Here is a 70,254-nt window from a genome sequence, read left to right as displayed (position 1 = left end):
TAGTGATTAAACCCTAATCCGTGTAACCTTAAAGCCAGAGCCCATCTCGGCCCATAAACCAACCTAAGATAAATACCTACGTCGGCCACCTATGTAATTGCAACCCTAAATTTAACTGTAACTTAAAACAGAATTAAATAAAAAATAATAATAAATTGAATTAAATCCACTTAACTAATTAATTCCAATTAAATAACCCAATTAAATAATTAAAAACACTTAAACAATAAAATGCCAATTAAAGAATAAAAGATAACTTAATTCAATTTAAAACACATGACACATAGGTAAACAATTACATCAAAACAATAACTAAAAATAATTAATCCAAATAATCATGCAAAAATACAATAAAAATAATAAATAAATGCCGAGACTATCCTTTTAAAATTAAGGGTATTACACCTTTTAACAGGGAAAGTAGATTACTATGAGCTTCACTGAGCTCACCCTTTAATAAGGGAAGTAGTTAACCCCTCATCTTTTTATCGAGGGAAGAAGATGAAGCTGACCCTTCATTCTTTTAAGGGGGAAAGAGGTATGGTCTTGACATGGGAGTCATCTCCTCTGACGGTTGTCTCGGGATGTTGGCAAATCGTTGACACTTGTCGCACTTTTGAACGAAGTCAAGTGCATCTTTCTGCATGGTGGGCCAATAGTATCTTAGTCGGATGGCCTTGTTAGCAAGTGACCTACCCCCAGCATGGTTTCCACAAACTCCTAGGTGGATTTCCCTTAAAATGTAGTCAGCTTCCTCGCTAGAAACGCATCGTAAATACGACATGGAGAAGCTTCTCTTGTTGAGCACCCCTTTGATAAGCTTATACCTAGCTGCCCGCATCTTGACCTTTCGAGCTTCTGCTCGGTCTGTTGGTAGCACCCCATCCTTGATATATCTGATGATAGGATCTGCCCATTCCACACTCAATATCGCTTGTTGCACTTCAATTTGTCTCTCCTGAGATATAGATGGTTCATTCAAATATTCCAGTGGTATATTCTTATTGATCTCAGATTCAATGCAGTAGCTAGCCGGGCTAAAGCGTCTGCTTTCCCATTCTCTTCTCGTGGTATTTGATGAATTGAGAATCTTTGGAAGTGATTCTTTAATTCCTTCACCTTTTGTAGGTAACTCTTCATCTTCTCGTCTCGTGCCTCATATTCCGCTTGAACTTGTCCAGCGACCAGCTCGGAGTCGGTGTAATTGCTCAACCCCTAGGGCATTTGCCACTTTTAATCCTGCTATCAAGACTTCGTACTCTGCTTTGTTGTTGGGTGCGTTGAAACCAAACCGAAGTGCGTACTGTATACTTTCTCCCTCTAGGGAGACAAGAACAAGCCCGGCTCCGATAACCTGAACATTAGATGACCCATCTACGAACAAGTCCCAGACTACTTCTGGGCCCATCTGCTCACTTAAACCTGGTTCTGTCGAAAATTGGGGTTGTTTCTCCTCTTCTGAAGGGGTAAACTCAGCTAAGAAATCAGCCAACACCTGAGCCTTTACTGCTGTTCTTGGCTTATACTGAATGTCGAACTCTTCTAACTCTACTGACCACTTCATCAGTCGACTAGAGCTTTCTGGCTTGTGTAGGACCTGTCGAAGGGGTTGATCTGTTAGGACCACTATCGTATGCACTTGAAAGTATGGTCTCAGTTTCCTGGCGGACACAATTAAAGCAAAGGCCAAATGTTTCATCCTTGGATATCTTTCCTCCGCACCCCTAAGTGCTCTGTTCACGAAGTATACTGGCCTTTGGACCCCTTCTTCTTCTCGTATCAGAGCTGAACTGACAGCTGTCGTGGAGACTGCAAGGTTTATGTATAGTTCCTCTCCCGGTATGGTTCGAGACAGTAGTGGGGGAGAACTAAGGTATTGTTTTAGTTCTTTGAATACCTACTCACACTCTGGGGTCCATTCAAACGCATTCCTTAGCACACGAAAGAAAGGTAAACACCTGTCAGTTGACTGAGAGATTAGCCTACTCAAGGCAGCAATCTTCCCTGTTAGTCATTGTAGATCCTTGATCTTGTCGATCTCATGTCAATGACTGCTCAGATCTTCTCTGGATTGGCCTCAATTCCTCTTCTGCTTACCATATATCCCAAGAACTTTCCTGAGGAAACCCCAAAGGCACACTTGCTGGGGTTGAGTTTCATCTTATGCCTCCTAAGTACCTCGAAGGTTTCCTGCAGGTCAGTCAAATGGTCTTCAGCTTTTAAGCTTTTCACCAACATGTCATCAACATATACCTTCATGTTTCTACCAATTTGATGCTTAAACATTGCATTCACTAGCCTTTGGTATGTTGCACCAGCGTTCTTGAGCCCAAACGGCATTACTTTGTAACAGTACAAACCTCTATCAGTGATGAAGGCCATTTTTTCTCTATCTGAGGTGTACATAGATATCTGGTTGTATCCAAAATATGCATCCATGAAACTTAATAGTTCATGTCCAGCCGTTCCCTCAACGAGCATATCGATTCTTGGGAGAGGAAAGCTGTCATTCGGGCAAGCTTTGTTAAGGTCGGTGAAATCCACACATAGCCTCCACTTTCCATTTGCCTTCTTCACTAAGACCACATTTTTCAGCCAGTCGGGGTAGTACACCTCTTGAATAAAGTCGACTTTTAAGAGCTTTGCCACCTCTTCTGATATAGCCTGATTCCTTTCTGGAACGAAAGTCCTCCTCTTTTGTCTGACAGGTTTAAAGTCAGGATTTACATTTAAGCGGTGCTCCATGATAGTGGGGTCTATACCCAGCATGTCTTCATGGACCTATGTAAAAAGGTCTCGATTCTTCCTGGGGAATTGAGTAAGTTTATCTTTGATACCTGGGGGGAGTAAAGACCCTATATTCACTTTTTTATCTGGCTCACCGTCACCAAGGATGACCTTTTCTAGCTCCTCTATAGGTTCCGCTCTATGAAAGTCTGGTCTATCTTTCCCTTCCAGCCCTTCAATCGTAAATGCCTCTTACGATTTTGTTTTTCTAAGAGAGGCGACATAACATTCGCGAGCCATTGTTTGGTCCCCTCTTAGCTCTCCCATACCATATTCAGCTGGGAAGCGCATCAGGAGATGGTAAGTGGACGTGATTGCTTTCATGGCATTCAAGTCCACCATTACAGTGACCTGTTTTGGATTGGCTCCTGCAGTAACTGGAAGGGTAACTGCCCCCAGTGGATGTACTTTATCGCTTGAAAATCCCACTAGTAGTGATTTCATGGGTCGGAGCTTATCTCGGCCAATTTTCAATTTCTCGTATGCCCAGGGGGTCATCATGGGGCTGGTGAATTCCCTTGTCATCTTCTTCAGAAAAGGTTATGACCGGTGTGACACCCCCACATTTTTCACGCATAAGTTGATCAGGCTTATACACGAAAAACGAGGGATATTAAAAACAATTGGCAACATACAAGTATGGAATACAAAACGATGATAATAAAAGAATTTAGACAGGAAAGGAATACTAAATAATACAACATCCATCCATCCTTTATTTAATACAGTACTCCATTACAACTTGAAAATCCCATGTCAAGGATCCCTAAATATAAACCTGAGAGTTCAACGTCAAAAGTAAATAAAAACTGAAACTGAAGTAATACATAAAACTTCTACCCTGAACTGGATCGTAAGAGTAGATGAGTTCGGATGGTGGTCCCACACTGCTAACCTCAACCTTGGAACGGGTACTGACCGTATCCTGAAATAACAACAATGGTGGGTCAACCCCACGAGCAAGTCCTCTCTACTATGACCCAAATCAGAGAATCAAATAAATTAGTGACCTTGTTCAATTCTCTGTAATCAATACAAAGACGAAGAGATCCATCCTTCTTCTTGACAAACAGTACTGGTGCTCCCCATGGTGAAGTACTCCTGCGAATAAATCCCTGGCTGAGCAACTGCTGAATTTGATCTTTCAACTCTCGCATCTCCACTGGTGCCATTCTGTACGGCGCCTTAGCAATAGGCGTAATGCCTGGAGCTAAATCAATGACGAAGTCTATCTCTCGACTCGGTGGCAAGCCTGGAATTTCCTGGAATACATCCTGGAATTCCTGTACTACTGGGATACTGTCAAGAGATACCACAGTCGCTTCCTGTGAGTCCTCCTCAAGAACGAATAAATAAGTGCTAGGCCCTCTATCAGGTTGTGGTACAACAAGAAGATACATCTCCTGTCCTGGTATAGCAAATACAATAGACTTTTCGTAACAGTTAACCTGAGCATGGTACTGAGATAACCAGTCCATTCCAAGTATAACATCATACGAATGCATATCTAACACTAGCAAATTTGCAAGAAATCGAAGCCGGCCCATATCTATAAGGATATCACCGCTACACTCTCGTAAAATTGCGCCAACTCCCAATAGGGTATAAATATTAAGAGGTTGGTCACATAACTGAGTCGTCATACCAGATAAGATAACAAAAGATCTAGACACAAAATAATGTGATGCACCAGTGTCAAACAGTATACGAGCAGTTCTACCATGTATAGAAAACATACCCTCAATAGCCTGAGGAGCCTGCGCATTATGTGGCATAAAGTTATAAACTCTGCCATGATGCAACTGCTGTGGAGGTTGTCCCGGAGGAAATGGTGGTGCTGGAAGTGCCGAAAAATTATGAACTTGCCCACGTGGCATCGGTGGGGCCGGTAGAGGTAATGGCTGGTTAGGTCTCGGCTGCCCATACTGTCCTTGCTTAGCTTCGGGACACATCTTGGCCGGATGCCCAATCTCTTTACAGTGATAACAACGTCCTGTAAAATGACCTGTCTGCCTTCTCTGTTGATTTCCCGACCACTGTTCCTGTCCGGTCTGAGGTACCCCACCTTGTCTACCCTGATTAGGGACTCCATCCCTCTGCACATCTGGGTTTCCTTTGTTTTTCTTCCAATGTTGATGTCCTTGAAATCTGCCCCGATCATTGGACTTGGTACCACTGCTGCTTCCTTTCTCCACTGTCTGGTAGTCTCGGTTAGCCCGTTTATCTCCCTTGGACTTCCGGTAATCACTCCTCATCTGGCAGTGCTGTAAAGCGGCATTAACCACCTGGATATAAGTAGTATATGCAGGACTACCTATGATCACCACTTTAATCGGCCATATCAACCCCTTCACAAAGCGGTCTCTCTTCTTTTCTTCCGTCTTGACCTCCTCTGGTGCAAATAATGACAAATTAATGAACTTCTGTTCATACTCAGCCACAGTCATATCCTCCTGTTGCAGATCCAGAAATTCAGTCTTCATCGCTAATCTTACAGACATAGGAAAATACTTGTTATCAAAGCGAGTCTGAAATTCAGCATAAGTCAATCTGGTCCTCTCTTCAACAGTAGTAATAGACTCCCACCACTGTAATGCATTGCCTATCAGCATAAACGTAGCTAGCATCTGTTTCTGCACTTCGGTACAGATTACCATCCGAAGATGACGCTCGCTCTCTTGTTTCCACTGATATGCTAACAGGACATCTATGGACCCTGCAAATGTTGGTGGATTTCCCCGGATGAACGAGTGACGAATTTTGTCCCATGACATTGGCTGTGCCACTGGTTCAGGAACAGGTACTATCGGAGGAGGTTGCTGGTTTCGTAGAGCAGATGCTACTCCTGCTGCTACAGCTCATGCAATAATATCAGCAACTTGAGGGGAAAATTCCTGATTCTCATTTTGAGTTGGGGAAATACTGCGATGACGGTTCGCATTCCTTGTCCCACGCCGAGACATCCTTCTTTTGAATTCAGAAAAATCGAACGTCGGTACATTATAATGGACCGACTAAAAGAACACAAAGAACCCTAATACTTAGGCTCTAATTATCATAATACACAACGCGGAAGTATAGTAATCACAGATCCCTAAGACACTCGAACCTGGAATGCTCTGATACCAACTGTGACACCCCCACATTTTCCACGCATAAGTTGATCAGGCTTATACACGAAAAACGAGGGATATTAAAAACAATTGGCAACATACAAGCATGGAATACAAAACGATGATAATAAAAGAATTTAGACAGGAAAGGAACACTAAATAAGACAACATCCATCCATCCTTTATTTAATACAGTTTCCATTACAACTTGGAAATCCTATGTCAAGGATCCCTAAATATAAACCTGAGAGTTCAACGTCAAAAGTAAATAAAAACTGAAACTGAAGTAATACATAAAACTTCTACCCTAAACTGGATCGTAAGAGTAGATGAGTTCGGATGGTGGTCCCACACTGCTAACCTCAACCTTGGAACGGGTACTAACCGTATCCTGAAATAACAACAATGGTGGGTCAACCCCACGAGCAAGTCCTCTCTACTATGACCCAAATCAGAGAATCAAATAAATTAATCATTATGAATCGGTCGAGTACTATATTTGCATACATCCTAAGGGAACTATCCAATGTATAACATGACCTCAACCAAAATAGACGGTGATCACTTAGACTCACACTAGGTGGTTAAGTGTCTCCTTTCCCACCCGGGAAATCAGCTATTATACATGGTGCACGGTACTGACAACACAGACTGTAAAAACTACACAGTAGTAACGCATTTCAATGTACTAATGAGTTACTGAGCATAACAATTAGGCAATACATGCCAATAATAATACTAAATAAACTGAGTATGTCCATTAGGCAACACATGCCAATAATATTAAACCACATACCCCGACAGCCACACATCTGTCTATCGCAACGAATGTATAAGGTATAAATGAGTCTAAACTTATTAGCCAGCTCACATGGTTCTATATGGCAACACACCCATATAATATAAGTGCGACATAGTTAAACAGTCCATTTATTTCCTGAAATGCACACAGCATAATAATCATGGTTTATATATCATTTAACAGTATAAACATCCCATAAGATATCATGGATAATTTATATGACTAAAACCATGGCATTATTTAATTTAACAGTAATGTTTGCTGCCATTTAATAAGATAATAACACTATTTATATTTAACAATGTCATTAAATAAATCACATTAATATCCGTACTGTAAACGAGCCAATAAATGCTTAGAAAAGATTAATCGCCCATAAGAATAATTACCGGGTATTAAAATAATAATTTCGTGGCCCGTTAAACCCGTAAATACCAACACAGTACCTAAAAATGCACGTTTAAGGTTCTGGAATTTACAAAACAGTCCCTAGGGGTATTCTGGACTTTTCCAGTAGCTGTAGGGGTCCCTCACGCGCCCCCACGCGCCTCCCAGAGCTTCCCACACGCGCCTCCACTATTCTCACACGCGCACGCGCTTACACGCGCCCCCACGCGCGTCTGGAATCAGTCACGCGCGCGCACGCGCTGCCACGCGCGCATTAATGGTTCCAGCTGACGTGGCGTGTGCTGGTTGGTCGGTTGTACCGCTTCTCCGTGGGCTTGCTGCACTGGATTAATCTACTGATCCTAAATTAATCCTACGGCTATTGATGCGTGTACATCGATATACAATGTTCTGCGTTACATGCAATTGATCTACTGATTGCTATTAAATCTAACGGCTGCTGATGCACGCGCATAGTAACCCTTGTGCGCTGTATCACGCCGGATCACTCCGGTCACCTTCCTCACTGCCGGTGGCCGGAAACCTCGCCGGAGTCTCGCCGGAAATTGCAGAAAATTCCCGAAAAGTCTTAGAAAATTCTAAAAAAATCCCTAAAGCCTTAAATAATTATTTCTAGCTATATTTTAATTACATAGGCTAATAAATAATTATCTAACACCTTTAATAATTAAAATCTCATTACTTTAATAAACTAAAAAATTTAATTTATTGAAATTCCTAGAATGGTTTCTAGTCTCTAAAAAGCCGAAATAAATTAAATGAATAATTTATGGATTCAAAGGGGAAAAGTAGATAATAACTTGCCTTATGGATTTAAAATAAATCCGCCGGTTGTGCGTAGTCGGGTAAAATCGCCTACACCGGTACAAGCTTCTTTCTCTCTCTCTTTTCCTTTCACTCTTATAAAATAGCTCTCTGTAATTTTTAAGCTTTCTAACTTAAGTGAGTTGCCTTAAGGGTAAGTTGGCTAACTAATATATATATACAACTTATATAATATATATAATACAAATATCTAAATTTACATTAACTTTCAACATTCCCACCTATATGGCTTTAAGGTAATGCAAATCCTAGTCAAGTTATTTGATCTACCATTCTACCATAGTAAATGAAATTCTATCATAATATTAACTTTAGATCATGACATTGTTTTATTATTATTATTATTGTTATACAATACAAATTAAATACTTTAATTAAATAATATTAATTAATCTAAAACATAACCAATAAAAATGTCTAAACTAATCATTATAATATATAGAACATAAAATCAATATTACATGCACAAATAAATAAAATTAATTAATTAATTTAACATATATAATTAAAAGGTGAATAAATCTACCCATTAAAGAATTAACCTAACACAAAATTAATTTAAATAAACTCTTTAAAATTACGGGGTATTACAACCGGCTCCTCAACTCGAGGTAATTTTGTTGGAGGACTTGTCATTCCAACTTCATTCACCTCTGAAAAACTCCGAATACTCCTAGCATGAGCCCTCCGAGCTGAACTCGTCTCACCACCACCAGCGAAGCCACCCGATATAACTTTGATCTCACCCATTGGTTGGTGTTGAGGAGGGCGATCATCTCGGCCCCCCGGGCTGGGTTGGAGCCTCCTTTTCCATTTCCAGTTGTGAATTTGCGTAAATGACCTTTACGAACAAGGTTCTCGATCTGGTTTTTGAGGTCGAAACAATCTTCTGTGTTATGTCCATGGTCCCGGTGAAACCTACAGTATTTACCTAGAGACCTTTTTGTTGGATCAGTTTTTAGCTTTGGCAGCCATTTCAATGATGCGTCATCTTGAATCTGCAGAAAGACTTGATCTACAGATGTATTTAGGGGGTATAGTTATTATACCTGCCTGGGCTCACTGGGCGGCGAGACGATCTGTCAGCCTGGTTGTTTAAGAATTTCTTGTACTTCAATTCCTTTTCCTCCCTAGTGTTAGGTGCTAGCCTCTTCTTCTCCGACCTCTTATCTTCACCATCTTTGTTTTTTCGTGCATTTATAGCATCCTCAGCGTTCATGTGCTTCCATGCTCTAACCATCAACTCTGTCATGCTTGTAGGGGCTTCTTTTGATAAAGAAAATAGGAACTTAGAAGTCTGTAGTCCTCCCATAAAGGCTGTGAGGGCAACCTTGTCGTCCACCTCTTCTACCTGCAGCATATCAGCGTTAAAACGACTTATGTAACCACGGAGAGGCTTTCCCTTCTGCTGTTTCACATTCAATAAGTATGTTGCTGTCTCCTATGCCTCTGCCCAGCGATGAAGTGTCCAATGAATTGTTTGCTCAACTCATTAAAGATTTCAATGGAGCCTGGCTTTAATTTATTGAACCAAGGACGAGCCCAACCCTTTAGTGTGGTAGGGAAAGCCCTGCACACAATCTCATCCGGTACGACTTGCAAATACATAAGAGCTTTGTAGGTCTCCAAATGATCGAGAGGGTCCCGCGTCCCATCGAAGCTCTCAAGAGTTGGCTGTAGGTCTCCAAATGATCGAGAGGGTCCCGCGTCCCATCGAAGCTCTCAAGAGTTGGCATATTAAATTTGCTAGGTAGAGGACAACTCATAACATAACAGCGAGGCTAAATGCTAGGTTGGTCTTCTGTACCAGATCGTTCACTGTGGCCTGGCCCTTCCCTTTCATTGCTCGCATGACGTCTTTGACCCTAGTTCTCAGATCTTGCATCTACAGATTGAAATAAATGACGTCTTCAGTCTTGTCACCAACACAACCAGAGGTACCTGCACGGAGCCTGGTATTATTCCGTTCAAGAGACCGATGGTGATGGCTTCTCTGTTGACCCCCTATTTGACTAAGCTCAGCGTCGTTGTCAATCCTACGGGAGTCATTCTTGGGTACTTCATTATTCTCCACCTCATTAAGGGCGGTTAAGCGTTGTAGAATCATTGAATTTTTCTGGACTAATTGGTTCATTCCCTTATTTAGGGTTTAAACCTGTTGTTCCAATGCTGTGATGCGTTCCTGATCGTTTGGGACGGCGGGGGGTTGCCTCGTCGAGTCCCCTTGATCAGAAGTTTGCAACGCTTCGTATTCGCCAGCAACCAGACCAGATCGCAATCGAACCATACTTTATTTAGAGAACTAAAATCATTCCCACAGACGGCGCCAACTGTTGATGATGGATTCTGCGCAACCTGGATCTGATCTGACTTCCTGAATAAAGAGAAAAAAAAGTGATCCTACGAACACCGGTGTGTTACCGGTGGAGTAGGCTCCGACGAACAAGTCAGTGTGAATGATAATCTCCCTGGAGAAATCGAGAAATTGAGTTAGGGTTTAGGTTAAGATGTCACGTAGAATTACCTTATTGTAATCTGTAAACTTAATCGTCATCGTAATTTTTAATCCTTATCACAATCTTTAATCCTTATCGTAATCTGTAAAGCCTATCTCAATCTGTAATCCTTATCGTAATCTGCAGAGCCTATCTTAATAGTGTGTTAATTTAGTAATTTTTCCTTAATTATGAATATTTAAATTATACATCCATCAAAAGGAAATATTATCTGATCACCCATTGAATTTTGATTTCACACACTTATTTGACTTCACCTCCACAACCTTCAACTATAAATATTCTCTCAAATTGAAATTAACCTGATTTTCAGATAAAACTTGTAGACTTTTTCAACTATTTGTAGTACATCATCTTATTAATTACTTACGGAGTAATAATTTTAAGATTATTAGATATATTGTAAGTCTTGTCCATGGGATTTGATTGAAAGGATTAACACCACCTTGTACTGTGAGCTTAGATTAAAAATTTACATAAAAATAAATTAAAATATAATTAGAAATGTCGTCACTCGTCAAATGTCCAATATCTAAATTTATGTAATACTCCCATGTATATGAGTATATATATTTATATCGTCTCGTTGTTTGTCAATATTCATATTCTTGGCAGGTAAAAGATCAAAAAAACACCACACTACTGTTCAACTGTAAATAACCATGTTACAGCTCCTATTTGTACTTGGCTTTCCTCTTTAAGTAAAGTCCTCTGTCGTGTGTGTGTGTGTGTATATAAACCCACAGAAACCTTTTTCTCACTCCTCCTTTCTCTTGTCTAGCTGCGTCCCTTCAAGATCCCCAAGACCCTTACGCAAGAAACCCTAGGAACTGCGAACGGGAGGAGTGAGAAAGTAGAGAGAGAAAGAGAGAGGGCCAATTTTATCACCTCAGTCTCTCCGAGAGCCTCTCCGATCTGAACCAAATTCAGGTACACAGTTCTTTTACTTGAATCAATGGATCTTTATATCTATATTCATGTAATGCTTTATGCGAGATAATCTCAAATTGAACAAATTCATTATAATTCAATAAAAATTAGGGCTTTATGGTTTTTTTTTTTAACGTATCTTGTAGTTGGCGTGATAGTTGAGCTATTGGCGGGTTTATTAGGGTTTTGATTGCTTTTTGGGGATCGATCAGTAATGGCGGCGGCGGTGCAGCAACCAGTATCTGCTCATGTTGTATGTTTTGATTGATTATGATGTATCTTTGTTCTTTTGCTATATTTTTCATTGAGTTGTTGGTTCTGAATGAATCTTTTGGGTGCTGTTAGGTTGGCAATGCTTTTGTTCAACAATACTATCAAATACTGCACAAATCGCCTGGGCTTGTTTTTCGTTTTTATCAGGATATCAGTAAGCTTGGTCGTCCTGAGGACAATGGGACCATGGGTATTACTACAACCATGAATGTGAGCTTTCTCGCTCCATACCTCAAACACATTCACAATTACTTTAGGGTTTATTTTACTAATTGGGTCTTAAAACTTATTGGAATGGAGTGTAAATTAATTGGGAATTTTGCAATTCTAATGTGTTTTTCTGTATGTGTTGCTGAATCTCTATGCACAGTCTATCAATGAGAAGATATTGTCACTCAACTATGGAGAACTCAGGGCGGAGATCAAATCCGTGGATGCACAAGAGTCTTTTGATGGTGGAGTCCATGTCCTTGTAACTGGGTATTTGACGGGGAAGGACAACGTGATTCGGAATTTCGCTCAAACTTTCTTCCTTGCGCCACAGGACAGAGGCTACTTTGTTTTGAATGACATATTTAGATATGTGGAAGACATCAGTCAACATGATGGAAATCAGGTTTCGGCTAATGAAGTAGAGGCTCCTCTCACCCCAGAGCTGGGTAATTTATAAAATCATTTTTTTTTTTTTTTTTTTCCTGCTTAATATAGTTATGTTTTATTGCGTATGTTGAATTTTTTTGTTTGGTCGGTAGATCCTTCTCCTGTGCAAGAGAATCACATATCTGAGCAAACAATGGTTTTGGCTGAAGTAGCCAATGGGGAAGAAGTGTACAATCCCCCTGACAATGGACAAGTGCCAGTTGTAGAAGAAGAGGAAGAGCCCATACCCGAGGTTGTTGATGAAATACAGGATGGTTCACAGATGATTGTTGCATCTAATTCCAAAATTGAAGAAGTGCCAAAGAAGTCTTATGCATCCATTGTAAGTGGTGGCCGTTGAAGAATTCCTCTAAAACACTGAAATATTTCTTAACTTGCAAGAGTTGGTTTACTTTAATAGTAGTGACAGATTGCTCCTTGGTAATCTTACATGTATGTTTAAGTATGTAGCATTGGAGTGATGAGTTTTGGGTGGGCACAGATTATGCCCTATTTTAATTGTTGGTATTTTTTTATTTTTGTTCTTTTGAGTCCCCGGGCAAGATGATCTCTTTTGCCCAAGTCTTTCTGGTGTTGTTTGCCTGGCATTGGATGTCTAAAAGCTAAGCAACTTTTTATTTCTGTTTTAGGTGATGCATATGAAGGAGAGTGTCATGCCATATTCGTCTCCTGCACCTGCTCCTCGGAAGTCTGTTTCAAAGAGCCCACAGCCGTCCACCCCAGCTGCTGAGACAACAGTTCCCAGTTCAGATGTGGTTGAGAATGTGAATAACCAAGATGGCGAAGGTATGAAGCCCAATGTCAAACGTTACCTTTGATTATTCCTTGTTATTGTTGAATTTCCATACTAAATGGTGGTGAATTGTTTAATGTATATTTATTTATCTATTCATCCCCTTTATCTAATTTTTTCCTTTTCTTTCAGCTGATGGTTTCTCAATCTACATAAAAGGTTTGCCTTTTAATGCCACACCTGCACTACTCGAGGAAGAGTTCAAGAGGTTTGGACCAATTAGAAGTGATGGCATTCAAGTTAGGAGCAACAGAGTATGACTCATCTGATTCTTTTATATGCTTTATTTTTGGTTCCTTATTGTTAGCCACTAGTTCACTTATTTTGTATTACAGCAGCAGGGATTTTGTTTTGGCTTTGTGGAATTTGAGATGGCAAACGCCGTGCAAAACGCAATTGAGGTATCATCATTTAATTTCTTACTGAAACATTAGCTTGTCTCTCGTTGTTTCTATACATTAATGAGAAGATGTATGGCTGATAAGTTTGTTTGCAATTTGAATGCAATGTAGCTTTTTATGTGCGATTTAGTAGAATAGTAATGACTTAGTTATTTGCACATATATACAACTAACCTTATTTTTCTAGTTGGTAGTTTGAGTGGTATTTCCTAACATCCAAAGGGGAAGTGTGTCTTGATTAAAATATGATTGAAATTGGATGTAGTCACAGGAGTATGTGTGTCTTGATTAAAATATGATCACGGTCTCTCCCTTTTGCTTGTTAAAAAACTCAGGCTTTCGGCCTATTCATGATATATTACCATTCATTATCTATCTTTACGAACTGGTCACTCACTTCCTGTCTTGCTAATTAGCTATTGGAAAGAATGTGCTTACTACATCTCAGTTTCCTTTAGCTTGCCTGCAAAAATGACACCGACGGAATTAGAAAGAGTGACATGGTCCACATTGAGGGTGATAATAAAGGAAAGAAAGAACAAAGTTAAGATGTGTAGAGTTAGTAATGATGGATATAAAAGAAACTTGGTAAAATTGGCGTACTCAATTTAAGAGCCTGACTATCATTATATACAAGAGGAAAATTACAAATATGGAAAGAGAATAAAATCAAATCAGAATAAAAATAAAATCCCTAAACATTAGCATATAATGAAGACCTAATAAATCTGTCACAATCATTGAGTCAACTTATAGATATGATTTCCAACACTTCCCTTCAAGCTGGAGCAAATATGTTGACCAAGCCCAGCTTGACTATGTAAGACTGGAGAAGAGAAGGCCCAACAAACTTTGTGAACACATCTTTAGTCTGTTCTGAAGGGGAACAAAAATAGGATTAATGATACCTGATTGAACCTTCTCTCGAATAAAGTGAATGTCTACCTCAATATGTTTTGACCTGTCATGTAAGACAGAATCGGAAGCAAGCATAATGGCTGATTTATTGTCACAAAACAGCCTCAAAGAACCTTTCTCTACAAGACCCAACTCTCCCAAAATTGATTGAAGCCAAAGGAGCTCACAAGTACTTTGAGCCATAGCTCGGTATTTAGCTTCAGCAGAGGATCTGGAGACAACAACTTGCTTCTTACTCTTCCATGATATGAGATGATTACCATAGAAAGTACAGAAGCCAGAGGTAGAACGTCTATCTGTCTTACATCCAGCATAGTCTGCATCAGTAAAGCATGAGAGTCCAGACTGATTTCCTGATGCATAGAACAGACTAAGACCAGGGCATGACTTAAGATACCTCAAAATATGGTAGACTGCATCCATATGAACTGAGCGAGGGGCATGCATGAATTGACTAATCACACTAACAACAAATGTCAAATCGGGCCTTGTGTTAGTCAAGTAGATAAGACGACCTACTAAACGTTGATACACGGACGGATCTGGAAGTAATTCCCCTAACTCAACAGAGAGTTTGAGATTGGGGTCCATAGGAGTGGAAGTGGGTCGACACCCAAGCATGCCAGTATCTTGAAGAAGATCCAAAATATATTTCCTTTGAAATAAAAAAATTCCACGACGGGATCTAGCAACCTCAATTCCAATAAAATATCGAAGAGGGCCTAAGTCCTTCACATCAAAGGACTTTTGAAGATGAAGTTTCGCCTGAGCAATCCCTGAAGCATCATCACCCGTGATAATGATATCATCCACATATACCAATAACATAATGCAGCGACCATCACAGCGACGTCGAATAAAGCAAGTATGGTTTGAGTGGCAGCGCACAAAGCCCATGGATAAAACAACATCGCGAAAACGATTAAACCAAGCTCTAGGAGATTGCTTCAGACCATAAAGAGACTTCCGCAGCCGACAGACTTTCCCAGCATACTCCCCCTCAGCCCGAAACCCAGGGGGTGGATCCATGTATATAGTCTCAAATAAGTCTTCATTAAGAAATGCATTCTTGACATCTAATTGATGCAGAGGCCAAGAATGGACAGTAGACAAGGAGATAAGCAGTCGTACAGACATCAACTTTGCCACAGGAGCAAAGGTAGCGCCAAAGTCTTTACCCGGAATCTGAGTAAAGCCTTTTGTCATCAACCGAGACTTATACCGATCGATAGAACCATCGGCTAAGCACTTCACATTAAAGACCCATTTGCAGCCAACCGTTTTCTCCCCCGTAGGTAAAGCAACAAGTTCTCATGTATTATTATGTTGTAAAGCATCCATTTCTGTTGTCATGGCAGACACCTAATTGGGATCCTGGAGGGCCTCTGACACTGATCGATGAATAGAAACGGTCCCAATATTGCCCAGGAAGAATTTATATGCACCTGAAAGACCATCATAGATAGGGTGGTTAGTGCTACTAGAGAAACCATACCAATTAGGAGGGTGACGATCACGGGTAGGATAACGGGATGTATGCTCAGGAATGGTAGGAGCCACAGGGGAAGGAGAGTTACCTGGACCTGGTTCTGAAGATGATTCTGGCAGGGGATGTTGAGTGCGATGGCAACAAGAGTAGACCTACAAAGGTGGAGGGGAACCCTCTATGGATGGAGAAGGAGATTCCTGGACAGTGTGATTTTCAAAGAGAGGAACAGGACGGGCAATAGGAGAAATCTCCTTCTCCAGACCATAAGAGAGAGAATCCTGTACCACAAAATTAGTATTATAAAAAGGAACAGTTTCATGAAATCAAGAGAATGATACATATGTTTTGGCCACGGGATCATAACAACGATAGCCCTTTGACATAGCAGAATACCCCAAGAAAATACACCTAATAGATTTATTATCAAGTTTATGAGGAGAAGGATTACGGTTATGAACAAAACAAGTACAGCCGAAAACATGAAACAGAAGGTGAAACAATGTATAGTCAGGCTAGAGAATCTGAAGTGGGGCCTTACCACCCAAAACTCGACTGGGAGTACGATTAATCAGAAAAGTAGCTGTAAGAACAGCCATATGCCAATAGAATTTAGGCACATGCATACCACTCAGAAAACATTGGACCACAGATATAAGATGACGGTTTTTGCGTTCAGCTATGCCTTTTTGCTCAGGAGTGTAGGGGCAAGTGAGTTGATGTAAAATCCCCTTTTTATTAAGTTCAGTCCGGAATTCATTCGAAATATTCACGTCCATTATCAGAACGAATATTACGGACAACAGTGTTATAATGGGTTTTGATCATTTGAAGAAACTGGGTAAATTAAAAAAACACATCAGATTTCTTTTTCAATAAATAAATCCAAGTACAACGAAAATAATCATCAATAAATGTCACATAATATCGATGCCCAGAGAAAGCAGTAACTGGGGAAGGGCCCCAAACATCAGAATGAATAAGATCAAACATACTAGGAGCACGTCTCATATGAGAAATATAACTAGTTCTAATATGTTTAGAAAGCTCACAAACTTCACATTGAAACTTATGGTCCTTACATGCTTTATTTAACGAAGGAAACAATAAACATAGATACTGAAAGTTTACATTCCCCAAACGTGCATGCCACAAACTAAAAGTGCGAAAAGAAACATCATAAACACTAGAAGTAGGTAGGACAGAAGCTTAAAGACCCGTTCCTGGTGGTTCCCCAAAGTAGTAAAGCCCATCACACTCATAACCCCTGCCAAAAATCCTCTTCGAACAAAGGTCCTTCAACAAACAGTGATCTGGTGAGAATATAACTGCACATTGGAAGTTTTTTGCAAGCCGGCTAACGGATAAAAGGTTAAAGGCAAATTTAGGTACATGAAGGACAGATGAGAGAGTAATATCAGGAGATAGACAAACATCACCCTTACTGTGAATGTAAGATGTAGAGCCATCCGCAAGATACACAGATTGGGTGACAGGTATGACATTGGAAGAAAAAACTGAAAACTCACCCGTCACGTGATCATTGGCCCCAGAATCCAGAACCGAAGTGGGCTGCTTGGCCTTAACATGAAATGCAGTAGGAGTACCTGTAGCAATAGTGGCAGTGGGAGCAGCTGAAGGAACACCAACTCTAGAAGCAAGGGAGCCAAATTTGAGACTGAAGCTGGCTCAGTCCAGGAAATACAGTAGATCCACTAGTAGTAGCAGGAGTCTCTGCAACAGCCGTAATACGAGAAGAACCAGATCTAGATAAATGGTTCCTAGAAAATTTCGCTTCAATTCAGAATGAAGTTTGAAGCAACGAGCCTAAACATGTCTAACCCCTCCACAATGGTGACAAATAATCTGACCTGCAGAAGTACGTGATCCAAAGTTGGTTGCAAAAGCCATACTTTCCCCAGCAGGCTCAGACACTGGTGGAGGAACAAGTGAGGGCTGAATTAAACGGTGCCTGCGTGCTTCACCATCAACAGTAGCAAAGGCTTCCAACAGGAATGGCATTGGTGATGCGTTCAAGATCTGAGACTTTAGTGTTTCAAATTCTGGGCGTAATCCCATAAAAAACTGATAGGTATGCTGACGATCAAGACGTTTGACAAGAAGAGAGGCTGCCTAGGGAGGAAATTCACTGAGAGGCTCATATTGAGAATCTTTTCAATGTCCAAAATCCACCCTGATTTGCCTTTTCCACCAACATAGAGGTGGAGGGAACGAGCCCAGGATGCTAAATTACGGCCATTTAATAGCATACTGGTAACTCGTTGAGCCGGTGTGTGTTGTGTCGAAGAAAGAGTTTCTTTATTATTACTCGAATCAATCATAATATTAAATAGAAGAATTCAACAGATCACCAATAATTTCAAATAAAGGAGGAATAAACCTGATTTTGATCAAACCAAGAAGCCAGAGACACGGCAATCTGATTCGAAAATGCTGCCGAATATCCCAGCAGCCCCAAAAAATTACAAACACGTCTTCTGACCCTTAAAAAGACACCAAACCTAAGGGAATACCCCTACAGGGGTCGAACCTAGAGGAGATTGGCTCCCCCTAGGACTGTCGCAATAGCGGCCTGAAGAAGAGAGACGGTCTGTGAAGAAAAGGAAAAAAAAAGAAGGCAAAAAAGCAAAAAACACCCCTAAACTATACCATTTTTGCATAATGTATCCTTGAACTAATTTTGGAAGCAAATTGTCCCTTTGAACTATGCCATTGTTGCAAAATACCCCCTTAAAGGTCACCGGAAGCCAATTTCCGGCCACATAGGGACATAATTACTAATTTATCCTTACTTGTTAATTTATTATAAAAAATATAAAATATCTAGGTATAAAATTTCAATAATGCCCTTTTAAGATTTTTTTCATCATCTTTCCAAACGAGGCTGAATTTTGGGTCAAATCACCCGATTTCTCCATCACTGGGAACAAATTGATAGTTATTGCCATCGCAGAAGGACGACAATCAAATCTCTATTTCAGTTGGAGACCAAGCACCTTCTTATATACAAGAAAGAGGTTTTCATATACATAAACAAGTTTTTATCTATAAAAGGGGAAAAAAAAAAAAAAAAAAAAAAAAAAAAACAGAGATAACATGGAAGAATTTCAAAGATGTTATCAAAGGACTCAGATGCACCGTCGCCTCCACAACTGATCGACACCATCGACGAATTGCTCGCCGCCATTCGTGATTGGACTCCCATGGCCGCTGATAAGCTTGTTGCTTCCTGTCTCGACCGCGCCGACGATCCACTGTAGCAGGCAATGTTTCGGTTTGAGGACGAGTTTAGATCGTTGATGGAGCGAGGCAGCGAGTCGGGAATGATAAACGATCTGCACGAGATCGCGAAGCGGACGGTGGCTGTCGGATTCGGCAAGGAGTGCTCGCACGAGTTCAGTATTTGCCGGAGAGAGTTCTTGGAGGAGAGCTTGTCGACAAGCTTCCTTCACCTTCAGTTCAAGGAAAACAGCATACGCTATTATCACCAAGCCATTAAAGGAAAGGCGCCCACTTCTTCCTCATCCAATTTTCATTGATTGTGAAAGAATTTAGCAAAATTGATAAACAATTGGATTTTTCAGTAATTTCTTAATGAATCCAACCACGCATGGACTGTGAGGAGGAGACTGTTCAGATTGGTAAAAAAAGACTTGGTCAAATGAATGTTGCGCTTGTTAACCGAACTTAAAACATCATATTATGCAAGACTCAATTTCCATGCCTTCTGCCCACTTGAAAAAGTAGTCTGTGGCTAATAAAATATAGCAATGTTGTTTAGAACTTTAGAAAGATACTGCCAATCATATCTACTGCCCCTTGGAAAGATACATTCAAGTTCATAAGGATGAGAAAAATGACTAACATGAATTAACAATTAACATGGCATTTGAAAATCGTCAGATGCCTAGTTCGAAGCCAACTCCGATCTCACCACCGCCGTTCTACGGTTGAGGGAGACGAAGAAAATGCATAGGAAAAATATATATAAAAAAAAAATGAGGGCACTATTGGTATTTTGTACCCATGATATTTTATATCTTTTATAATAAATTTTTAAGGAAGGCTATATTAGTAATTGTGTCTCTTTGTTGATCGGAATTTAGCCTCCGGTGGCTTTTAAGGGGTATTTTACAACAATGGTATAGTTTAAGGGGGGCAACTTGCTTCAAAAAATAGTTTCGGGGGCATTATGCAACAATAGTATAGTTTAGGGGGGTTTTTTGCTCTTTTGCCAAAAAAGAAAGAGGGAAGGGGCTGTGACGAGATCAAAAGAGGCGGTGAAAGAGAGAGAGACGGGGGAGGCGTAGGTTTGAGGCTCTGATACCAAAAAGAAATTTGGTAAAATTGGCGTACTCAATTTGAGAGCCTGACTATGATCATATACAAGAGGAAAATTACAAATATGGTAAAATCAAATCAGAATAAAAATAAAATCCCTAAACATTAGCTTATAATGAAGACCCAATAAATCTGCCACAATCATCGAGTCAACTTATAGATATGATTTCCAACAGATATGATAACATATAGTTTGATCAAAGCTATGCAAAGCGGAATGGAAAAAATTTGGATGCATGGAACCTGCCCAAGTAGTTGGGAAAAATCTTTTTTGAGTGAGTATGACCATTATATCCATCTTCTTTAGAGTGAGAAACATCCTTTCCTAGTGATTTTTTATTTCTTGGGTTCATTTTGAAAAGGCCGTATTATGTGATATTTCATTACAGGTGGAATTTTTGGTGGCAGAACCAGCACAAACATGCATTCTCTTACACCATAAATTGAGCTTGAATTTTTTTGACTTTGTGTGAAATTTCTGATACTAGTTATTAGTTGAACCACCCAGTTGTACATAACCTGCTAGAGCTGGACATCGTGGTGACAAGTCTTACGACTGGCTATCTGCATTAACATTTATGTTGGTTTGGGAAACAAGAAATGGAACCATGACGTAGAACAACAAATAATAGTGAGAACAAATATAGTTTAAGTGTCCCTGGATGGTGGTAGAATCTATCATTTAATTTTGAGTTTTTGAAGGCATTCATGACTATGAAGCATTTAGTAGTTTGTTAATTAATTTTGAAATATTTTAAATACAGCACAATCATATATAATTATTTAATTGTTGGATTGTGCTTGCATATACTCCACTGTTTCATAGTTTTCTAAAACAATTGAAGAGTTGTGGCAAAATGTTTGTAAGTTTGCTTTTGTATACCATTTGTCAATAATAGAAAATAATTTTTACTCAATAAGTTGTCACTGAATGTTGTGGTATGGTCACAATTGCCTGTGTTGTCTGTGGTTCTAGATTAGCTTTGATTTCATCTTTTTATGGGTAAGGTTTAAGCTGTGTCTCGTGCACCAAGTTTATCTAGCTTCATATATCTATACTAATTGATATGTAGTTTGTTGACAGAAAGGACCTTCATTTTTCTTAAAGTTGTAATAATTTAACATAATATATTCTAAAATATAACATTGGCATACATACTGAATGTGATATGTATGTTATGAATTATTATTTTTTCTGTTCTATTTTGCTTATGCTAAATGCAGTTTATCACGCTTGCCCTAAATTCCTAATGGGAGTAGCTTCTATTAGTGATAAAATTAGAGAAAGCAGGCTTAGGTGGTATGGCCATATACAACATACAGTGTAAGATGCACTGGTTAGGAGAGGAAGGGGCGTGTGCCTAGAAGGTAAGCGACAATGAGGACGGCCAAAACTTACATGGGATGAAGTAATTAAAAATGATTTTAAAAAACTAAATATTGTAAGAGGCATGGCTTATAATAAGGCAAGAATGGAAAAGGAGATTTCATGTGACCGACCCCATTCACATGGGAACCCATTCTCGCTCTAAAGAAGATGGTTTACATAATAGCCATAGGATGACATTGGATCGACATGGTCTAATTCACATATGTTACTCCCATCCGCGTTAAGTAGCAACTGAATAAAAAATAATATATATTTATATATATATATATATATATATATATATATATATATATATATGTATATATATTGATGTAGGGGTGTAGTGGTCATTGCTTGAAACATTGGTTATAACTCGACTGAATAACTATGATGATGCGGTTTTGAGTCAGAGAATAGCCACTTTGTGCAAAACAATGACAAACAAGTGGTTAATATTCCCCTCCCTGGACCTTGTGTAGGTGAGACATGCACTGGATTTTTTGTATGTGTGGATGTGTGTGCATGGTGTGCACACTAATCTTAACTTCTTCTGGTCCATTTTTCTTTATGGACCCTCTTTTCATTCTTTTCTTCAAGTTAGTATAGACTGCTTATTTTACTTCCTTTATTTTGTGAAAAATTTACATATTTCTTAGAAGAAAAGCTCCAGTGTCTAATTACTATAAGTGGATATTTTAGTTCATACTCCCATAATGAAATTTTATGATATGTATATTTGATATCATAAGTTCTTCCAAATCATTATGTAATTTTGTATTCTTAATTTCACAGACATTATGTTTTTCGTGTCTCAGATATCTTTTATGGGAACACTTTATCTTATTGTTCAACTTTATTTACTGGAAAAACCTCTCCTTTATGCCTTTAGACATTGATTACAATATCAAATGGTTTTGAAATTATTCCTAATTTTTTTATAGCTTCTCCAACTTCAATAGTTCTAATTCTTAGAAAGCTCTATATTTGGTACTTGTCAAGGTTTTTTTTTTTGTTTGGCAATTCCTGGACTAAGCTTCCCAAACATAGCCTAAATTTGTGAAGCTTGATAATTCCCAATTCACTTTAATTTTTCTGATGCTTGTCTTTGTAATTTCCATTGGAAATTATCATACTGAGAGCTTCTTGGAAGAGGCTTGGAAATGCACAAGAATGAAAGAAATGCTTGTGCACCAAGAAATCAAGATGCAGTATTATATGCTGTAACGACGAATGTAACTGGGGGAATATTGAAGTGGTTTTTGTCAATCAGTTGGGAGCTGTAGGAGGGTTGATTTTTTAGTATTCTCTGATTTAATCAAAGGGGTAACATTTGATATGAGAGGATGCGATAGGATCAGAAAGGCCATATGGTTGCATGCATTTATCTTTCATGGACTTCTGTTTTGCTCCACTGGTTTGGGCTTATATTCATGCCAGGATCCATCTAGGGCTTTCAGATTTTGAGACATTAAAACATGATTGAATTCTTAATTTTCCAGTTTTGTTTTTTACCCGCTGATAATTTGTGTTCATGCCAAGCCACTTTTTCATGAAAGTTTTTGACATGATTATATTATTGGTTTTTCCATGGCGGGTGAAGATAATGACATCATGGCAGTGAGTGCGACAAAAGGTGTACTAGTTATTGTTGAGCTGGAGATAATGTTGAAGATGACGGTGGTGGAGATGATGTTAAGGATGGCGATGGTGATGCACACTGATTTGTAATGATCGTGGTTACAGTGTATTTAGTTGCCGATCCTCTGTTGTCGCACACTTTTATTTTGGGTGGAGAAAGGAGCAGGGGTGTTAAGTTCGCTCAAACTTTTATGAATAAAATTTTAAAATGACGCCTATTGATTTGAGATAAGTGGAAGCCCTTTTACATTTGGTGACTTATAATTAAACACAAGGACTATATATGACAGCTTCGAATCCTTAAAGCACGCATAAAGTCAATGAGTTCATACTTGGTCATATATAGGAATTACAGATCTTACTGGCTTTAATACAATGTTTGTGTCAACAAAACAGTAGCTAGGAGAGAAGGCAGAAAGAGGAAAGTAAAACATCTTTACTACCATTGTCCACCACTGTTAACACCAACTCTCTTGTCAATTTTAACATCCTTTTCTGCTATCACCTCCAATGTGTTATGACTACTGCTATTACAACTATTGTTAATAGATGCCATCATTACTTTTTCTGCCACCTATAGATGGCAATTTGTCTTGAAATTCAGGCAATCCACTCGGAGCTGCCCCTCCTGTGATGGTTTAGTATGTTCACATTTGGGTAGGCAGTGTTCCATTCAGCATTCTGCAGCTGCAAACACTGTATACGCTTTTACTACCAAGTACCAACGAATGCCATATTATGTTGTCATTGATGACAGTTGCACAAATGCCGAAATGGTTGAGAAAACATCTCAATTAAACAGACCTAGAGGGGAGTAAATAGGTCTAGTTCTCTCCTTTTCTTGTTTTTAATCTGATTTTTAGTGAATTGAAATGCGAAGAAATACACACGATAGCAAGTAAAAATTAAGGGCAATGAGAAAGATGACATCAAGATCTTTTATGGATAAAACCTCAACAAGGAAAAATCAGAGACTTAAGTCTTTGGCAAGTTGATACTTAGTACCTTTGAAACTGCTCACCATGCGTAGACCTATAAATGGATCGAATTGGGCTTAGTTCGTTATGAATAGATAAGGTATTTTATAATCCTATCTGATAACCCAATGGATTATTTGTGAATGAACCCATGGTTATCAAAATTGATAATCCCATCCATTGAGGGTATACTTTTTTGTTAAAAGAATTAATGTCAAAAGAGATCGTCAAACAATAACTCACGAACAAAAAAGGAGGAAAATTAGGTACCATCTCATTGTTAAAGGAAAAATATAGCGTAATAAAGAAGAAAGAATAAATAATGCTAAAAACATTCTGATACTATGTATATAATATGTGTTTTATAATCAGATAATATATTTATTGCAGCTTATATATTATATTATGTTTGATTAGATTTTTATTGGATCAATCATAAATCCATATTTGGTTTGTTTAGCTAACGGATTGTCAAACCAATTTTTGGTCCAGATTCAGATAAGATTTGGATCAAAATCCGATCTACTGACAAGTCTAATCACTGGTTCCAATGCCTTCAGAATCACATATAGTTGATTTATCTTCGACACTCAGTGTCCTTTGATCCAGGTTCCGTTTAGGATTATCTGCAACACTATTCCACATTCATGCGAACACCTCGTGATGTGGTCCTTCTCAAAGTGATCAAGACGCCTTCCTCCTTCCATTAGTTCTCGTGAAGGAACTGTTTTGATCTGCTGCTATGATCGTTTAGGATGATCTCTATAGCATAGCTCATACTCAAACAACCAGTGAGGACATACACAAACTAACTTGCGCAAAAGTGTGTGATTCTTATTAGAAAAAAAAAAACAAGTAAACAATTTCAACTGTTGCAAGTTAAAGTTGAACCATTGCAACTATTCTATGGACTATGTTCCATCGGTGCATGCCAAAGTTAGACCAGTAAATGCATTCGGGAAAAAGTTGGACTGGTGTGGTGGAAAATTTTTGTAGACTGCACTAAAGAGCTAGACTTTCCAGGCTTCTTTGAGTGGTCAAACGAACGCCAAATTGACCGTATAATATATATTACTCTTGTTTCTCTTTGTTTTGTTTAAGAATTCAATATACTTACCTGAAATTTTGCATGTGTGGTTATCTGTTCATGGACAAAGAATATTAATATGATGAGTAGTTTCACTTGAATTTTTAATCTATAATTTTGAAGTCCAAATCCATTTCATTATTTGTATTATTGTCTTTATTTATTCATTTATTTATTTGCAATATGTTGCTTTTAATGCCTTCTATGTCCAGGTAATTCTATGTTGAAATAGTATCCTCCTCTAGTTTTTTCATTTATATGTACCTGCTTTGTGGTGTGAAATATTTGCTTCTCTGAATTTTCAGGCTTCACCCATTATGATAGGTGGACGACAAGCATATGTTGAGGAAAAGAGGTCTACCAATTCTCGAGGCAAGTTGGGCTTTTGGAACCTTGCTCATTTTTTATAGAGAACTGCTTGTTCCAATGGTAAAAGCTTGGTGTAAATTGAAAATAGAAAACTGGTGCCAAAAGGGGCCATTGCTTGGTGCAATGGTAAAAGCTCGGGCAGACAAGTTTAAGAACGACTACTACTTTGTGCAAAACAATGCCAGATCTTAGGTCTGTCTGTAGTCAACTCACAGCAAACCCGCATTTGGCTGAACCAGCACCTTTTTCAGGTTACTGGTGCCAGGATTGGGACCCATCAATATTAGTGCCAGGCTGATTTCTGTTCTAATGGGAAAATGTTGTTTTGCAACTGAATTCAATTTCTCACATTTGATCTCAAGGCTAATTATCCCTGCCTTCTGTATTTTCTTCTCACTAAACATGGTTACTCTTTTCTCTTCAGTGAACAGTAGGGTACGGTTGCCAAATGGAAGGGGGTCTGGATTCAGGAATGAGGGAGTTAGAGGGCGTGGAAATTATGGAGGGGGCAGAGGTTATAGCCGTGGCGAGTTCAATGGCAGGACTGAATTTGGTAACAGGGGTGGCAATCGTGGAGGATTTCCGAACCGAGGAGGTGAAGGATATCAGAGGACCGATAGCATGGGGAGCAATGGCAGCCGCATGAACCGAGCTAGTGGAATGGCTGTTAATGGAACAGCTAAAACAATGGCACCGCAGGTATCTGCCACCGCTTGAGGAACCATAGAGTGGAAGGTTATCGGTGAGTGATTGTAGCAGTTAGTTTTTATTTTTTACTTTCTATTTTTTCCTGGAATGTAGTGATTTAGTGTTGATTTTTTTTCGGGCGACTGGCAGCTTCTTATCCTCTTGTGGATGGGCTGTCTGATTTTTTTTTTCTGGGTTATTATTTTTTTCCCTTTCGTGGATGAAGTTATAGCCTTGTAGGTGGAGAACAAATGAGTTTAAGTAGGTTTTGTTGTGTGGTATCTCTTTCCAAGTGCCCAAGGGATTAATTCTAAGTTAATTTTGTGGCCTTTTTGTATTGGCTAAACTATTTTTAGATATTTGTTGCTGCCAAAAAAAAGAAAAAAAAAAGTGACACGATTATTGAACATCATACCTATTCAGTTGTATTTTCAATTTATGTTGGGTAATAAGCGATTGATATTGCAAGTCAATGTATTCATGTGTTTATGATTGGGTGTGTGCATGTATGTTTGTCTAAAAATATTTGTGTTTGGGTCATTTGGGGCTATGCATTTTGTTATGAGCGATGACAATTGAATCAAGGATTTTGTTTTCAAAATGCCACTTTGTTGCATTTGCATGGATGCTGGTACAATTTTTATTTATTTATTTTATTATTATTATTATTATTATTATTTTTTTGTGTGTGGAAAATAAATAATAATTACAAAAGGAGGGCTTAGGCTAAACAAGCCCATTAAACTAATAGGCAACCCAGCCAAAAGAAGGTAACCCAAAAACTAGAGCCCAAAACAAACCCATTTCAAGAAACAGATAGCCGAAATAACTGCTAAATAGCCGTTAATGTTAGTTGTGTGCCATACAACCCGGTAGTCAGCACTAATCGTATGGAGGTAAGGAGATGAAGGAGAAAAAGAGGACAGCAGCTCAGTCCGGTGGTCTACGAGGAGGTCGTCGAAAGCAGCAAGGAGGAAGATTCCATTCAGATAGTCGCAGCAAGGAGAGAGATCCATTCAGATAGTATGCGACTTGTAGCTGCACGGTCCCTGAAAAATCCTAAAGTGTTTTTTTTTCTTCTTCGTTGCATTATCCTTTATGCTCTATTTGGTAGGATGGAAGAAAATTGAATAGAAGAGAGAGAAGAAAGGGTGAATGAGACTTCCCTGGTGAAGAAAATCGGATGAAAGAGAGAAGAATGGATGGATGAGACATTTCTAAAAAAGAGATTACGTACCTCTTTTTGTTTGGTTGGGATAGACAGGGGAGAAAAGAAAAGAAAAGAAAAAAAAGGATAGTAATAATTTCTATTAGTGTTTGGATAGATAGGGGAGAAAAGAAAAGAAATAATAGTTATTCTTATTTGGATAAGATAGATGAGAGAAAAGAAAAGAAAGGATAGTAAAAAAATTACTTTTTTACCCTTTCATAACCATGGGACTTGAATGGAATAATAAATCTGTATATTGATTTGTGGAGGCTAATTGTGGTATTATCAAAATGCTCGCTTTCTTTCCCTATCTTTTCAAAATTGAAGAGAAAACAAATAAGAGATAAGGAGGGATAACTATCCCTCCCTATCTCTCCACTTAACTTACTCAAACACAAACATACACTATCCTCTCTTTTCTTTTCTCTCCCTATCCCTCCAAATCAACCCTACCAAACACACCCTAAGATAATATCTTATTTTGTTTGTTAAGAGAAAAAGGAAAAAAAAGTGCTAATTGTATGAAAATTTTTGTAATTAAAAAACATTTATAATATCATTGTTTTTCTTCCTTCTGTCTTCTCTCCATATTTCTTCCTTTTGTCTTTTCACTTTTCTCATTGCCTCTCTACTAAATGTAGGAAGTTTGTTTCTTCCCTCATATCTTCTCTCCGCTCCTTCCAAACGGAACTTTAAAAGATGAGTCATGATTATTATTATTATTATTATTATTATTATTTATTTATTTTTTTGGGATCACACTATCCCTATGCATTTTTCCTTAGGAAGGGAGGAAGAAGGGTGCAAGGGTGGAGGAAAAATAAAAAGGAAGGAATAAACTTCCAAGCAATCTTTCCTCCAATATAAATTTTCATTCCTCTAAATAAGGCTTAAAGAGAGGAAGAAAGACAAGTGTTTTTATGGAAGTTTTGAATTACAATAGTATCTTAAACTATAATATTATAAACAAGGATGAATATAATGGTAAAAATAATTTAAAACTCATTTTCCTTCTTACTTGACAAACACATTAAATTGTGAGCTTATTATCTTAGCTTTCATCAAACTGAACAAAAAGATGAATATTAGAGATGTTTACTTTGTCCCTACTTCTCAACTTTTCATTCAAATTTTTTTTTTTTTTGCTACCAAACCAAGCATTAAAATTGAGTGTAACAAGTGTAACAAATTTGCCAAGTATGTGTCTTGAATTCTGCCACTGAATTAAATTTGACATTTTAACACGTCCATGCATTCATTTGAATTTTGTCATGAGCTAAATCGCCTAGCCTCACACGAGAGCTCTTTTCGCATTTACAGCCCACAATCTTATGGTCGGAGCTTCGCTTTCTTCGGATCCTTTGGTAATCTTATGGTAGGCTCCCGACTCCCTTCTCTCTCTCCAACTGGACAGAAAGAAAGTACTGTTCACGGAACCAAGTACTAGGAAGCTTTCTTTAGCATTTGCAACATAAAGAAAGTACAATTTATGATCATAACTTTTCTCTTCTTTTTTCCGAGAAGTAAAAAGATTATAATTTGATTTACAATGGTAAAATTTAGTAGCTTGCGATATAAAAGGAGCCCAGAAAAAAGAATGACGCGGATCCCTACTAGCCCTTGACACCCAAATTGTCAAAATTCAGAAAACATAAAGAATTTCCAAAACTTATAATAAATCATGGTGTTCATCATTAATTATTAAGTCAAAGTGTTTAATCCCCCTCGTAAAACTATCCCAGATTCACTATATTTACACCCCTCCTTCATAAATCGAGAGCATTTAGGGTTTGTTTGGATTGACTTTTCAAACGTTATTTTTGACTTTTGAAACTCAAAAGCTATATAAAATACTGTTTGACTAATTTTTTAAAAGAAGTTTCGAATTTTAAAAAACCGTTTTAGAGAAACTAATACCCCCTAATTTTTCCAAAAGTTAAGTTTTAATGAATATTTTCAAATGACAACCGTACCTCTTTTCTTAGTGAGTGAAAAAATAAAATTCCGACCGTGTCCCTATAAGATCCTCATTCTGATTCTTCCTAAACCCTAGTACGACAATCTAATGCTCTGCAGAAGATCGTCTCTGCAATTTCTATCTCAGGTTTGCTACGTTCCTCCTTTCATCTTTAATCCCACCCAGAATAAAACTAAGTTTGTGTATATATATAGATATAAATATATATTCATTTATGTTGCATTATCAGCCCTAATTTCTCATTTATCTATATAATGAATTTTTTCTTTCAGTTTCCTATCTTTTCTCAGACAACACCGGCGGCGACCTCCACTAAAACCAATGACCATCCATATTGGAGGTGATTTGTTTTCTTCCCTTTTTATTTTTCATTTTCGGAAGACTTAATTTTGGGAAATTTGCAAAATTCATTCCATTGTATATCGTTATCTTAATTTTTGGTTTAATTGAGATACCAACCCAATTGGGACATGTTTCTTAAAAATTACTTAAGTTTACTGGCTGTGTGTATGCTTTATTGAGGGCTCTTGTGGGGGCGACTTTAAGCTCACATACTTCCATTGTAGGCACCTCCTATTGCAATATATGTTTATTTCAACAGTTCTTCATTTCTGTGTCATTTTTATCTCATAAGTTTACTTCATTTCATGGTACGTTTGGAGAAAAGTAATAGGTTAATCTCTTTTTACAAAAAGTTTGGTACAAGTTGGTGGCTCTTTTAACTCATAAATTTTTAATATATAGCCGATCATTATGGTTTCATAAGAAATGCAGTTGGACTAGTTTGAGTACAAAACATAGAGGATATTTGATGGTCAATGATTTGTCCCCATTTTTGCTTTCTAAATTCATAAAAGTTTGTAGCATTTACCGCGATATGCCCAAAGAGGGTTGAAAATATTTAAGAACCTCGATGTGCATAATTATATTGATTAAGGGGCTCACGAGATTGAATTCAAGTTCATTACGTACAATTATGGGTTATAAATAAGTAGTTTTGGCACTTGGCAGTAGTACCAGTATAAAACTTATAGAAGCAGTACCAAGATTTTATGAAAATGATGGTATTGCTTTATACTTCAATTTCGTTCTTAATCACTCTTTATTGTATGGGTGGATGGGTTTTCCAACAGTTTCTGTTTGATTGGAAAATCTCTTATAATGGTGAAATGGTGTTGTTTGTGTTAAATGGTTGTTTAAAAGTTTGAAATGCTTGGTAATTTCAATTAGACTAAACCAATTTTCTTTATTTATTTATTCTCAACCTTTTCTACACTAATATAAATTTCTTAGGCTGTTCTATTGTATTTACTGGTATTCCTATTACTTAATAGTTGATCATGTTCTGTTGTAACTTAGATGACATTCGAGGAGACAAAAGTGAAACGAAATCTATATGGGACTCAGGGATGTACGAGATTTTTGTTGATCTTGCTGTAGAACTACACGCGAAGGCAAATAGAGCACACAAGAACAAAGAGGGTTAGAATATGTGATGAGATGAAACATGTGATATTTTTTGAAGCACAAATGCAGAATGTACCTTCTCCTCAAACCACCACCAAAACCGGCAGTCACCACCCTCACCAGACCCACCCAACCCAGTGAACTGACACTGTCATCTGGTTTATTATCCCACTCACGTGTATGCACAAGGTTTTGATGTACCAGTTTTGTAGTTTTGTATTGCATTGTACTCTTTTTGGGCCACTACTGTGGACAGTGTTTCAAAATTTCTTTTTTGCCCATCTTTACTTGTCTGGGCTTGGGGAATGCCTCATGTTTTTTTTTTTTTTTTTAGTTGGGTATTTACACACACATGCCTCCACGGAGGCTCGAACTCCTGACCTCTCTTTGAGAAGTAGGGACTTGGTACCGTTAGGCCACTGGCCTGTTGGTAATGTCTCATGTTTTTATTGTAATTACTCTTTTGTTATACCATACCACTTAAATACTGAAAAAAAATTTGTTTATGTAATTCATTATGTTTAATGGGTTGTTTATATGTAGTAAACGTCCAGTGTAATTGTGGAAGATGAATTCCTAGCTGGACTGATTGCTAAATGTAATCTTGATATTTACTATTTTCTGAAATAAAATTTATTGTTTCTTGTTGTTGAAAAAATATATGTATTCCATTGAAAAATGTATCTCATGAATATAGATAATTTCCATTGATATTTTTTTATTAAAGAAAAAAAAAGTTGTGTTTTTTAATTATACAGATTGTGTACATGGGACTATTGAGTACGCATGGGATTTTTTTTGGCCTTGTTAAACCCTGATTTTCGTTTGGATTATGGGCTTGTTTCTCTGTAGTGTTAAAAGATTTTTATTTTATTTTATTTTATTGCATTTTATTTGGTTTGGGTTTGTCTATGGGTGCTCACAACTCATATTTGTCACGGATGAAACTCTATTTATGAGAATAGTTCGGTTGAAAAGTACCTACTTCATGCTCTTGTGGTGATTTGTTAGATGCATGGAACATCAAGGTGATATGAATTTGAATTTCTTTTTCTTCATACAAACAATTCCTTTTTTAACATAATTTTTGCAATAGATAATTTTATCAAGCATTATTTATGTTTTCAAAAGAATAAGCTAGAACCGAAATTACTGGTTGGGACAAGGTAACAAAATACAATGGATGGGATAACAAGATATGAAAAAATTGGTATCTCAATCCGGGGGTAAAATAGATTTTCAATAATAGAAGAGATTTGGCAAATGGTTTACCAAACACACAAAAAAACTCTTTTATGTCATTAAAAGCTCTTCTAACATATTATTGTCAAACGCTTTTTCGTAAGTTGAGTCGAAGTGAGTGCTTTTGCTTCTCTTTTTCTTCTGCATAAAAGCAAAAGCAAAAGCATAAGCAAAAGTTATGCCAAACGAGGGCTTATTCATCTAAAATAGTTCAAACGTCTCACTAGAGGGAGATGTGAAAATGCACTCACAATGACTTATTTTTAATTTGTGTCCTCCTGGGAAGCGAAAAAACCAATAAATCACCTACAAAAGAGTTACTCCAATACTTCTACGAACAGATTTGACAAGGACAAGTTTCAGTAGTTCAGTGCATTATCATATATTAAATGTTTGCTACAAATATAGCAAATAGTTGAACTAGAAAAGTTCACATTTGTCTAAATAATTAAATATTTAGCAGAGAAAATTTAACTGTAACCATATATGAACAATTAGAAGCAAACTCTCAACTATTGAAGCCTATGCTTGGAGGGTTCTAACAACGCTAGTCCAGCCACAAGCAGATGTTTCTTGAAGAGGCTTGACACTTCTCCGTATACATAAATGGAAGTGTGTTGTCGTGTCATGAAGGAAGGATGGATGCAATTGAGTAGACATGAGATTCTTCCACATAAAAAGTATGAGTAGCCTCATGCTAGAAGAAGTTAGGAGTCTCACGAAACGGCAGCTTCTTGCAGAGGACCAGATTGGCAGATAGATACCTCAAGCATAATAGAACTATAGCCATTTATTTAGAGTCCAAAATTGCAAGCCTGAACAAACTCCATATCATAATCAACATACTTTGTCCAGAGTGGCCGGAACTGGTTCATGGCAATATCAAGCCATGGTTTCATATTCCCGTTGAAGTGCACGACTGCAGCATTGCGGATCTCATCCATGCTAATGCTTGGGTTGTAACCAAGCCCCAAAACATGCCAAGACTTGTCTAGGGGTTTTGTTGTTGAATAATATGTGATCAGTCCCGGAGGCAGTGTCCCCAATTTCCACAAGGTACGATTCTCATTCTGCAACAATTTTATCAACTATGGTTAGCGAAAACACAAAATCATTGTTACAGCGCCAATAATACAAAAGATGACAACCAACCATTCTATAATGCACAATCCAACAAATACATAAAAACAGACACTACAACTTGTGGAAGGAAATAACTTTATTTCTGTATACGTTTATAAGAGCCTCAAGGAAACATAGCTAGTCCTTTATAAGCTTACCATTAAATTATTGGCGTTTATACAGCTACAAACATATCCTAATGGTTCGAAAGTTCATCATAGTTAAAAAATTGAATAGACAGTATAACAAGTTAAACAGATCAGATGGGTAAGTTTAAAAGGCCCTGCTTGAGTTACGATTTGCTAAAGCAAGATAATTTTCAGAAAAAAATCATCTTACCAGATTCTGCCAGTAGTGATACTGTTCAGTGCATTTCTCCTTTCTCCAAGCATCCAAATCAAAGAAGTTCATCCCATAAGCCCATCCACATGCTTTTGGATTGAACTTCTCTTTGATTAAAGGGTGTGAGAAGTTCATGTACTGTGCATACCGATGGAATGACCCAAAACAAGTCTCAACAGCCCCATTCACCTTTCCATCCATGTCTATCTTCCACAAACCCGTCAAATCTCTCTGAACAACCACATCATCATCCAAAAACAAAATCCTATGCAATTTTGGGTACATCTCTGGCAAATAGAACCTGAGATGATTCAACATGGACAAATACTTGGGATTTCTAAATTTCATGTTGGTGGTGTCTTTAGTTGCATTCTCAAGCTTATTCTCAAAGTAGAACTTTTGCAAGTTCGCAGATTCAAGCTGTCTAAGTACTGGAACATAGGAAGAGTTCAAGAACGTGTAATCTTCCACAGCCTTCACCTCAACGTGAGCTCCATTGTATTCCCTCATCTTGAACATAACCTGCATTGCTCCGAGATTCATCTTATCAGTCACGACATGGAACACGTGTTTCGATGGCTCATTCGAGTTCTTAACAGCGGAATTCACCACAACGGAGGCTGCAATCACATTATCGGAGAAAATAGCATAGTGGTAAAGGTTGGGATCCTCAAATGCTGGCAGCGTCGGCTTCCCCTCATCTGAATACTTGTCAGGATGCGCAATTCGCTCTTCCATCAACCTCATCGCGAGGCAATGCAAGCTCTTCGGAATCGATTTTGCTGCGATCAAACTCGAAAACGCTCCTTGCTTCTTCGCCTTGGTTAATTGCTCATTTACAGAGAAAATCGTATCCTTGAGCTTCTGAATCTTCAGTTGATTATCGAATGACTCCTTCGCCTCCGCAATCAGTTGGCGCGTTAGTTTGATCCGTTCTTTGACCTCCTTCTCCAACTGCCGAAGCACCGATTCATCAATCGAGTTCGCATCAGAGTCAAACAGAGCGCGATAAGAAGGTTTCGAGATCAGATCCGTGTAGTTGCGAGAGAGATCTGCAAAAACCCTAACAAGCTTCGCGTTCTCCAGCTTCAACTTCCGAGCATACGCCGCGTAAGCGAGAACAAGAGATCTGTGGTCGTCTGCTTGCTTCTTGATCTGATCAAGTCTCGGCTTCAACGGGTCAGATTTGATAGCGAGTATCGTCCGTCTGATCGGTCCAAGTCCATATGAATCAGAAGAAAAACCCTAATTCGAAAAGGAAACACAGTAAATACTCGTACATATACAAAATTGATAATACATACATATATATATATATACACACACAGAAATTGAGAGCAATTATACATATAATATGTGAATATAAAGCCGATTATTAAAGTACTTACGAAGTTGAGATCGGATGGATTAGTGGAGGAAGTGAAGAGGAAAGAGAGAGCGAAGAAGAGAGAGACAGCGACAGTGATGGCGGAGACAAAGAGCTTGAAGCTGAAGAGAGGGACTCGAATCGCTCCACCGCCGACTCCATTCTTTCGATCGGAGGAGAGTGAAGTGCGAGAGCTTCGAAGCGTTGTGTTCGCCATCTCTGTGTCCTCTTTCTAGAGAGAGATCTCAAACTGGTTTTGCTGGGAATGGGAATCTAGAGAGAGAAAGAGGGGGCTATGATTGTTTGTACGGGGAGTGGCAAGTGGCATGTGAAGGGAACGCGGGGACCGTCGGTGATGGTGTAGTGTGTAGATTGGTTGGTGTTGATGGGTCCCACAACCGTCTATGGGCCTCCGTGGGACCGTGTTTAGCGGTGAGGTCCAGCTAAGCTTTGTATGGATCTCGGACTGTAATTACGATTACTGAGACTTCAAATTTTTTTTTTTTTTGGAAATAAGTACGATTACTAGGATGGTAATTTCATCAGTAAAGATTAGTTTGAAGGAACACGTGGCATTGCCAGCATTGAGTCAGTGACTTTCCTAAGATGGACTTGTGGTGGTACTGGATGGGACTAACCAGAGCAATTTTCATTCTCGCGTGGTACTTGAGATCGTCGTAGGGGTTAGTCTATCAATTTGGTTCCAACGAATTCAATTCATATGATTTGATTCAGTTTTTAGATTTCCTAGTTCAGCGGTAGTATAAAAAAATAAAAATTTACTATTGACAATTCAGTTAACGAATTAAACCTTATAAAAATTGATCAAATTCATTAATCGAACCGATACGATCCATTACCTTAATTATATAATCCATTAATATTTTATATATATATATATATATATATATATATAATTATATATTTACTTAGTGTATTTTTTTTTATTCATTATCTAAGACTTTAAGTTAACTCTGGGTCACTAAAATCATTAGTCATTAGTTAGGTTTTTAATTATTAATTTGAGATTTTAATGGGTCATAAAGTGTAATCAATAATTATATTGGACTATTTGAAAAGCCCAATCTGTAAAAACCGAACCGATCCGATCCATTATTTCACAGATTGATTTGGTTCGGATTAAGTTTCCACCGATTGGTTCGGTTTCAAATTTTACCAATTCGCAGGCACCAGATTAGATTGAATTTTACCCCCAAACCAAACCGATCCAATCCGTGTTAAGCCCTTGATCGTGGAGTCAAGGGCGGAGTTAGTGTATGCCCAGAGAAGACACTTGCCCCTGGCTGGCTCCGCCCACTAATGGTAATTTTTTTATATTTTACATGTAGATATATGAAATTTTTTATATAACGCCAATCAAAAATTATTAATTTTTTAAATTACATCTTATTGTTTTAGTTTTTTTCCTAATTTACTCTTCAAATTATTAAAAAAAAATATTAAATTTTTCTTGATAAATTAAATTCTAACTTTTTCCTTTTTAAGTTGTCATTTTTTTTTTACCTTTTTAAAAAAAAATTTCCTTTCTACTCCTTTAAATAATTTTTTTTTTCTTATTTTTTTAGCTTCTTACTTTAAGCTTTGGTGCCTACTAACGGACAAGGATCATCTCCAATTGCACAGTAATCTATTTCTTCTATTTTTTAAGTAAAAGTACATTTCAACATTTTCGTAAGGTGCATCCCAATATTTTTTTACTGTGCATCCTAATATATTCTTACTTTATCCCAATATATTCCTACTGTGCCTCCCAATATATTCCTAATATGCATCCCAGACAAAGATATCGTGATTATTTTTGGATCATTCATTTTAAAAAAGAGAAAATGGCGCACAATTTAATTGGAGGTGATTTTCACCAGCCGACTTAACTCATTTGTTCTGTTCAATTGAATTATTAACCGTCAATTTTTCAAAGCTACTGATGGTAAGAACTTGACAATTGTAAGGAAAACATTTGGGCCCAAAAACAATTGAAAAAAGCATGGTAACTGAGTAACTCAGTAACTCTTGATGAACTATAATATTCTATAATGGTAAAAACAAAAGCAATGTCATATCTTCGGTGGGTTTTTCTCTCATTCACGTCAATCATTTGGTTTTAAGCTTTTCCTTTGAAAATAATTTTCGTGAAAACAAAATCTCTCTCTATATACACACATGATCTCTTCAAATATCAAATTCTCTGATTTCAAGACCCTCCTCTTTCAAAGCTCACTACATTCAAGAAATTAAGAATCAAGAAAGATGTCTGATACTGATAGTACAGACACTAATTTACGTCACAAGCTCAAAGAAGAGAAAAGGAAGATGATTTCAGAAGAAGAAGAAACTACATGTGTTTCAGAACAACGAATTCCATCTGCAACTACAACAATGGTAGCTGTTACTGATCATCAAGAGGTCTCTGACATTGATGAAACCTGCAATCATCTGTCAGCAAAATCGAAACCCAGGTAAGTAAAGTTTTCTTTTGAATATATTATCACATCTGTTTAGTTTTATGCCAAGAAGAAGAATGAAATTTGGAATCATAATAGTAAGTGGAAGATAAAAAAATTTCTTTCCTATTTCTCTGCAACCAAACAGAGCACCAGTTTGGTTGATCATCTTTGTGATCAGAGTTCTCGCTTCTTTTCTTTTTTTTTTTTCTTTAATTGAATTTACAAGATACAGAGCTTAGTCTACAATCTACATAGGCCAATCGTGCAAAACAACGTGACTGTGAGACTACCCTGTTCTTGCCATGAAAACCTGGAATTAGTTCATTGGGAAGACCAGTCTTGGTGAAATTTCCATTTTTCTTGATTCTTATTAGATGGCCCATACTTACATATGCGTGTGTTTGTGTGTGTGTGTGTGTGGATATGTTAAATGCCTACTGCTTTGTTGCATTCTAAGAAGAAGAATGGAATTTGGAACGATATATGTCATAAAATGAATGAACAATTATAATTTTTTTTTTTCTTTTTCATATTCTTTCTTTCTCAATTCTCATCAAACAAACACATCAATGGGACTACTGATCGACTCTGTGATAGAATTTTTGTACTTTCTTTTCTTTCTTCTGACATGGTCATATAGAGCTATCATCAATTGATGGGTTGGTGAATTGAATTTTAAAGATACAGAGCTCACTATATTACCACACATAAGCCAAACCTACCCTAATCAAAATGGTTGTGAACCTACAATGGTCATCATTATGCATGAAAATACCAATATCTCTTTGTTATAATTAACATGAGTTACTTTTGGCTCTCTCCTCTGCAGATACTCATCTGCTGCAAGGAGCATCAATGCACAGAGCATCAATCCATGACCGTCTGCTAATAAGGATTGGGGGTGGTCAACTTCTGCTAGCTCAATTGATGCCATCACTGCTGAATTTTTGCGAAAAAATTCACTCATTGATGAGCCATTAATTCCAAGAGAAAGTGAATTAGCCCATTTCCCTCCCGAATCCCCCATTAGTGAACAAGGCAATGATGATAGGCAAAGTCATAGCAGTGGTTGCAGGGGCAAACAAATCATTTGTAGTAGTAATGAACAAGATGATTGCAGGCAAAGTCGTAGCGATAGCTTCAAGGGAAAAAGTCTTGCTGTTGAGAATGAAAGCCCATTGCCAGTTCTGTCCAAGAGGATTAAAATATCAGGCAAGGACATCCATAGGGATTGTGAAAGTGAATCTAGTGATCAAGGCAAGCCAAAGAAGTACTGTGTGTGCAATAGCCCATCAACTCTTAACAATGCCTATTTCCCTTCTGGACCGGCCATTGGTGAACATAGCAGTAGCTCGAAGGGTAAAGATACCATTTTTTGTAGCAATGAACAAAGTAATGGAAGGCAATGTCGTAGTGATTGCTGCAAAGGGAAAAGTACTATTCTTGAGAATGAAAAATGCGCCTCAGTTCAACCCCTGAAGATTAAATTGTTTCGCAACTACATCAGTACAGGGACCGAAATTGACAGTGCCGGATGACGAAGAAAGTGGACATAGTGATGAAAAATCATCCCCAGTTCAGCCCGGGAAAATTAAATTGTTTGGCAAAAACATGGATATAGAGACTGAAAATGATACTGCCCAGGATGATGAAGAAAGTGGCGACAGTACTGATGATGAAGGCAAACCAAAGTGGTCTCAGAGCCAAAGCCCATTAACTCCTGAAAGGTCTTTAACAAATTCAGCAGGCTGCTCATTCGAGAAGAAAGAAAGTCCCATTTCCCTCCTGGATCCAGCATTGGCAAGCAAGGCTTCCAAAGGCAGAGTCATAGTGGTAGGTGCCAATGCAAACTTCCTATTGTTGCGATCGCAAAACCAGAACCTGTACTGTAAAAGTAATACTGAAGAGGATGACAAAGAAAGTGAGTGTGATGATCAAGGCAAGCCAAAGTAGTACTCTCAGTAACAGCATACTAGAGCTTCTGTAGATCGAGGGATAGTCATCAGATAAGCCATGTAGTTTCATAATAAAGAAAGAAGGAAAGGTCTGAGTGTGAGCTTCTTCTGTATGCTTGGAACCAACTACGAAGTGAGGAAACAGGCAGTTGAGTTCAAATTTGGTACGTGTTTAAGTGAATGCAGTGCCTCCTTGTCTCTCCCTCTGTATATACATACATAAATAGATAATTAGATATAGGCCTTGTCTAGAATTCAATCTGAGAAGTAACAAGAAAATTATATTTCTCTTGATTAAACATAACCCTCCATCTCTTCTTCCTTGGTCACTTGTTGCGATTATGCATAAATTAAGTGACACGCAATTTAAATTGAAGATGCATCCACATTACACAAGGATACAACAGTCATGCATCACATTTACTTCATGGATGCAACATACTACATCGAGATGTAACAATTGACATTTTACGTAGCCGGTGGTAAGGGCTTTTTCCTCCACAGCTTGTGTTCGATTCCCGCCCCCATCATTCCCCTTAAAAAAAAATAATAATAAATAAATAAAATGGCCTTCTGGTAGCTCAATTGATGCCATCACTACTGCAAAAAAAGGTTCAATCTTTGACAAGCCATTAATTCCAAAAGAAAGTGAATTAGCCCATTTCTCTCCTGAAACCCCCATTGGTGAACAAGGCAACGGTGACAAGCAAGTCATAGCAGTGGTTGCAAGAGCAGAGAAACCATTGGTGGTAGCAATGGACAAGGTGATTGCAGGCAAAGACACAGCGGTAGCTGCAAGGGCAAAAGTGTTGCTGTTGAGACCGAAATTGAGAGTGCCGGGGATGATGAAGAAAGTGGGCACAGTGATGAAAAACAATCCCCATTTCAGCCCGGGAAGATTAAATTGCTTGTCAAAAACATCGATAGAGAGAATGAAAGTGATACTGCCCGGGATGATGAAGAAAGTGGAGGCTGTGATGAAGACTCCTAAAATTATATTTCTCTTGATTAAACCATAACCTTCGACCATGGAGATGAAACACTCCTGCATCACATTTACTTTGTGGATGCAACATACTACATCGAGATGTAACACTCCACATTCTACGGTCATTATTGCACCCTTGAATAAATGGAGGTACGGAACACAAATGTATGCAAGAGAAGATCCACATCCATTAGAAATATTACTCTGATTCAATTAGCCAGGAAGGGCCAATAAATTCTGAAACTTTAAATTTTGCATATGCATGGTCTTGTTATTGTCAATCATTTTCTTGAGATGAAATGTTGGCAGCCAAAAACAATATTTCCTCCTTATCAAGCAAATTAACAAAATGCAGATAAATTAGTTTATGAAATTTCCCATTTATAATTCAAGGTCATGTACAATGTTGGGACATGAGAACAGAAAAATTAAGGAGGACTGGTTGTTTCGACTGAAAAATAATAATAATAATAATAATAATAAATAGATATTGCTATAAAAAAGGGCAGGTTATGGTAAACCTAGAATTACCAAAATGAATATAACAATAGCAATACAAGAACATTGATACATTGTAATCCAGGGAAAGAAATTTGTTTTATTAACACAATAGTATGAAATCAATTCCGAATATCAATACTGGAATTGAGTCGGCATAAACCATATGGGAGAAGACAAATATGAATGATAGTCAGTTCAGTTGGAAAGAAGGACTTAATACTCCCATCATCTAAGCTGAATATGCCCAAATCACTACAGGCTCTTGGACCATTAAATATGAAACTTTCATCTGTAAAATAAATCCCCTAATTCCGGAGAAGTCCAGATGGACCAGCTACTGATTCTGACGGGCCACACTTCATCACTTCCCAAGGAGAAGGAGAAGTCGTCAAGCCCAACCAAGACATACCCCATTTAGGTCTATTTTGTAAACCTCCAACCACACAGGGCTAGCAAAGTATTCTGGTGTTTTAATTAAATGCCTAATCAATGTTCTAGCCACTCTTCTTTTTCCTATCCCAATTCATACTGTAATTTTTATTATTATTATTATTATTTTTTTCCAGGACAAGATTTGTCTACTTACCACTTATGTGGTCTAATGACAAATACATAAATAGTCTATAATTACAAAATTTAAAAATTGATAAATAAAAAAATCAGAGAGGTGATTAAAAAAATACCAAAAAAAATTATTGTCCTTATAGCACTTTTCTAATTTTATAATTAGAAACTATAACCACATCACCGATAAGCAGGACACCGGTGAGTGAGTAGACCAGACTTATTTTGCTTATCATTTTTAGGAATTTCAATTCTGTTATAACAGTCAACTAACTAACAACTAACTCAAATAATTAAGCCCCACAAAATGACAAATCCCTAGGTTTCCAATGCTCGCTAATTTTCAAAGTTATATTCATTTCGATATTGAATGTACATGGCACTTCTGAAATTATATATATAGGGCATGATAATAAGAGTCATTTGTTAGACAGAAATGACGTGCCACCAATTTGATCTGAATTTCAATAAAAGGGATTGTTGCTTAGGACCCTACATACCCTTACCTTGGTGCATTAGGGTTGCCGAATTATCTAAAGCAAACGTTAAATGTTTTATTTGAAGAAGATTGTTGATTGGTTGGATATATAAAATATAAAAAAATGAGAGTCGCATTTTTTTATATCTCACCAATAAATTTTGCTCGGTCAAGAATTTCAAATGAAATCATTAGCACTACTCATTTGTAATTAATTATTAAATTTTTATGATTTTGGCGGATGATAACAATGCCAGCCCATTTTATATTTTACCTCAAAATTAGAAAACGAACACATTTTCTAATTGGAAACTAGTTCAAAGGAAATACGCTTAAAAGAACATATTTTTAAAAAATGAATGTACTATTTTTTATAACATTTACAAACTATCATTTTAACTATATACCACTAATTATGAACGAAATACTATACTGTAAATTTAAATTTTCTTTCTTATCAATATAATAAAAGAGTATTAAAAATTCACAACCATAAAAAAAGAATTCTGGGACTTGAGGGAATATTAAGTAGTCATCATCAACTGCTAACCATATCATTGAAAGCCCCAACTTATCCATTTAAGTGGGTGTTATTTTGTTCATGTACTTGTTAGTTGCGCTTTAATGTCTTTTGCACCTATTATAAAGTTTAAAGTTGATGTGCTAGCGTTACATTATGAGCAACATTGATTAACGAGTTCCAGCAGTAAATCAATTCAAATATTACAGTAATTTTTAAGGTTAGGCCTTGTCAATCTACTACTCTGACATGGTTAAAAGGGCACTACACCATCTCTGGCTTTAGGTCTTAGTCTTCATCCCAAAAGATCACTTCTTTTCCAAAATGCAATCTTCTAAACATTATAATCTGGGATGACTATTAATTCCAAATCTTGTTTCTCTTATGAATTCTCAAATTTTAAAAAGTTAAAAAGAGGCGGTTTATTAGAAGGACGTGATAGTGAAAAAGTTATGGCAAAATATTGAAGAACAACGTCTAAAGAGAATTCTTATGAGAAGAGTCATGAGCTCTTTATATTTTATCACATGATTGAAAGATTTTGAATCTTCATAAATATTTTTAAAAAAAAAAACCTGTCTTAATCCCTAGTTATAGAGAGCTCGTGACTTGTCATGAGAGGGCTCTCTTACTTAGCTTTACTCGTTTTGGAATCAATGTGACAACAAAGATGACAACTACTCTTGGATGCTTCCACCACGAGAATATGATCAGAATCAAGAGAATGATGGAAATCATTTATGTGGTTGTCATGTCCAGCAAACAAAAAAAAAAAGAAGAAAAATCACAGCATGCCTCACTCATGGACATTCACAGACACACAATTTCCAGAACCACTTTCTTATACCATAATGTGGTAGCACTATGATTAATCACCTAACGAACTTTAGCAGCACCGATAAGGGCATAATCTATCATGTCACACCCACCAAAATGGTAAAATATTCTTCATTTCAGATCATTATTGTGTGCAATAGTAAAAAGTTTAAATTGGTAAATATGAGGATTAAAAGAGTTATATATTGCAAAATACAATAACAAATATTAAGCGTGAGAATACATATTCGAATTTTCGAGGATTGGAAGGAACATATTTACTTAATTTAATTTTGAAATAAATTACACATACTTTGCCATGGCAATTTAACATTAAAAGCCAAAACACCAACACCAACTCAGATTTTTTTTTTTTTTTACCTCTTTCTACTACCATGAGTACTGGTCACACGATGCAACCATCCAATCCCTTTGATGGCCTTGGAAAACTTAACAAGATTAGGCCTTCCCATTCCTAGATTCATCTTTCTTGCTGAGAACTTCAATGCCTGTAAGCAACACAATTGCCCATCCAACTCTTCGTCGTACTCGTCGTCCTCGTAGTACTCACTCTCACCTTTATTCTTCCCCTTCTTCTTCATGCTGCCCATGGCCTTCCCCTTGTTCTTACTCGAATCCATTTCGTACGTCTCCCAAAGCAAATCCATCCCTTCGCCGCCTTCCTCCACATTGTGCCTCTCCTCGAACAGCTTGCACGCCAACGTCCTCTTCCATTCCTTCTCCCTCCTCATTGATCCATAGCTCCCCAGATTCGAATCCAATGTCCGCGAACTAATCTCCGTCTCCGTGACGTCTGACGTGTACTCTCCGCCATTGTCAGCACAATTAGTGTACTCGTCTCCGTTATCAGTGTTAACTTTATTGGTGGCAACTCTTATTTTAATAAGTGTTGCCTCGGATCCCCTTGTCGCAATTGACTCTTCCTTTTGTTGTCCTTCAACTTTATCGGGCTTGGGGCCTTTTGACTCAATTTTCTTCTCTTCCACATTGTAATTAGTCATGCTCTCAAACTCATCCAATGCTTGTAAAAAACCTTCCAAAGACTTTGCTTCCATGTCAGGCTGATGATCAGTAGTTTCTGTGTGAGTAACTTGTGTTGATTTTCCTAATTCGGTACTCAAACTCTCGACAATGGTGGTTGATTCAAGTGGTGGTGAGCAATCTTGAAATGGGATTTCTTCTACATCGAAAATAGATGTGTCGAACACAATTCTACAGGCTTCAAGCTCATCAAATTGATGAAACTCTTCATTTTTGTGCTCTGTTTTGGACTTGAGTGTGTGTACAAGTGCATGGTATGTAGAGAGAAAAAACCCAACTTTGGATTCAAGCAATTGGGGTGTAGAATTGTGATGGAGGGTGGGAGAGAGGGTGAGGAGAGCGAGGAGGAGGAGGGAAGTGGTGATGAAGAGAGGAGAGAGAAAGGAGAGGAGTTTGAGAAGGTAAGGAGAGAAGAAGATGAAGTAAGAGAAGTAGAGAGGGTGAGAGAGAATGAAGGAACAAAATAGGAAGAAGTCAGAGAGGAGAAGACTGGTAGTAGTCTTGGTTGTGCTTGACAAGCACAGCTCAGACATTGTTTTTCTCTTTTTTCTCTCTTTGTTTAGAAAAGAGACAGAGAAGAGAATGGAATAGAAAATTGGAAGATGGTGGTGGAATGGAGAAGAAGAGGGTCTGTGGTGTTTGTTTTGTTGTAGGAAATGGGAAAGAAATGTGTGATAATGGAAGTGAAAGCGGCGTGAATAAAGGGGGATAGAAGGGAGAGAGAGAGACTAACTAACGAATGGAAAGAAGAAGCATTTACTTTACAAGCTTTTTTCCTTCTATAACCACCAAATTATTTGCTTTTTGTTAAATTACCAAATTATCCCTCCCACCCACCCACTGCCCTCACAAGAAGAATCTGCATAAATGCCACATTAATCAGTAATGAGTAATAAAAATCCACAAGGAAAAGATTTTTGGACTCCGTCTCATCGTTTCACCAGCGCATCTCTCTTGGTCTTCCATAAATGCGTCCAAACAATACATCTCAATCTACTCTATCCTGTTAGGACTTTATATATATATATATATAATATTTAATACTCACTTATCAGGAATAAAATTATGCTTTGAAACTGTAACATATACATTTTTTGTCTTAAAAAGAATGTCGCATTTCTCCAAACATGACTCTTTTTGAGATAGAGCAAGTAATAAAATGCAATTGAGTCACAATTCTCAAATTGACACTAAATTATTATTTTTTTATTTTTTTAATTATTATTATTATTTTTTTGACAGAGATAGTAATAAAATGCAGCCTATAAGATTGATCATAAAGTCAAACTCGAATCAAAGCATACTGATGAAGGTGTAGGATGTAGCTAGCTAGCTATACAAGGAGATAGAACTAATTAATTTGAATGAGGCATCTTATTATTATCTACTCGTACCACTCATCCACCACTCTTAGCATTAAGAAAGGGGTGGGTGTCACTAGCATGTCATGGACTCGAAAGAAATAACACGTTCACACCATTTGCTAAGGCACATAGACCCATAATAGACAACCATAATAGAGTATTATATAGCACATAAAGACAGATTTGACTAATCAAGTGCCCATATGGGCTCCATATCAATGAAATTATATCCTACAATTTTTTTATTTATTTATTTTTCGGATATCCTACAATTAAACAAATAAAAGAAAAGGCAAACAAACCATGTTCTGTATCTCCTCCTTTTGGCTATTAGATTATGTTTTCTAATTCAACTTTCTCTAAATTGTAATATTATTTGTTTACCAATTTTATTATTATTATTACTAATTAATTGAGGAGTCCACATTTTGTAAATAGGAAGGGGTAATGTTGGTAAATAGGTTATTGAGAGAACAGTAGACAGGAGGTGATTGAGGTAGAGGGTTAGATTGGTTTCACATGGGAAACCACTTATGGCCACTCGAGTGCCATGCACTCCTTGCCTCCCCCAACTTTTCACCTCAAGAGAGACCAATGTGTTTTCTGTCAAACCCCGTTACGCCTTTTTAATTAGTATTCCCACACACAGTATTTAATTTTAATGTAAACTTTGTTCGGATTTTCTTTGACCAAGATTTGTTGTGCCTCTGTAACTCTGTTCAGAGTCTTAAAGTACAAGTTGAAAGGAGTCCTTCCTTGGTGTAATAATTAAATTAAAATATTTATATGCTAAAAATAAAGGTTAGATTTGTTTGGAGTCTTTTTCACAATTTTCACTCAACATCCAACAGGTCATTGGACTAACAGTATCAAGTTTTTACTTTTCAAAGGAAGGCCAGGGGTTCGAAACTCAGTGAAAGCAAGTGGAATTCGAAACTCAGTAACACAAGTGTGTGTGTATCAACTAAAAAAAAATGTAATGCACTTTCAGACCTCAATGAAAATGACTCATCAAAATACAATAGTTTGCCAAATACCATTAGGGTACAATAATTTTTTTATAAAAAAATTACTAATTTTAATTCATTTTTATATATGAGCTACAAGTATAAAAAAATTACTAATTTTAATTCATTTTTATATATGAGCTACAAGTGGATGGAAACTTTAACACTTCGTATTGTTCCCATAATGTAATACAATGATGAATAGTTCAAAATTCATGCCTTGGCCTAAATTGACCTACCCAAGAGAGAGAGAGAGAGATGATCAACTCTCCTTGGAAGCCAAAATAACATTTCCTAACGGTATTCAAGTAATACCTGAATGACCGTTACATTTCTCATTATATTAATTTAAATTTATGTGAATAACCATTTTTAATAATTTACTAATACACATTCCAAATAAAAAAAACAACTCGGTGTTTTTTGTCTAATATCATCTCAATAAAACAAAGAACGAATTGTAGAAAATACACAATAACAAAGGAAAAAAAATCAAAGAAAAAACACTAACACAGGTTGCACATTTTTTTTTTCTTTTGCATCTGTCATGGTCACTTGTTAAAGAACACTGTATTTTCATAAAATATAATAAAAGAAAAAGAAAATATAGGCATCCTCGTGTTTGGCCCATAAACAGGTGAAAAGGAATAACATCCTCTTTGGTCATGGCCCGTGTCCAAATAACATGATTTCACACAATAATGCACCATGACCCTACCTTGTTGACTATGTCACAAAGGCACTACTTGCTTTTGGTGGTTGTCCTAGATGGTAGAGGTGTAACTCGGTTTTTGTGTTGGTCCAACATTAGGTTGGGTAGATATACCCTAACTCCAAAATATCACCCCCTCTAGAAGCTGCTACCAAAACAAGCATCTGTAACCGTTAAAATTACTGATCTGTAACTGTTAAAATTACTGATATTTTAAAGACGACAATATATATGTTAAGACAAGATGATTTTAGGGAGCAAACATAATTTCATAGATAGCATTAGTGATTGATTTATCATACCGGGAAGTATGAACTCACTTAGCAAACTAAATTTTACAAAGCTTAGCCTCTGCAACAATCATAATAATATCTATTTTCAGACAGTACATAGGAAGGGAACTCGTGCAAAATCAAAAGTCGCAGTCTCAGCAATTGCCATGTTACTTAAAAAAAAGAAATCACCAACCACCATAATTGAACTTAAAAGAGCTTGAACCTACCCATGCTAAGGTATCATTGCATACAGCCATTACTCATTCATAACAGGCTTATTCTCATTAGCTTTTGGCCTCTGTTCCTTCGGCTTCTGCTCTTCATTTTTCCTGGAAATGTCAGAAACATGTTAGAAAATCACGAACAACACAATCATACCACCAACAGATGTCAAAATTAGACCAGCATGTCAGAATTATGTCAAAAGATTGGAATCATTGAGAACAACTGGAAAAGTGGCCCGAGCAGCAGATTCAGTATATTCGACCTAAGCAATAAGTCTAGTTCATCCAACTTACGATTTGGGGAATGAAACCTTGAAAGTACTAAGCCAGAAAATAAATGAAGAAAACAATATCAGATCTTTGATGAAGAGCAGAGATTTTCATTTTCCTTCCCTTTGAAGTTGGAAGCTGTTAAGTTCAGCTTTAATTTTATTTATATTTAAATTAGAAAAATAAAATTGGCAACAAGGATCGGTGGTGTCTCTCTACCTGGGTCATGGTAGCTTATGTCTTCCAATATCTGATTCATCAATTCGTCTTCCATTAGAATATCTTTCCAATCCTTTTCGTTTAAAAAATTACAAAGTTCAAATAGTTCTATGTGAAACATTCATTTGCTTTACTGCATATCCATAACGATTTTTTTTTTGCCCTTGCATTGTTGAATACAACAGAAAAACAAAATATCAAAATGGTATCTAAAATGACCCATGAAATGAAGAAAACCAACAATCACATAATCATGATCCCCTAAAAACCATAGCTGGTGTACTAACTACAAATAAATGAAGAGACCTGAGCATGTGATATTTGATTCACTTGAGAACTCCTGATAATATTTTAACTTATTCAAATTCTAAAATAGAAGAAGACTGATCTCAACATCTCTTGTGTACTAAAAGATCCCTAGTCGATGAGTAACCTAACATTTATACACTAAGTGAAGTAGATGGTATTAATGGCTACTAAAACAATGCCAACTGTATAAAAAAAATAAAAAGGAATTGAATGAACACAAACAGCAGCAATGGATACAATAACTTAACCATACTAAATATAATTTATTGTCGCACAACCGCAAGTACAAAATTTGAAAATTATACCCAAGAAAGAGAGAGAAAGTAGCCTAATATTCAGTAACAGTATGTCAGTATCCAGTAGGGAAGCGTTTACACAAGATAACTCATTTAGCTAAAGTAGCATATCCCATCAAGAAACTACCTACAAAATTATACCCAAGAAAGAGGGAGAAAGTAGCCTAGCATTCAGTAACAGTATCCAGCAGGGAGGCGTTTACACAAGATAATTCATTTAGCTAAAGTAGCGTATCCCATCAAGAAACTACCTACAAGGACACACTTTCCAACTGAAAAGTAATATTATAGGAATAACTATCTTACAATCTACTTCGCAAACAAAATTTAACCCTAGAACAAAGAATAATAAATAAGTCGAATGTCCAACTATTCTCCTTTCCTTAGATGGACTTGCATTGAAATAATAATAACTTTAACATTATTATCTAGTGTGGTTACAAAATCCAAAATAACATTAGATACTAAAAATCACAAGCCATTTCTCTAACTCAGCCAACCAAGTCAATTTTCAATATTATCTAGTATTACTTGCGGAAGATTAACAAGAAAAATAAAAGAATTCCAACTATAGTTAAACGTTTATATTTTGAAGCATTTACAAGATAATATATGGTGGCCACCAAACCAAGCATTAATATATAGCTTTCTACTACCATAAATCAATATAGTTTAAAAATTACTATTCCCGCGGCCTTCTTGTGCTGAAAATTTTATGAGGCCATATATGCAACTGAGAATGCTGTGCAAATCAGTCTTCCCTATTACTTCGAAGCAACGAATTAAACGGTCTATTACTCAAATTCAAGCCGATAAAGACCACACGTAAAAATTAGTCTTCAAAATTTTCAGAAACAAAATCAAGAATAAAAAGAACAGATCAATTAATTCAATGAATATGAGTATATACAATAAAATGAAAGCCACCATACACGTATAATACCGAGAGGGAGAGAGGGGTAGTAGAATACCTCTTGTCAGAAGAACCTCCCTTCTGGCTAAGGAAGGATCTAAAGAGAGGAGAGTTGACGTCGTAGATCATCCTTATCGATTCGAAAAGCTTCCACAAAAACCCTTATTTCGGAAAACCTAATTCTTTTGTAGCGCAGTACCAAACTTTCTATAACCCTCTCTAAACGATATAATAATGTGTATGAGAGAGATGAGGAATCGCCGTTATATACTATGGATCGTAGTGGATCGGGTCAACAAAACCCAACCGCCTCAATGCCATTTGTACCCCTGTTTCTTCTTTTCCTTTTTTATGAACCCAAGTTGAGGCGATCCTTTTAAACCAGTGTCATTCTCGTATTCCAAGTGCGTTCTCACGTTGCAAATACTCCCGCTTTTGCGTTCATGCTTTCATTCGGTTTCTCATTATTTATGAATTATGACTTAATTTTATCTCTTTGGCGCCCTCATTCTTGAATTCGTTCTTATTTTCACTATATGTAACTTAGATCTAAACTTTAATTTACAAACCCTGCAATCTATCTTTTAATTTAAATTGGGTAAATAGTTCTTATTTGCTGGTAAATAATTCTTATTTGCTGAATTTAAAAATTGAAATACCTTAAATATCTTTAAAATAAAATAAAAATAAAAAATTTCATTTCATTTTTTAAAGGCATATTAAAGTATTTTGAAATTTTTATAAATATTAAAGAATAATTTGTACATATTTTTAAATGTTAGGAATTTGTATTCGTGTGACACATTTTTTTATAAGAAGAGTTTTTACACACTTTACTCTATAATTGAATTTGATACTCTTATAAATTTACCAACAACTATTTACTAAAAAAATAAAATAAAAGTTATTTTGAGAGAACCCAATTGTAATTCATTAGTGATCAATCATGAGATTAACTAGTATAGTCAGATTGACAAAGAGGACTTTTATAAAACACTACACCTGCACTAATTGATAAGGGAGTAACTTCAGCAATTACGTAAACGAATTGTGTTACAAATGGTCACGGTGCATTACTTTTTTCCCCTTTTGGGAAAAGAATTATTCCAGCTTTCCATAACGGAAGAGTGATTCAGATTTTTACATCGGATGTAATGTAATGGCATTCCCATTCATTTTATATTTTTAGGGAAACCACCAAAAAAAAAAAAAAATTCTTCTTTACTTCTCTCCAGTATTTTTGGCTAAAAACACAATAATTGCTCTCTGAGATTTATAATCTCCATATTCCCTGTTTACGTGCTGGCAAGACTCATTACACCCATACATCAACAGGCCGATCATCTGAAGCCATATTGCCGTCTTCTCGTCCTTTAAAGCCCTCCATGGATGGAGCCCATGGACCTGAAGCTGAAAGGTTAGAGCTGGACGCTTCTTGGTTCAGACTTGGAGCATTATGATTCTGTGGTGAATTTCCAGTTGGCATTTAGTTGGCGGGGTTGGCCGTTGTGAGAGAGATGGAAGCCGACTGCTGCTGCTGTAGTTGCTGCTGATTCTTCATCGGTGACTTGGGCCGAAGACACTCTATGTCATAGGTCGTAACAACAAGATGAGGTGCTTCTGGTGGAGGATTTCGTCCTCCACCTCCCTGCCAAACTTTCCCATCCTTGTCAGCAAAGTTCCTGACATATCCCTGAAGTAAACCCAATCAATGTCAGAAATTGCGGGGAAGTAAAATAGACTCAGATAATTATATCTGCAGAGGAAAATACACTGTCTATTCAGGAAAAAAAAAATTACAATACTGTCTCATGATATGCACACCATTTAGAAAATTATGATGGAACAGTGTTACTAACTTACTGCTAGTAGAAATTAGTTAAAAGGAAAAATATGGATGTGCATAGTATACTTGTTTATTGCAAGAGAAGTCATCCTTTTAGTGAAAATCACAATGTTTGTCCTAGCAGCTAAAATTTGTCATATAAGAAACAATATTCTCAACTTATTTCAGGATCTCATTTAACCTAAAGAGAGATGCGATTTCTCCCTTCTCTCTCTTTTTTTTTTGGACAAGTAATCTTCTCCCTTTTCTTTTCCCACAAGGAAAAAGGGCAGAATCTGTTTCGACATCTTACCATCCTTTTTACCTCCAAAAGTATCTTATGCAAATGCTAAAATTTAAAGCCAATGATTGTAGTTTTTCTTTTTCCCCTCAAAGAATGACTTCCATCACAAAAACCTACACCCATTGCAAAAAACCACTTCCCTACACCTTAAGGTACTATAACAAATTGCTTTAACAAGTTATAATACTCTTTCGTATCAATCATAAACACACACTATTCCCAAAATTCAATGTTTCTTTTCCACTGAACATATGGAGGAAAATTGAATTAACATTTGGACCAGTTCGGGAGAAAATCAGCTGATGAGCAAGATGATTCAGCAAGTTATAATACTCTCCCTCCCCTTATTGAGATGGTAAGCATGATAAAAAACATTGTACCTCAGCATCAAAATTTGATGAGGATAGTCCTTTACCAACAGTCAGCCAGCCAGACCGAATATTATGGTCTTCACCGAAGAGCTCAAGCCTCCTGCGGCCAAGGGAAAAATGCTCTATTATGCGGTATATGTCTTCGGGCTTTGCTGTTGAACCTGCAAAACCATTAGCAGAAAGATTTCAGTGTAAGTGCGGACTTACAAATACAGTAATGCTACGTAGAAGAACTGCATGTAATGGCTTCAGAATATTCAAGATTGCATTTTAGGAACCTGTTACTTGTTTTTCTTGTTAAAATAATAGTTTGGTCATGACATGAGTTCCTCATACTCGAGGGTGTCAATCAAAGCACCAGCTTTCATTTTGTTATATGTCTACAAACAGCATACATATATTGATTGAAATTTTTAAATTTTTTTTTTTTAAAATAAGACATTAATTAACAAACAAGGCCACTATACAGTGTTGTACCAACCATACAGGCTGCTGGAACAAACAGACTCGAAAACAAACCTAACCATTACACACTATTTTACACAAAATGCCTGCTCTCATACCCGGACTCGCATTCTTAGAGATGAAGTTGTTATCATTACACCAAACAATGGTCCCAACTCAAAAACATATGCAATTGAATCAACTCAAAAACATATGCAGTTGAATCAACTTATAATCAAATAAATGTAACATGAGATCACGACCACCGTAAATGAAAAAGAGCAAAAACATAAATGATAAAACAGATTGCTTCAATGTCAGGGTCATTGAAGTCCAAGATATGAAAGAAAACTGACCATAAGGAGGCTCCTCAGCAATAATTACATCAGTGTCAATGTTTGCATGGATTATATGACCATCAGTACTGCGACGAACGGTTCCCCTTATGCCCATTAAGCAGTGTTCCTACATCACAATGCAAGACAATAGAAGGTACAATAAACCAAATAAGCATGCACAGAGCAGTTAAAGGAACAGTGAGATCGAAAGTGAAAAGGCAGCAGACGCCTACAAAGCAGAAGGCACATAAGAACCAACCTTTGAGTGTTGAAACAAAGTATGAGAATCATGACGCAATCCTGGAGCTGCATTAGTTTTGTTTGTCTTCACCCAACATATATCTTCACATCTACGGAAACCCCACTACATGAAAGAAAACAGAGTTAAAAATTTAACATGTTAAAAACCACTGACATATGAATTACAGCAACCAAAATGGAAGAAATTAACAACCAGGCAACCATTTTCTTAAGGATTTAATTGTATACCTTCTTTAGGCATTGCCGGCCCTGCTCAAGGCCTACACCATCACCAACCCAAAGAAAAATGAAAGAAGGTGTGTCCGCTATAGCCTGCAACACATTAAATATCAAGTTTGAAATGCAGAACCTGGATTGGAGAATGTCAAGACAAGAACTTTATGGATCTACCAGTCAAAGTAATTGATCCATTTAGTATTGTTCTTCTCCTAGGTTTTTTATAGCATACCCATCTAGGGGGCAACCAACATAGGCGGGAGATGTGCAGTGATGCTTCTTCGTTTCACTTTTGATCCTGAAAATTTTCTTCTCCTGTTCTTTTGTGGTTTCTAACAACTATTGTTATTAGAGAAAATGATACTCTCTCTGAATGAGGCTCTATCACACCCTCTGTTATTACTTTTGTGCAGGCATATTTTTTGGAAAAAAGAAAACACACACACACACACACACACACACACACGTATATAAGACTTCTTTGGGTGTCCTATAAGTTTATAACTCATTTTCATAGAATTGGGTTTTCGCCATACAAATGAAAGAGTATACAATAAAGATGTATTTGACGAATCAAATAGCATGGTCTAATAATGAAGCATTCTAATTAGTTGATAATATTAGAATTTGTTGACAATTTTGTAAAAATTTCCTGTAAAAAGTTTCATTAACGCCTAATTCATGTCGAGTAGATCTCATTGTTGTGAGAATTCTTAATTCAATAGAGCTTGCTTCCACTGGTGCCGGGTGGGTGAAGGGTCTCTCAGTGGTCTTGTAAGTGGTAAACTGCGATTGCAGTTTCTTTAGGAAGTCCCGGGGCCGCATTTTTTTTGACAATAAGGTCCAAAAAGAAAATATATTTGAGTTAATGTCCTCCGAGTTTAACACATGCAAGATGCATTTATGCCCCCGGGAGTTAACTTGTGTGGCTTCCTTTTATTTTATATGCAACATGAGAAACATTCTATATCATCTACATTTCAGTTTTCAGTACATGGAATAATCATTTCATACAATTATAAATATCACTACTCCATCTATCAACAGCATTGGAGAAGAATTACATTAAGCTTGTGGGTATATACCGAGCCTCATTGTGTATCATTAATTTTGGTAATTAAAACTCAGCGACTTACCCTCCAACAAATCATAGATGTATAAAAGGAAGAGCTATGAGCAAACATTATTACCTCAATCTTAAGATTCATTATTTCTTCACATGTCCAATAATCCATATTGTCAGTGACACCAGGAGCACGATGAACATATTCCTCCCAAGGGGGGTCCACGAGAATGACATCAAACTTGGTCCCGAAAAACTCTGGAGACAACACATGTTCTTTCAGGTCACACTTGTAATACATAGGAGGAGAAGCAGATTTGGCCACAATTTCATCCTTCTTTTGTATGAGCTCCCGAAGCTTGGGATAGTCTTCTACAACATTAGTAAGCTCTAGTTCCCTGATGAAATTCTGGGGTCGCATACCAGTGTCAACAAAGTTTTGGGAGTAATCATTCTGCTCTCCTCTAGAAGGAGCTTTGCCAGCAGGTCCGTTGTTTCTTGCAGGAACCCAACCAGCAGGACCTTTTTCTTGTGGATGTCCTCGTCCCGCAGGTACCATAGCATTAAAACCAGGGCCAGATATGTTCGGAGGAACTCCTCTTGCAGGGCCGGATTGATTAAAATACAAGCCAGGGCTTGGCTGATTCCCTAAATTAGGAGGAAATCTTGGCCCTGATGCTCCAGGAGGAACAGGAGAGAGATTAGGTGGAAAAGCTAACATATTCATATCAACACCTCGAGCTCCAGGCCAAACAACAGGTGGTGAAAATGGTGGAATAAATAGGCCAGGGGATATTGGAGGGCCCGGTGCAGGAGACATACTAGGAGTCAGTGGTTGCATTGGTCCAGGAGGTGGCATTCCAAGCGGTCCAAAAGGTGATCCCATCATGGGCACTGCGATTCCAACCTGTTGGCTGTCTCTCCCAGCTGGCTTACCCCTTCCTCCTTTCCCAATTCTACTCCCTTTAACTCCTAATGGACCAGCTCTACTAAAGGAACCTGGCTCCTGATTTCCATATGGAGGCTGCGAACCACTGCCAGAACTTTGGCTATTAGCACCATGATTGGGCGCAACACCTTTCGGGCCTCTTGCTTTCCCTGCCTGAGTGTCAATGTCAACTCTCCATGAATTCTGATCTCGCATAGTGGTACCATAATCCATAAATCTATCCTTTGAATCATCAGCAGATGAACCAAGCCCGAGTATATCAGTCCTCCTTGCTCTGTCCACCCTCATATTTGCCCACTCCTCATCATTTGGTGCCAATTTTGTATCATATTGCTGACCAACTTCGTTTCTCCTGCCAAAAGCAGATCCAGTCTCCTCTCTTCCATAGTCGAAGGGCTTGGTTTGGATCTCTATCACATCATAGTTCTCGTTAGAAATTCCATAATTTGACGAGGTTTTCACAGCTTCGGTCCTGTTTCCATCTTTTCTACCACCAGAGCGACCCTGAGGCCTTTCATTGTCATTCCTCTCACGACCATGTCTCTGCAACTCCCAATCTCTAGGTTGATTGTAAGCAATATTCCCATCTCTTGTGTCCTTATCACTACTGCTTGGTTGCCCTCTTCTCAGCATGTCTTTGGAACCTTCCCGATTCCTATTCCTGTCTACAAAGCTATCATCTCGGCCTTTAAATCTATCATCCCTGTAACCATCCTTTTCGAGTTCCTTCTGCTGAAAAGTAATGTTTCTTTCTTTATCCACGTCAGCGTTCTCTGTTTCATGATGTCGCCTCCCACTCCTCTCAGGGGTCCCGGTCCTGTTAGAGTACTCTACTTCTCTTCTACTTTTGTCTTTTGTCCATGGATGACCATCCTCATCTGGATTGAAAGGTCTCTCCCGACTTTCAGCAACGTCCAGAGCAGAGGGATTTCTCTGCTGTCTATGCTTCTCGATTCCCTCCTTATCTGATCTGTCTTCATGAGCCAAATAAATGCCTTTATTGTCTTCTTCTGGGGCGTCTGACCTCCCCTTGCTCTTACTCCTCTCAGCATCAACTCTTCTATCTTCCCTATCATATGATTTCATACCCTTGTCACTGCTGAAGTCTAAAGCCCTGCTTTTGCTCTCACTAGGTTCAGTTCTCAAAGACATACCTCTCTCTCTAGCACTCTCATGCTTGGGATCAGAAGACTTCCCACTTCTAAGATCAGACTTTTCCACGTGGTTACTTTCTTCGGCTTTCCTCTGAGCATCTGATTCATCCCATTTTCTCCTCTGGTTCCGACCCTGCTCAGAAGATCCATGACCCTTTTCTCGGCTACTTTCCCTCCTCTCAGAATATCTGGAATCTCTCTCTGGTGGCTTCTCAAGATCTCCATCATTTGATATTTCATCTTTGCCTTTAGTTCTGCCCTGCGATTTTTCGCTACCTGAAAGTTTTGAAGTTGATTTCCTTCTCTCACTCTCATCTGGTCGACCATGTCCCCTACTCCCGGACTTATCTCCACCATCTTGCTTATTATCTAATTCTCCGTCTTGATACCAATTGCTCAATTTATCCAATGCACTTTCCTCTTGTTTCTTCTTCAATTGCCTAGAAAGGGACTCCCTTCTTGTGTCATAGTCATCTTCATCACTTCCTGCTCTGCTCGATTCACTTGGCCTCTTTCGGCTTTCATTTTTGTCCCCAGTACTTTTCTTCCTTCCACTACTGTCTAATCCTTCAGCTTCTTCTCCATTCCCAGTCTTTCTTGACTTGCTTGACCTGTGCTTCCTCTTATCAGCACCATCCCATTCTCCATCATCTCTGACCCTATCACTCTTTATATCTGAACTATCATCGAATTCCCGTGAAATGTAAATCCGACCACGTTCAGGTGAATCCATTACAAGAGAAGGCCCCTCAATAAATTAATTTCTTTCAGTTCAAATCTGCAAAAAAAATCATGCTGATACTAAGAAGAGATAAAAATGATAATGACAAAGAGACTTAAGAACGAATGCATTCTTTTCCTTACATAGATTTATTCACAATCTCGGTGCTCATAGAATCCCTACTAACATAGATTTCAAAAAAATTCTAGAACCTTGTCATTTGAAGTTCCTACATACGTGGATCAAATATATGACTCTTGTTAAAACTTATGTACAAATTATTAAATTTTAATTCAAGGAATGTCCTTAAATAAGTGAAACTAATACTAACTCCTAACAAAAAAAAAATATTTATTCATTCTATTCTGTATGTAAAATCCATGGTACCCACCAGTCTCCAATAATTTATTCATAGTACCCAAATAAATTGTTTTTCATAATTTAGTTAAAATTTTAGTTAAAAATGAAGATTGAAGCAGGACTGGAAAACCTCATTGAATTATGGAAAACTTATTAAAAATACAAATATATAGTTTAACATAGTATATACAAAACAGCCAATGGTAATTTTAATATTATTTGTTGTGCTGAACTAGTAGTACCACCAGCAAGAAGTAAGATTATATCTAGGTATATGTATCTCATGGATTGGTTGTTACTGATTTGTTCTTTTATATCCTTATAATAAATAATGAACTGATTATAACAATTATATTATTTGTGGAATAGGAATCGACCTGATGATCCTTTAGAATCAAACCAAGCATACAGATTGGGATTAGGGTTTGGACGGATTTCTGTCCACTGTAGATTCTGGTGTTTTCCTGAAAAAGTTTGAACTCGTGACTTTAACTAAAACGATGCATTTGGGTTAATTAAGCACCTGGCTTAATCAGCGCAGTGATGTTCTGAAGAATCATCAATGGAGATAAATTATTTTGGGATGCGTAATTACGCTCCTGGAGCACTTCAGTTTCTCCTTCCTCCGTCAATACCCTTTTTGGTTGTTGAGGAATCAAAGTCCAAGACCCTGAATTGTCTTTGTAATTCACACCTTCATTCCCGTCCCTTTCCCGTTTAATAATCAGAAGAAGAAGAAATAACAAAGAAAAAACCCTAGATTGTTCTACTAACGAAAAGGAAACATAAACCAAGATAGCGAATGCGACAGAGGGCGCAAACAAAAACCCTAGATAGATGCAGAAGAAAGAAACCAAAAATTAATAAAGAAATATAAACATTGCTTACCTAACGGAGAGAAAAGTCGCCGGAAAGAGTGAGCAGAGAGGCGGCGAAAAGGTGGAGAGATCGCGGTGTATATATATTTGTGTTGACCCAATTCCATTTTTTTCAACGTGCAACTCTCACAGTAAAAACTCCATGGTAGGGTTGCGAATGAGTGACATTACTCACTAGTATCGTTCTGAAATAAGTGGAGTATAACTTATTATTTCTATTTTTTTGTTTTAAAAAAAAAAACAAAAAACAAAAAACTTGAGGTAGCAACACAAAATCCATATAACGTGCTTAATAAATGATGAATGGCATAATTCGTAATAAGATTCGTTTAAGTACTTATTTATTAATTTTTTTCTTAATTATAAAATACAAATATTACATTAAAAAAAATATTAATTTAAAAATTATGAAATGGCTATTCTTTTTTCTTAATAAATCAAATGATTTACATAAATACTTTTTAGGAGAGCAACGTACTCGTATCGGATATATCGATACTCCACGGATAATCGTGGATACGTGTTTGATACTCCACGGATAATCGCTAATACGTGTTTGATACTTTTTAAACGTATTCATAATTTTAAAATATATTTTTTAATTTCTAACATGTATCTGATACTTGTCAAATACTTTTTAAGTATTTCGACTGCGTATCCAACACTTCTTAACAAATTTTAAACAAGTTTAAACATTAAAATGCAACTTTTTCAACAATAATAACATATTATAATTAATAAGAAATGTTCAAATTTTATTAGTGATGATGACTAAGGAATGCTCATTTCATGTGTTGTAAAATGAACTTCTATATTATATTAATGATTGCATTTAGATTTATAATATTTTTTAAAAATTGTTCAAAAGTTAATTTATATATATATAAAATATTATTTCATACTCGTATCTTGTTTTTTTGAGATTTATCGTATCACCATACCTGTATCGTGTCGTATTTATATCCCGTATCAGTATATGTGCTTCCTAGTTTACAACTTTCTTGTGAGTTGCACAATGCGAAATGATGGTGGAATATAATATAGATAAACAACCTATAATGGATTAATAGGTTCAACTTGTTGTTTTATTTGATTTTTTATTAAATTAAATTTATCAAAATAAAAACAAATTAAATCACCCACAAAACAAAACTTAAAGTGCAAGTAACGTAAAAGGTAGAGTCAGAGAGAAATCTATTTTTATTGAGGAAACCTAGTTGAAGGAATTTATTCAACGTTCGAAAAATCTCCAACGCTGTTATGCCACGTGGTCTTAAGCGAAAAATTTATTTATTAGCAAAAAATTCACTATAAATGAAGCAAAATACAATAGTTTTCGACTTAATCTCACACAATTTCACTTTACTAAGAACCAATCGCTGAATTTCTTCGGTTGCGACTAGGGATAGATTCAAGAAGTTATGAGAGGGACTCGGGACAGATTCAGGAAGTTGGGGGGGGGGGGGGGGGGGGGAATTTAGTGTAATTTTTTTTTTTTGTAATTTAGAGTAAATATATATATATATTCAATGGGGAAAATTGCCACCACTGACTTCAATGTGCCTCCATCCCTGGTTGCGACTCCCTCGTTCAACACCAGTTGAATTTAAGCTTACTTTCTTGATTCTTATAAAAGGATTTGCTGATAGATCAACAAACACTACACAAAAGTTTTGATCCCTTCAAAGTGAGATATATTCCTCATTTTCTTCAAATATTAATTTTGAAGTTGAAATATGATCTTTTTTGATGACCGGCAGCAAGAAGTTCTTCAATCACACAAGCTCCAATCAATCGTAGTACAACAACCTAAATCATTCAAGTGTATAGTTGTGTGCTCTCAAAAACAGAAAAATAATACTCTCTTAAAAACTCAAAAAGGCGGCTATCTAGAGTTTTGAAATCTCTAATCAAAAGCCCTAATGATTTGTGTATAAAAACTTTACGATTTCATGCTAAAACATCTATCTAAATCAGACTTTAAAAATGTAATTGAAGTTGACAAACAAGGTTTTTTTTTTTGACCGACAAGTTTAGTAGGTTCTATTTGAAAGTTCAACCGGTTGGACTTTTCTAAAGTGTAATTTTTATGCAGAGAATTCAACTAATTTATTTTGAGATTCAACGGGTGGATTTTTATCCCGATAGTGATTCGCATGCAGAAAGTTCAACCGATTATAATATGATTTTTAATAAGTCGGACTTCAGTGTTAGCTTATGTATTCTTATCCAATTTTAAATATATTACAAGTGCTCCTCTACATTACCTATATGTTATTCTTTGATGAATCTAAAAAAGTGTAAGTAACTTCACTTGAATTTTTCCTTTCTGAAATCGTGACTCAAATATAAATGAAAAATTACAACTTAATTCGAACTCTGTTTTAATTACCGAAATATTTTCTTTGGTTGGACAGTTGGAAGGCATAGCATGGAAGCTGTCATTCTGATGGCAGCCGTTTCTGGAAAGAGGAGGGGGTTGTTACACTCCACAACCCATTCAATCTATTCAATCAGGAGACAACAGGGAAGATGTTTTCATTGCTCTGTTCTGTTCTCTCTCCCTCACCCTCATACTCCATCTTCAATTTTTTGCTCTGCTCCGGTTCACTCTCACACTCCATCCCCAATTTTCTTACATTAATTTGTAACCTTTAACTTCAATCTCTTACTCCAACCCCTTTTCTCAAACCTAAGGTTAAAAATTCAAGATCTGAATCAATTAGGGCTAAAAAACTCAAATCTGGGAGAAAAAAAAAAAAAGAAAAGAAAACAAGAGAAGATCCATTTTGTTTCACATATCAAACAAAATCCATTCAAAAAAAATCATAAAATATATTACATAAACTTAAATTCATATCAAAGCAAGAGGGAAAAAAACAGATGTTTGTTTTTGTTTGCTGTAAATTCCTTATTTTGTTAATTTATAGTTTCCCTGTCAAAACTTTCAGTTGTTGTGTTATTCAAGCTACAGAGCAGCAAGTTTTCATATTTACTTTTTGTCAAAAAAAAAAAAAAAAAAAAAACATAATAATGTGGGTGCTTATTTACACATTTTTAAAATTTTATGAACTCAAAAGCACCTTTAAAAAAAAAAAAAAAATTACATAATTTTCCAAAAAAAAATATAAGGCATCAAAAATATTAATCAAGGACATGGAAGAGTTACACAATGGCCAAAAATCAGATAGGTGTCTAACAAGAGAAAAAAAATGAGCCATTTTAAATGTGCTATATCAAGGGCGGATTCAGCATTTTTGAATGGAGTGGACTAACTTTGGATTGGGCTAACTTTGGGGTGGACTACCATTTATTATTATTATTATTTATTTTTGGGGATTGGGCTTAAGGTAGTGTGGTAAAACAAATTTTTTTTTTGGTCGGCTGAAGCTCACTTTTGCCCACCCCTGAATCTACCTTTGGCTATAGAGGTATGAAGGCAATATCTTCTTTAATAACAATCATATAATTTTCTTGTTTATTCAATTTAATTTTATTATTATATATATTTTTTGTCATGGCTTAGTTGTTAACTTGTGGCATTACTTTTGAAAACCTTAAAATATGATATGTAAAGTGGAGAGAAAAAAAACTTACTTGTTGCATTCGATGAGAGACTTGTTTCGATTTCCTTATTATTTTTTTCAAAAATCACTTGATTATTTTTTTTTTATTTTTTGTCAAATAATTATTATTATTGATATAAAAATAATTGGATCAATTGATGATAAGGAAAAAATTGAATAATTAATGACTCAAATAAAAATTTTAATTTTAATTTAAAAATACTTTTAAAAGTCATACACCAAAAATATTTTCAATATCTTTGCCAAACACTAAAAATAAAAATATAAAGAAAACATTATACCAAAAAAAATACAAAATGTTACTTAAAAAACTTGTAACAAGGGAAATGTTTTGGAACATTGATGGGTGGCATAATGACAATTTTATTTATTTATTTTATTTTTAGCATGAAGTAATTGTGGACTTCCATCGCCTGAATAGGTGACTGATGTGAAGTAACCCATGATGACAATTGAATACACAACAGTTGCCCAATTTGTTAAAAGATTGAAGGGTAAAGTACACTAACACCCCTTGAGGTTTGTCAAAAGAACAGCCAGATGAAACTTGCTCTGTTTTGGGACAATGACACCCCCTCATAATATTTACAAGCCAAACAGAGCCTTAAAACATATGAAAAGTCAACATTACCCTTCACTATTTTATTAATTTTAATTATAAAATATTAAAATAATTAAATGACCAAATTACCCTCAACACCCCATCAATCCTACAACCGAATTCTGCAGCAACCACACCAAAACTCCACAACCACCAACACCCACCCCCAAACCACCGTGCCCAAACCACCGTGCCTTCAAGCTCTCCAATGGAAGGGAAGGATCAAGCTTTTGGTCTATCACCATGGCAATGTCAACAACTTCAAAAACAACATGGCAACGTCAACAACTTCACCACATCCTCTCTTCCTGAAAAACCCTAACCTTCACCTTCTCAAAAGCCCCAACACAATCACCACCACCCACTTCAATGGCTTCCCCCTCAACCTATCTTCGTGCCTCAACAAACCTATATCGATCACCTATTCAACAACCCAAGTCCAAGATCGCCCAACCTCCACCTCCCAATCCCAAGATCGGGTCTTCAATTTCGCCACCAGTCCGGCCACTCTACCTGAAAACGTGCCCAAGATGGCCAAATCCGAGCTCTAAAATTGGCGTGGAACCAGAATGAGCGTGATGGAAATGAGCCACAAAGGGAAAGAGTTCCTCTCAATCATCCAGAAAGCAGAGTCAGATCTGCGTACCCTTCTCAGCATACCCTCCGATTACGCAAGGCGGCGCAACCACCCAGTTCTCTGCGATCCCTCTCAATCTGTTGAAACCTCATTCTCTTCTTCTGGGTCGCGGGAACTGTTCGTGCTTGGGGTTCGTCGATCTGAACTAGGCTTCACCGGATTTGGGGCTCGCTGGACAGAATCGGGTCTTGTAGTTTGAAGCTTCGTCAGACTGATGGCTCCAATTTTGTGCTCTGCCGAGCGAGAGCACTCACCGTCGCCCTCGTCGAACAACTATTGCCACCGCCGCGGGATATATCAAGACCTGACAGAGAGAATCAACCGAGCGAGAGCACTCACCGTCGCCCTCGTCGAACAACTATTGCCATCACCACCATTAAGCCCAACTCATGACTTGCGTACTCCGGCATTGGGTAAGCTCACCGATGGAATCGAAGGATAAAGGCCCGCATCCATTCACCATCGCCACCTGTATATACATACATATATGTGTGTGCATATATATATATATGTATTTGTATATACATATATATATATATATATATGTATGTGTCTGTGTATATATGTATGTGTGCGCGTTGGTGTTGGGGCGGCGAAAGAGAGAACAGAGGAGAGAGAGAGAAATTGGAACGGGTATCTGAGGATAGAAATGTCATTTCATGGTCAATATAAAAGTCAAAGGGCAGAAATGTCAACTCATTACCATTGGGGTGTCTTTGGTTATTATATCAAACTTGAGGGGGTGTGTTTGTCCCAAAATAGGCTAAGTTTCATCTAGCTGTCCTTATCCCAAACCTCAGGGGGTGTCAGTGTACTTTACCCTCCTATGTTATAATGTATAACATACTGATAATTGAAGGGAACCAATAATAAATAGATATGTTATTTTTAATTATTAAATTAAAAATGGTGAGTAGATACTCACTTAGTAAATAAGAGATAGCAATTGAATAACCATCTATAATTTGATAATTAAAATAAGATGTGTCTATTTATTACTGATCCAGATCAATGGTCAATAATAATAGATCCTCGTTGATGAAGACCTAAGTATTGTCCTTCATATTATGAAATCCTCTTATGACTCTCTGCAAAAGAAGCTTGATTTTTACATAAAAGATTATAACTCGGCTATTTTTATTGAGCTTCTGCAAGAAAATGATGACATAATATATTTTTTAGTGGATAAATGTTTAGAGATAACATCTCACATTGTGTAAGAAACTGGTTATACCCTATTATGTAACTGTGTAAATATGTTTAATTTTTTTTTTAACACCTTGAATAAGAATAGATATTCGATATATCAAGTTAACCAGAACTGTTTGTACACAATACACACAGACGCATATACATCATATACAATTTTAATTACTCCAGCACACCACACCAAATATATATTCTTTAAATAAATAGAGCATGCAAAACAATATCTACAAAATAATATAGAGCTAATCCCAAGTAATTCTGATGTGTCTCACATTGTTGTTGTGAAGACGCGTTTTTGGAAAAAAGGTATAAGATTTAGCCGGTCAAAAAAACAAAAAAACACATATGGAGTATGAGAAAATCAAAACTCGCGACATTAGAGGCCAAAATTATTTGTTGACAGTTATAGCCTTAGATATTTTCATTCTCTCTTTTTCTGTCCGCTTTTGTGGTTGAATATGTGGGTCAACTGTGTATGACTGTTGGCGATGTCACACTGTCACTTTTGATAAACACCCAATTATAAAGGGTACTTCAATAATATATCAAACATTATTTAGACCTCTGTGGTATTTGAAAAATTCAAAAGGGTATAAATGTCCGTTTGAAACATAGCTAAACAAGTACACAGAAGCATACGTTCCCCTTCTTTAATTCAACCATCCCCCCCTTCTCTCTCTCTACAGCATCACCACCACCACCATCAAAGAGGACATAATGAGAGAAGAAATAAAACAAAAGGTGGTAGATGCATGAAAGACAACCTCTCTCTTTCCCTCTCTACCCTTATCACCTTCCATTCGTAATCTATTCCCCATCTGCCAGATTTCGATCAAACCGAGTTAATTTTTATTTATTTCTTCTACGCTCCACCAACCACCTTCTATTCTTTGTCTCCAGGTTTGAACTCGAGACTCTCTGCTTATAATGGTTGTTTTTTTCTGTCTTTCTTTGAGTTTATTTACTCTGTTTTGCTTCTTGTTTTTGGGCATTTGTTTTGATGGGTCTGAAGGCAGACAGATGACCATTGTCTTTGTTCCTCAGGTCCATTGGATATATGGGTTTCTCTCAATTGATGTGTTCTCGCCTTAAGAAGTGTGTATTTCACTTATAGTTCTCTTATTGGGCTTGTTTTCGTTCCTATCCCTCCGAAAAAGGTGGTAGGTTGGTGGGTTGACTTATTTTTGAAGAAGAGAGATTAGGAATTCTTTAAACTGAAAGATTTGGATGTACTGGGTTGATTTGTTTGATTTCTAATTCTGTTTATCAGGGTAAGTATTTGGGGTTTACTTCTTGAAAGTCATTAATGGCATGTTAGTAAACAAAGTTGGGTGATGTGTGTAATGTTTCGTCACCTTATTCCTTGAAACCAAAAAATCTTCAATTTTCTTTTTCCATGAAATTATTTGAGTGAGAGTTCACCAAAATTGTGGTGATTGGAAACTGTTTCAAAGGATTTCAGTGTTTCTACTAGGTTTTGTCTTTATAATAATCTACGTAATGCAAGCATCAATGCCTTTGTTTAATTATTTACTCTCTTCTGTTAAACTGCACATGTATAATCTAAGCTGCACATGAATTTCAAAGAACTTTCAAAGGGAATTGTTAAGAATGTTGATCAATGTTTTCACGAAATATTTGTTTACCCTCTTTGGGCTAGAAAATTAGTCCACAGTTTTGTACTGTAGTTATCTGTCGGTCTTTGTTTTTATCTTTTAATGATATTAGGTGGTATGACTTGAAGTTGAAAATTTTATATTGGAGATAGATCAAATGTCACAATTTCATGTCACTAATGAAACTCAATTAGGGATACATGTTATGTTAAAGGTTTGGGGAGGTGTTTTAAATACAATTGATGACATAGTGATTATTGAAGGTTGAGAAATGCCAACAGTGAATACCTTTCTATTATTTAAGCCCAATTAGTTATAGGGAGGGTGAAATTGGGAATATGTTGTTCATAGAACAATGAACGGAGCCATGTAGGGCTGGCGGGGGTGGCTGCCCCGACTCAAATTTCATTTATTTATTTTACATACCAATCTTTTTTTCTTTTTCTTCTCCCCCACCCCCCCAACACCAAAATCCTTAAATATTTATGTGTGTATTTATATATGTACGTCGAGATTAGGGATTGTAGCTTGCTAAATCTCTCTTTAAACTTGTTTATTGAATGTCTAATCTATTAATCTTTTTATTGATATTCCGGGCTTCTTGAGGAAGGGATGACCAAAACTAAGGTGGGTTGAGATTGTAAGGAAAAACTCAATAGCACGTAGTTTAACAAAAGTTATGGCTCTAGACATTTTGGCTTGACAAAATAGGATTTAAGTAGGACCCCAGATAGCTGGGACAAGAGTTTGTTGATTGAGAATGTACTGCACTATGAGTTATGGTAGTTTGAGAGTTATTCTTGGGCCAAGTTGCATGATGTTCCATGTTATTTCCTCATCTCTGTGTAACATTTAAAATCAGCTCGGTTACTGTATCCTGATACTTTTTTTGTCATCTAATTATGTGGCGGCATTTTGTTTTTCTTTTACCTATTTTTTTGGTTGAAGTAGGCTCCAGTATTAGTATTAGTAACTGATTTTGTTATATTTCATTTTAGACTCTTCCTCTCCACCCCATTTTTTGAAACTTGGTTTCACATGTATCTCTTTTAACTGTCTGCTTTCTGTAGAAATTCAAGGCCATCGACTGAACCATTGTGCTATTACTAGGATTACTGGAATCAGCCATGGTGAGCATACGGAGGCGCAAACTCTTGGGACTTTGCTCTGGTATCTCCCATGTTGAAAACTGCTTTAGTCATGTAAAGTGCTTCACTTAAAATAGACATAACATTGACTAATATTTAGTGAAACTTTCATGGAGGGTTTTGTGTATCACAGGTTGTGTACATTATTGTTTCATTGGCTTATTTTATTTTATTTTTCAAATAAAGGGCACCCAATGTGGTCCCTGATAATCGAGGGTGTTGGGAGGGGTGGACTGGTTACAGATCTAACCTTTGGTGTTATTTGCACAAAGGCTTATATATTTACTTTCTAAATAAATAACAAGTTTAATGATCGAGAACGTAGTGTATTGAATCTCACATTGTGTTTATTGCAACAAAATTCATACTAATATTTGGGCCTTCGTAGGGCGAAGTTCTTTCTTTGCTCCATTTCCTAGGTATTTTGACAGTGCTACTGCTCCTGAAAATCTTGTCCAGAACACAAAACCAGCCAGTGTTCATCAGATGCCTTCAGTTGATGCTTACCAGCCAAAGGATGTAAGATGGAGTTCTTATATTTTTGTTTGTCATCTTGTGCTTTTTCTTATCATATCTACTATCTTCTTCTGGACAATCTAATATGTAAATGATTGACATGCATCAGTACCATAATCTTTGAAGTTTTTACTAGATTTCTTCTTGGTCTGCCATGAATTGCTACATTTTATCGGGACTATGTTGTGGAATCTTTAGGTGCCATAAGAACTTAGTATCATTAATTATCTGAATAGAGATATCTTATATTCGCAAAGCAGCATGAATTTGGACAGACAACATGAAGGAGTGAACGAAAGAGAAGCTATCTTGTGTCAATCCTTTTCCCATTACAACACATATGGACATTGATACACTGACATTTATCAGGCTGGTTGGACTTGAAACTTTATCTCAGGGGCTGGGTTAGACATTGTTGAGAAGAAGGTACAAGAGGAAGCAAGTTTTTGACACAACACATCTTCTTGCATCATTATGAGCAATATCCTTGTATATTTCAGTCAACTCAATCAATGTTTGAGTATTAGGTTTTTGGCGAGTGCGTTATATTTCGTGGCCCCTAACCTGGTGTAAGGGTATAAAACCGTATAACCACATAAAAGCTAATTAATTAGTTTACCTTGTCAATAATGTTTTTAAATTTAGTATTAGTATTAAGCCTTTCCATTTTTACATTTATGGGGTAAGCCTCTCATCAACATCACATGACATAATTTATATATCCTTATTGTTTTACTGTTATCTGTGTATAATTCCCTGCCCTTTGGAATGATCCCTATGCTTCCTCACATTTTACAAATTTTGGTGAAGTTCACATGGTTAAGTAACAAGGTAAAAACATTGCTTCATATGTGAAATTTTCTTTACCCTAATTTCTTGTTTTTGTTTCATGGAAAATTCAGAATGTGTTTTTCCGACACTTTTTGCTTATTGTTCAATGGAGTACTTTCACTCATATCTGTTGTTAATTTTAAAATTTGCATTAAATTGATAATTAAAATAGAATCATTGTATATTTGCACATATCTATGTTTTTATCTTCGTCTTTTTGTTTAAATTAATGAGTGTTTTTAGATTATAAGGTGGGAGGAATTGTAAGGTTAAAATTTTCTGTGTTCAGAAGGGTAACTGGTTGAGGATGTGGATCTTTTGGTCTGCTACCTTAACTTCTACAATTCACTTCCTGAGTTGGAAGTGATAAAAATATTGTGGCTCCTGAAGTATTTGTCTCTTGCATGTACATAAACAGGACTGTGTATGATATATATTTACGTACAAGTACAGTCTTGTTCAGTAATACAGATTGTACAGTCATTTGGGAGTTATTCTTATGTTGCTTGGACTCTTCTAAATGCGTAGAGTACCCATGTAACTTGGATACACATGTCTGGTTAGCCATGCAGCCAGGAAAATGAGTGAAATTTCCATGTTAGATGGTTTATGTTACAAAAAGCACCATTTTACATGGGAATTAACATAGGATTATCAAAAAAATATCAGTAATTATTGTGCCCCTTGTCCTGGGGTCTGGGTGCTTGATAATGGCGGACATTAGAGACATTTACACATCCGGAATGCATTACCCAAGACCATGTAACATATGTTTTGTGTCAACAATAGAAGAGAAGAATCTAATCCAGCTGTTCAGGGACGTTTTATGTGATCCAAAGATCAAGATCTTAATTGGACAAGTAAAAATGATGTAGGACAATAGCAGCAAGAAAGTCAATACAATAAAGGAAGCAAACAATGAATGTGGGATGTGGTAATAAATCAAAAGTAGTGTGTGAATGTGTAGTGGCATGTGTATGATATGTGCATGGGGATGGTGTTAGATCTAAATGGTCCATGTGTAGTGATATATACATATATATATTATATGTAGTAATTAGAGGAAACACTTGGGGTCCACATATAAAAGGTGAAACGAAAAAAAAGGGTAATTTGGTGTGTGCAGAGAGATATTTATATAGCATATGATATGTGTGTG

At 36.9% G+C, this 70,254-nt stretch overlaps 6 protein-coding genes and 1 long non-coding RNA gene across 17 annotated transcripts in view; 3 read left to right on the top strand and 4 right to left on the bottom strand.

Annotated features, from left to right (window-relative positions):
- The first annotated feature begins 11,180 nt into the window (after positions 1 to 11,180).
- LOC132269165 (nuclear transport factor 2-like) lies at positions 11,181 to 26,874 on the top strand. 4 transcript variants are annotated; one of them, XM_059770256.1, is made up of 10 exons: positions 11,181 to 11,381; positions 11,528 to 11,634; positions 11,727 to 11,864; positions 12,025 to 12,313; positions 12,407 to 12,636; positions 12,944 to 13,100; positions 13,240 to 13,361; positions 13,449 to 13,508; positions 25,651 to 25,717; positions 26,139 to 26,874. In XM_059770256.1, the coding sequence occupies exons 2-10, from the start codon at positions 11,596 to 11,598 to the stop codon at positions 26,429 to 26,431; spliced, it is 1,395 nt and encodes a 464-aa protein (XP_059626239.1). In that variant the 5' UTR covers positions 11,181 to 11,381; positions 11,528 to 11,595; the 3' UTR covers positions 26,432 to 26,874. The 4 variants fall into 4 exon arrangements, with proteins under 4 accessions (XP_059626239.1, XP_059626238.1, XP_059626237.1 ...); XM_059770255.1 differs by having other exon boundaries at positions 13,446 to 13,508; XM_059770254.1 differs by having other exon boundaries at positions 11,182 to 11,381; positions 11,564 to 11,634; positions 13,443 to 13,508.
- Positions 26,875 to 29,601: 2,727 nt separating this feature from the next.
- Positions 29,602 to 31,714, top strand: LOC132269164 (uncharacterized). The gene is made up of 3 exons (XR_009469429.1): positions 29,602 to 29,715; positions 29,862 to 29,929; positions 30,949 to 31,714. It is a non-coding gene; the product is annotated as an uncharacterized LOC132269164 (long non-coding RNA).
- A 926-nt stretch (positions 31,715 to 32,640) lies between these two features.
- LOC132269163 (galacturonosyltransferase 8-like) lies at positions 32,641 to 35,437 on the bottom strand. Its single transcript, XM_059770252.1, has 3 exons — positions 35,151 to 35,437; positions 33,760 to 35,007; positions 32,641 to 33,368 (listed from the first exon to the last, which is right to left on the bottom strand). Exons 1-3 carry the CDS (start codon positions 35,343 to 35,345, stop codon positions 33,093 to 33,095), a joined length of 1,719 nt encoding a protein of 572 aa, XP_059626235.1. The 5' UTR covers positions 35,346 to 35,437; the 3' UTR covers positions 32,641 to 33,092.
- An 8,177-nt stretch (positions 35,438 to 43,614) lies between these two features.
- Positions 43,615 to 45,235, bottom strand: LOC132269162 (uncharacterized). The gene has a single exon (XM_059770251.1). The coding sequence runs from the start codon at positions 45,008 to 45,010 to the stop codon at positions 43,793 to 43,795; it is 1,218 nt and encodes a 405-aa protein (XP_059626234.1). The 5' UTR covers positions 45,011 to 45,235; the 3' UTR covers positions 43,615 to 43,792.
- Positions 45,236 to 47,808: 2,573 nt separating this feature from the next.
- Positions 47,809 to 50,380, bottom strand: LOC132269161 (wound-induced basic protein). The gene is made up of 2 exons (XM_059770250.1): positions 50,125 to 50,380; positions 47,809 to 48,164 (listed from the first exon to the last, which is right to left on the bottom strand). Exons 1-2 carry the CDS (start codon positions 50,193 to 50,195, stop codon positions 48,092 to 48,094), a joined length of 144 nt encoding a protein of 47 aa, XP_059626233.1. The 5' UTR covers positions 50,196 to 50,380; the 3' UTR covers positions 47,809 to 48,091.
- A 734-nt stretch (positions 50,381 to 51,114) lies between these two features.
- On the bottom strand, positions 51,115 to 59,126 carry LOC132269160 (N6-adenosine-methyltransferase non-catalytic subunit MTB-like). The gene is made up of 7 exons (XM_059770249.1): positions 58,961 to 59,126; positions 55,016 to 57,769; positions 53,838 to 53,921; positions 53,608 to 53,712; positions 53,367 to 53,475; positions 52,576 to 52,727; positions 51,115 to 51,759 (listed from the first exon to the last, which is right to left on the bottom strand). The coding sequence occupies exons 2-7, from the start codon at positions 57,722 to 57,724 to the stop codon at positions 51,553 to 51,555; spliced, it is 3,366 nt and encodes a 1,121-aa protein (XP_059626232.1). The 5' UTR covers positions 57,725 to 57,769; positions 58,961 to 59,126; the 3' UTR covers positions 51,115 to 51,552.
- A 6,498-nt stretch (positions 59,127 to 65,624) lies between these two features.
- LOC132269159 (ethylene-responsive transcription factor-like protein At4g13040) overlaps positions 65,625 to 70,254 on the top strand; it is a 12,565-nt gene continuing 7,935 nt past the window's right edge. Inside the window, exons 1-4 of one of the 8 annotated variants that reach the window (XM_059770245.1) lie at positions 65,625 to 65,884; positions 66,029 to 66,144; positions 67,711 to 67,770; positions 68,137 to 68,267. In XM_059770245.1, the coding sequence (XP_059626228.1) occupies positions 67,728 to 67,770; positions 68,137 to 68,267 (174 nt within the window). In that variant the 5' untranslated portion in view covers positions 65,625 to 65,884; positions 66,029 to 66,144; positions 67,711 to 67,727. Of the gene's footprint in view, positions 65,885 to 66,028; positions 66,256 to 67,670; positions 67,771 to 68,136; positions 68,268 to 70,254 lie in introns of all 8 variants that reach the window. The other 7 variants (XM_059770243.1, XM_059770247.1, XM_059770242.1 and 4 more) reach the window with 7 other exon arrangements.

The sequence above is a fragment of the Cornus florida genome, unplaced genomic scaffold (assembly GCF_030987335.1).
Source record: "Cornus florida cultivar Cherokee Brave unplaced genomic scaffold, ASM3098733v1 CherokeeBrave_3.0.0_Hap2_Chr08, whole genome shotgun sequence".
NCBI classification, from domain to species: domain Eukaryota; kingdom Viridiplantae; phylum Streptophyta; class Magnoliopsida; order Cornales; family Cornaceae; genus Cornus; species Cornus florida.
The sequence above is the reverse complement of the archived record's forward strand: the minus strand, read 5'-3'. Positions and strand labels throughout refer to the sequence as shown.

Bases quoted from the DNA above. Each gene is read 5' to 3' on its own strand.
- LOC132269165 (XM_059770254.1), top strand. From the start codon at position 11,596: ATGGCGGCGGCGGTGCAGCAACCAGTATCTGCTCATGTT. The intron at 13,509-25,650 runs GTATCATCATTT...CTGAATTTTCAG, and splicing joins CCGTGCAAAACGCAATTGAG to GCTTCACCCATTATGATAGG. The intron at 25,718-26,138 runs GCAAGTTGGGCT...TTTTCTCTTCAG, and splicing joins GAGGTCTACCAATTCTCGAG to TGAACAGTAGGGTACGGTTG.
- LOC132269163 (XM_059770252.1), bottom strand. From the start codon at position 35,345: ATGGCGAACACAACGCTTCGAAGCTCTCGCACTTCACTCTCCTCCGAT. The intron at 35,008-35,150 runs GTAAGTACTTTA...TTTTCGAATTAG, and splicing joins ATCCATCCGATCTCAACTTC to GGTTTTTCTTCTGATTCATA. The intron at 33,369-33,759 runs GTAAGATGATTT...AAATTGTTGCAG, and splicing joins ATCACTACTGGCAGAATCTG to AATGAGAATCGTACCTTGTG.
- LOC132269162 (XM_059770251.1), bottom strand. From the start codon at position 45,010: ATGTCTGAGCTGTGCTTGTCAAGCACAACCAAGACTACTACCAGTCTT.
- LOC132269161 (XM_059770250.1), bottom strand. From the start codon at position 50,195: ATGATCTACGACGTCAACTCTCCTCTCTTTAGATCCTTCCTTAGCCAG. The intron at 48,165-50,124 runs GTATTCTACTAC...TGACATTTCCAG, and splicing joins GGAGGTTCTTCTGACAAGAG to GAAAAATGAAGAGCAGAAGC.
- LOC132269160 (XM_059770249.1), bottom strand. From the start codon at position 57,724: ATGGATTCACCTGAACGTGGTCGGATTTACATTTCACGGGAATTCGAT. The intron at 53,713-53,837 runs GTATACAATTAA...TCTTTCATGTAG, and splicing joins GCCGGCAATGCCTAAAGAAG to TGGGGTTTCCGTAGATGTGA. The intron at 53,476-53,607 runs GTTGGTTCTTAT...ATTGTGATGTAG, and splicing joins CTTTGTTTCAACACTCAAAG to GAACACTGCTTAATGGGCAT.